Genomic DNA, 71,884 nt, shown 5'->3' with positions numbered 1-71,884 from the left:
ATGCTAATTAAGTGCTGCCTCCCAAGCTCCGCTACTTCTTCTTGGCACTAGGAAGCCCTGTCTCATAATTACATCCCCACCATCATCCCTGGCCTTTAGCATACAGCCACTTCTGAGCTTGTCCATGAGGCCAGTAGCTTCATTACTAGCACATTCTTTATTGCTTTAATAAATCATAGTAGTCATATTCTTTTGAGCATGCCCATCTTTCTGAGCCTTTAACCCCATCCAATCTCCCACCCCCACTTTTTTTTTTACTGCTCTGCCAAAGTAGAGTAGTAAATAAATTTTATTTACTTCAAGGCATATTTTTTCCTAGTTTTCAATGAACCATTCCAATAGTGTTATTAAGATTGGATCTAGGTGTCCTTGCTGGGTTATTAAATTTGAGTGTTGGGACAGTGCCCCCTTACAATACATTCTTTCTTATCCAGCCTTCTATGTTCCATACCACCATCCCCAGTCCTGCATCATGCTCAGGCATGTTTTCCCAGTTTTTGGCATACATATTAAGTAGATCTGTAATTTTCCTGGTTAATAATTTTTTTCTAAATGAAGGAAAATGTTTCCCCCAGGTGCATACTTGAACCTAGTTATCAATCTAGAAGCAACTAAGGAATGTAGGTCCTGAAGAGGACAAGCATCATCTTGCAATGTAAGGGCCTATGCTGGTCTCTAGGCAAAGGGAGGAGCTATCTTCCAACAAGGGGAAATCATGGGAATCAGGGGGGTTGATCATGGGAATCTGGGGGTTCAAGGTTTCCAATCCCATGTACCAAATGTCCCCATCCCAAGTCTCAGGGTCCTACACCTTCCCTATCAGGGAAGAATATTTACCAGACTATAGATTAGGACTTCTTGTCACTCTGCTCTGCTCACCCACATGATGTTCAGCACCGTCTGTCCTGCGCTGCCCTCCTATAGGAAGTAAGGGTCTCCTTAAATGCACTGGAGAGGTCTTCTGACTTCACACCATGCCCTGAGTCAATAGCTGGCTGACCTGATTCTGTCATTTTCTTCCCTTAGTACGTTGATGGTAGTAGAAAGCAACAACGAACTCCACATCCCCCAAAGTTGCCATTTTTACTTCCATCTCTCAGTTGCTCAGACGGTGTGTAAGTCAACGCATCCATCTCTCCCAGCACATCACAGTTCCCCTCAGTGAGGGTCTTAGTGATGTAACGCCACGGTGTGCCAGGGGAGGGGGCGATTGAGACCAGAGAGGAAAGAAGCCGGGGACTGTTGGATTGCTAGGCAAGGTGTCGCTGAGGGCTACTAGCACCTAATCCTACAGGGAGTTTTGGATTGACAGGGTGGAATATTTCTGAGTTATCTCAGTGGAGGTACATGTGGGCTCAGGTTTTTCTCCTTTGTTCCTGTCAGTCATTGGTTAAGGGCTGCTTCCAGGGAGGGTGTTAATTCCTGGGCATGTTCAGGCTGCCCTGTGTGGGGGCAGAGCAGGTTTTGGAAGTCAGAGAAGGCTCTCGGGCGAAGGGTTACAGGTGCCTCTCATTGGAAGTTGGGTAGGTATGCCCAGACATGGTTATCGCCAAGAGGATAAACACAAGGCACCAGCATTTTCTGCTATGGTCAGATTTTTTTGCCATTTGATTTAATGCTTCCCAGTTAACAGTTTGGGTTTCATTTAGTTCTTTTACTTTATTCTGGGCTTCTTTCTGGGATCATTTCAATTTTGCCCCTACCACAAAATTCCTTCTTGTTAACACTTCTGCCTAAATTCATGACAGACTTCCTACTCTATCACTAGCCTGGTCACTTCCTTATTTTTTCAAAGCAAAGAATACCTTTGGAAATACTTTCTTTAATTAGAACTAAAGAACTTCCTTGTTGGGATGCCTGAGTGTCTCAGTTGGTTAAGCGTCCACCTTTGGCTCAGGTCATGATCCCAGGATCCTGGGATCAAGTCCCGTGTCAGGCTCCTTGCTCAGCAGGGAGTCTGCTTCTCCCTCTCCCTTTGCTGTTCCCCCTGCTTGTGCTCTCTCTGACAAATAAATAAATAAAATCTTTTGAAAAAAAAGAGCTTCCTTGTTTAACACTATGACAAACCCGAAATGCAGCAGATGTGGCCTGCACTAGCAAATGACAGTAAAGAATATGTAACAATCCATTCCTACCTCTTCAGCTGGAAGAATTTTAATATGTGTCTCTGCTCAGTACTAGAGATATGTTCATTAATTAATTGTCAAAGAGAACAGGATAAATAAGATACAGATCTTAACCTCAAGGAACTACTACGCAGAGCTGTGTTGTCCAATATGGTAACCACTAGTCATTTGTGGCTACTGAGCAACCAATATATGTCTAGCTCAAGTGAAGTGTGCTTTTTTTTTTAAGATTTTACTTATTTATTTGACAGGGAGAGACACAGCAAGATAGGGAACACAAGCAGGGGGAGTGGGAGAGGGAGAAGCAGGCTTCCCGCTGAGCAGGGACCCGATGCTGTGGCACTCGATCCCGGGACACTGGGATCCTGACCTGAGACGAAGGCAGACGCTTAACGACTGAACCACCGAGGCGCCCCCCAAATGAAGTGTGCTTTAAGTGTAAAATAAACACTGTATTTCAAAGACTTAGTCCAAAAGAAAGAAGAACATAAAATATCACATTCGTAATTTTTATATTGACTACATGTTCAAGTGACAATGTTTTGGATAGGTTGAGTTACATAAAATGTTGCATTAAAATTAATTGCATTTTTTGTTTTGTTTTTTATAAAAATATGGATACTAGAAAAATATAAATTACATCCATGGCTTACATGATATTTCTGCTTTTTTTTAAAGATTTTATTTATTTATTTGAGAGAGAGAGTGAGAGAGAGAGAGCACATGAGAGGGGGGAGGGTCAGAGGGAGAAGCAGACCCCCTGCTGAGCAGGGAGCCCGATGCGGGACTCGATCCCGGGACTCCAGGATCATGACCTGAGCCGAAGGCGGTCGCTTAACCAACTGAGCTACCCAGGCGCCCTACATGATATTTCTGTAGGAATGTGCTGATCTAGAAGAATTATCAAGTGGTCTACCATGAACTACAACATGAGACAAAATTCCACAAATGCTAGCTCTCAGGAGTTAAACTATTTCTGATTTCTTGAAGAGGAAGTGATTAACTTGGACATTGTGCACCTCTCACCAATTTACTTGTCAAAACAAATTAAATTTCATTCACCAGTTAAAGCAAGTCATATAATCTCACCAAGTCTGTTTCCTAATTTAAAGGGAACAAGTCCAGTATTAAGGATTAGTGATGTGGTGATAACAGTTTAAACCATATGAAAGGGATGCCTGGGTGGCTCAGTCGGTTTAGTGTCTGCCTTTGGCTCAGGTCATGATCCCAGGTTCCTGGGATCGAGTCCCGCATCGGGCTCCCTGCTCAATAGGGAGCCTGCTTCTCCCTCTCCCTTTGCCCCTCTCCCCCTGCTTGTGCTCTCTCTCTCTGACAAATAAATAAAATCTTGTAAAAAACAAAACAAAATAAACCATATGAAGGGCACAGGAGAATCTGTTGCTGGTCTCTCTACTTCTGTGTGTGTTTTAAAACCTAACTAAAAACTAAAAAGAAGCAAACAAACTCCCCCTTGCCCCCACACACAAAAAAACTAACAAACACCAAAGCAAAATAAAACAGCAACTAAAAAACCCCAGTTGAATACTAACTATGATCCTATGATCCCCAGTTATATTGGTATAAAAATCCCAGCCCACATTCTCCTCAACGACTGAGAATGAACTGAAAGATCACAGATGACCTGCCCATATTAGCTGGTAAGGATAGAGTATTTGCTGTGTTCCTGGAGCAGTTCTAAGTGTTTTCTACACATTAACGTTTTTGGGCTTCACAAGGCAATTTGCAAGGTAATATCCCATCCCCATCTCCCAGGGAGAAAACTCAGGGTCATAGAGCAGGAAAATAACTCAAGATACCATAGCTTGGGCCTTATAAAGCCAGGACTCAAACCAGGAGAAATGGCCTTAGTACTTGTACCTTGACTGCTATGCTGGACCATCCACATAGTTTCTGTTTGCCAGAATCCTCATCATCACCATCATCTTCTATAAGCAAGGTCTAATTATTGCATCTCTTTTAATTTCAAAAAATTAAGAAATGTATTATGTGAAATTACCTTTCCCAAATGTCATGCCCCACAAATAACTGGTCTGAATGTGGTGCATATTTTTTCAGACGTTTTTATATTTACGCATAGCTTATATCTCCGTGTTTATAGGTGCCAGGCAGAGTTCTAAGTGCTTTTCAGATATTAGCACATTGAATCCTCACAACTGAATCCTTGATTCCAGGAGGAAGTTCAGAGACTATTTCAAAACTGAGCAGTCAGTGTGAATATGGCTGTAAGCATTCTGTACTTGGGCTCATGTGCTGCACTCCAGCCCTGGTTGACTCCCTCTGGCTGTGGTCCACAGGGAAAGGTGGGGGCAGGGAGGGCTCCCAGAGCCCCTAGGCGCCAAGCAGCCCAGTGTCCTCAGCTTTAGTTCCCTGATTTCAGGAGTTTCCTTCCAAGCAGTGACAATGGCTTAAATAAATAACTCACCAAGTGTTCTGGGAGAAGCATCTGACCAGTGACAAAGAGGTTCTCCTTGATCTCAATTTATTCAGGCCCCTCCAAGCCCTGAAGTCTCCATCTCACCTTGGACTCTGTCCTTGGTGTGGCTAGTCCGGTTTTAGGAAAGGTTCTTGCTAAAGCAGAATCCTGCTGGTCAGGTGAGTGAAAATCTCCCACCCTTGATGTATAATTTAGTTCTTTATTCCCCACCCTCAATATCGCATCACCTTGGCTTGTGAAGGGTTGCAGAATATATCGACCCCAAAATACGGCTCTTTGGCCTAAGGATTACTTTAAGTTAATTATTTTCGAGAAACAGAAGACACAGGAAAGAGAAGCTCTGAAAATTGAGAATTAGTTACCCCTTTTTAAGGGGAATTTACAGTTATAAATAAAATCTCCATGTGTGAGGGTGTCTCCCTCTCTGTACCAAGAAGAGAAGGATGGTAAGTATAACTTTGGTTTAGAAGAAAGAGGATAAAAAATAATTAAAAAAAAAAGAGTTTAATACTGCCAGGAATATTTACTACTTGTCTCGGCTGAAATCTGATGTTATTTGAAAGAATTTTTTTTAAAGATTTATTTATTTGAGAGAGACAGAGAGAGTGTGCGAGCAGGGGGAGGGGCAGAGGGAGCCCGGGAAAGAGAATCTCAAGCAGATTCCCCACTGAGAGCAAAACCCGATGTCGGGCTCGATATCACAATCCTGAGATCATGACCTGAGCCTAAATCAAGAGCAAGTCCCTTAACCGACTGAGGCACCCGGGTGCCCCTGAAAGAATTTTTTTTTTAAGAGTTCTATGATCAGAAAAGTTGGCCTAATTGGACGTTGATACTCAGAACCTGATAGGAGCTTCTTTTTAAAACCTGTTTTATTTGATCCTGTTCCTCACGTGGGAACTTCTCTGTCAACTAAAACACCCTTCGCAAACTCCTGCTGATCTATGCTCCATCGACTCTGTCCACATCCTTCGTGTTGGCATGGTGTCGTTGAAGATTTCCTCGGCTTCTTTTGGAAATTTAATATCCCCCCAAACTGGCTTCTGCTTTTCTTTTCTCCTCATGCCCCCTTCGATCTTACAGTCTCCTAGAATCCTTGATCTGTCCCCTTCCAGCCCTCACCTCCTTCATCCCTCTGTCCATCCCTTCCAGATGTTTCCCTCCCCTCTTCAGCCCCTCAGCTCCCTTTAGCCACTGGACCTTCTGGCCCCTTATCTTCTACCAGGGGTTCTCCAGGAGCACAGGGACCTCCAGAAGGAATTACCTGGGGCTGAAAAGAAAAAAGGAGCTCTTTGGAAGCTAGGCAAATGAAAAATCTTTAAAGTTCCTCCATAAATATTAGTAAAAGGCTTTGGCCATCTGAGCAGGTGTTCTGAACAAAAGATTTATAACAACCATGTTTCAGTTTCGAAAAGGAAAGAAAACGTTTTTTTTTATTATAGAAACCTAATAGAAACAGAAGAAGAAGGGAATCTCTACACACAGATGAGGGTAATAGTAGGCAATAAATGAGAATAAGGCAAAGTTACATCAAATCGGGTGCTTACAACATCCAACCTTATCAGCTGGGGAAGCCCCGTGGAGACAGCCAGGCTGGAGCCCCCATTGAGAGGTCTGGGCAGAGCGTCCTCCCCTCAGGTGAGACTTCCAACCGACCATCCCTATAAGGGCCATATTTATAGAGCAAATGACAGGGTTTGAAGATAAACGTTTGTTTGCCTACATGCAGTTTGGAGCTAGCTGCGTTTTTATGTTATCATGTTTTTATATTTTTAAGGAGCCTGGGCTATGTGTGTCTGCCTCCCCTCCCAGATTCCATTCTGGGGGGCCAGTCCAGCCTGGAGCAGGAGGGGATGTGAGACAACATTTGTAGCTCTTGGGTCCAGAACAGAAAGACCAGTTCTGACCTGGAGGCAAGATTATATTTCAAATAACCAGGCTCCCAAGGTCATTCACACAGCACGAGCCTCACAAACATCATTCCTTAGCCTGCCTGTGTGTATATGCAGATCCAGGTGGTTGGTTCTGCAGGACACATCATAAAAACATCTACCATACAGAACAGCAGGTAACCTTAACACACTCCATCTGCCAGAAACACAGTGTGGATTCAATTGTTCTTTTATTTTTTAATTAAAAAAAACAGACTTTATTTATTTGAGAGAGAGAGTGAGTATGGGGGGGGGGAGGGGAAGAGGGAGAGAGAAAGAAAGAAGCAGACTCCCTGCAGAGCAGGGAGCCCAATGTAGGACTCGATCCCGGGACCCTGGGATCATGACCTGAGCCAAAGGCAGATGCTTAACCCACTGAGCCACCCATGTGCCCCCCAACTATTCTTTTATAAACCGATGAATTTTGTAGTATCGTACCTGTCTCATGGCTAAAATTTTAGGATGAAAGCTATAAGATCTCTTTTTGTGCCTGTCTGTGTGGTTTATATATATTTCTATATGTATGGTATTTTTCTGCCTCTGGATGGTATTACTGGTTCTTGTCTGTTTTGTTTTCCGGAGTTAAGGAAACATTTTTTTTTCTCTTTTCTCTCAAGCTGTTTATAACTTACCTGAAGTTGGCAAATTACACCTCTGCAAATAGAAACAGAAAGTAGAAAAGTGGTTGCCAGGGGCCGCAGGGAGAGGTCGGTAAAAGGGTATGAACTTTCAGTTTTAAGATGAACTGAAGATCTAATAAAAAACGTGGTGGGTCTAGTCGATAACACTGTACGGGACAATTGAAATTTGCCAAGAGAGTAGAACTTAAACGTTCTCACACCCAAAAAAGGTAACTATGTCAGGTGATTCACTGGATGGAGGAATCTTCAGGATGTGTGTATGTATCAAACCATCCCCTGTATACTTTAAATGCCTTATGATGTGTCAGTTATACCTCAGTAAAGCTGAACACAAAATCACAAGACAATCTTACCAATGGGGGGAAACACTGACTTAAATCTGCATAGCAAACTTTGCCCTTATTTACTGTGCTTTCCCTGGTAACCTCCCAGGACTGGCCTCCTCCTTCCCCTTTCCCTATTAAGATAGTATTTAATCCTGAATTCTAAGCTGCCCCCCACCCCCAGGGAGTTAATCCTTTTCCACCCCCCCCAGGTATCTCCCATGTATGCATGAGGTATACATGTTAATACATCTGTTTATTTTTCTCTCTTTTATTACAGGGACCTCAGTCAAAAACTCAGAACGGTAGAGGAAAATTATTTTTCCTTCACTGTACCAGCCTTTGGCAAGAACCCTAAGTTGGCTTAGCCAGAATCCCCCCTTGCCCTTGATGTCCCTCTGGGTAATCTCCCCCTCACTGACCTCCCTGCTGTTGTTCCCTGGCTATGAATCCCCACTTGTCCCTGCTCTATTGGGACGGGAGCCAGGTCTACACTCGGGGCTCCTGTTCTCCTATTGCGGTAGTTCCTGAATCAAATTTGCCATCATTGCTTTACCCTCTGTCTGATTCTGGTTTTCTCCGACACCAATGACAGCTCGCTTTCCTTCTCACCAAGATCCGCTAACCATCTCTTTTTTTTCCTGAATTTACTTATTTGACTCCTTTTATTTCCTCTCACTCATTCAGCAAATATTGTCCACTGGGAGGAAGAGAAGCAATACCTCCGAAGGAAGGTAGTGCGGCCCAGGAAGGGGGATGGTGGGCACACCAAATAATACGAGCCCTCGATGCTCGCTCTTCCTTAAGCAGGTCACACTCTTGTCCTTGTCTCTCTTCATCACAGTGCGTCCACTCTAGTGTCTCTTATTTTTCCCATATCGTACGAGTTCCTCTTTCATCAAAATTCTTGGTAATGGGGGAAGTTGGCTTGTGTCAGACCAGAAAGCGAATTACGGCCAGTTTGTAAAAACGCTAAAGGAGCTTTAGTTTTTGTCCTTGGAGCAACGGGGAGCTATTGACTGAGACACTCTGACAAGGGAAAGGTGTGGTCTCATTTCTGCTTCAGTCACGAAGTCATTCAACAAACATCACGTGCCCCTGGGTTCCAGGCCTTGTTCTAAGCGCTGGGATTCCTTCAGCGAAGGGACGAAAATCTGTGCTTTCTTGGAACACCCATTCCGGTGGGTGGTGGAGAGAAGCAATACGCCGCTTGTATAAAGTAGTAAATTGTGTTTTAGAGGATGACGCTTACTATGGGGAAAATAAGGAAGGAAGCACATAGAAGGTGTTGGGCTGTGTTGGGCTGAGCTGTGGTTCAAAATAGGGAGGTCAGGAAAGGGTTCACAGATGACGCTTGAATGAAGATTCGCGGTTGTGGAGGGATCGAGCCACACTGATACCTGCGAATATCAGGCACTTAGGCAGAAGGAGCAGAAGCGAAGGCCCTGCTGTGGCCACATGTCTGAACGATTCAGCGGTGGCTAGGAGGCCAGGCAGGCAGGATCCCTGAGGGGAGGGGAGAGGCCATTTCACAGACTGTGGCTGAGGACGTCAACGAAATATAAATCACCAGGAAGGAAAGCATCGTATCTGTCAATGGATGAAGCTCCTCTATATCCAAAATATACCACACTATATTCTTCTTCTAAAAGTCAGACTGTCTCTGGGGCTCAGATGCGTCTGGGCGGATGGCATGGGGGCTTCCAGAAGTCCATTTGTGGGAGGAACTGTCAGATAACAAAGGAGTACTTGGAAGTGGAGAAGAATGAAATGGTCATCATGTCTAGTGAAGGCTGGTCTCTGTGTGCACATGCGTGCGTGCCTGTGTGAAGGCCCAACTTCCTGGCTGGTCCACAACCATGGCAAGTGCTGTCCTTTGTTCTAGTGTAATTATTAATAGCATCCCTCTCCGTTAGAGGGGGCCCCAGGGAGAGAGAGCGCTGTGAGACACAGAGTCATGACTAGCATTGTGGGAGGACTCAACTTTCAAAAAGTGACCTAGCCACAGCAGAGCTGAAGATTCTCAGTGAAGGTGGCCATCAAAGGCAATGATGGGACAAAATCAAACTGCCCTGCAGAAAGGACCGGTCCAAGTCATTTAGGGTCCTAGCAGTACACAGACAACACACTCAGATTAAGATACTGTGAGGTGCGTTGAAGAAGGGACCCTTTACGAGGGCAGTGAGAGTTTGCAGAGCACCCCAAGGCTTGAAGGGATGAGCAGATGGAGTGGGCTATAGGGATCTGGAGGGAAAGGGTCCCATGGAGAGGCCACCTGGAAAGGAGCAGTGCCCTCTGTCAATGAATCCAGCAGGAGTGAGGCAACCCAGCAGGGAGGGAGACAGCTGGGGAAATGCTATGGTCTGAATGTTTCTATGTGCCACCCCAAATGGATATCCTGAAATCCTAACTCCCAAAGAGAGTGGTATTGGGATGTGGGCCTGTGAGAGGTGCTTCAGTCATGAGGGTGGGGCCTTATGAATGGGTCTGGTATCTTGTAAAAGAGATTCCTCAGAGATCTCTCACCCCTTCCATCATGTGAGCACACAGCAAGGAGGCACTATCTATGAACCAGGAGGAGGGCCCTCCTCAGAACATGACCATGCTGGCGCCTTGATCTGGGACTTCGGGAAAGGAATTTCGGTTGTTTCTAAGCCATCCAGTCTTTGGTATTTTGTGATAGCAGCCCTGAGGGACCCACTGTCTTTCCTCCGTCTGGGAGAGACTGCTGGGTCAGAGGGCCAGATGAAGAAAGGTGAAGAATCTAGAAGGCCAGGGACGCCTGGCTGGCTCAGTTGGTAGAGCACGTGACTCTTGATCTTAGGGTCATGAGTTTGAGCTCCACATTGGGTATAGAGATTACTTAAAAAAAAAAAAAAAAAAAGAATCTAGAAGGCTGAATGGAAGGTGTCCAGCCTGCAGCTCTTCAGCCTAGTCCCCAGCGGTGATGGAGCGGAAAAGGAAAATCGTGATGGATGCCACAGGGCTGTGTGAGCAGAGATGAAACATTCTCTATGAGGACCTGCAGATATAATGAAGGAGGGCTCTTTGGAAGGGGCTGATGCTCTGCCAGACAGCTGGAGGTTTCAAAAGCCACTGAAATGGAGTTTTTTGGAATCACTGTGACCCCATCAGGAAGGGCCTGAAGGGACCCAGGGAAATGGGGATGTTTATCTGGGAAACATTTCTGAATTTCCAAATAGTCTTCTCTTGGGCATATACATATTCATAGGTGCTCCTCTCTCTGGACATAATGATAAATTTTTGCACTTCCTGTCTGGAGGCTTTGTTCTCAGGGCCCCTTGAGCGGCTGCAGAAGAGTCAAGGCGGAGCGGAAGGATGCTGTCATTAGCTTTGTGTGGTTTTGAATCACATGAAGAAAACAGAAAGGATGCAGCTGTACATACACTGGGTGCGGTTGATTTCTCAACTGGAGGAGTTTTGATAAGCATGCCTGATAAGATGTGAAACCCGGGCCGTCCCCAATTGTTCTTTTTTGTAATATACATAGGTACTTTGTCTTATTTTTTTAAAGATTTTATTTATTTATTTGAAAGAGAGAGAGAGAACACACAAGTGGGCAGAGGGGCAGAGGCAGAGGGAGAAGCAGACTCCCCGCCAAGCTGGGAGCCTGAAGCAGGGCTCGATCCCAGGACCCTGGGATCAGGACCTGAGCCGAAGGCAGACGCTTAACTGACTGAGCCACCCAAGCACGCCGGTTATCTTTATTTTAGATGATACTTGGTGATTTCTATATTACTTCTGAAAAAGCCATATATACACATGGTTCAAAACTGAAAAAAATACATAAAGTTCCTTTGCCACTCTGCCATCTTTCTGTTCCCCACTCTTTACAATGATAACCACTTCTTTCTTTGCAGAGATACGGCACTTACAAATAAATATTATGACCTCCCCTATCTTTCCTTACACAAGAGGGAGCATTCAATACACAATACTTTGTATCTTGCTCTTTTTCTACTTACTGATATATCCTAGAGATTGCTTGTATCAACACATAGAGAGATTCTCCCTTTTTGTTATAGCTACATACTATTCTGCGGGAAAGATGTTACATAATTGATTTAACCCATCCCCTGTCTAAAAATTCAATGCCCGCTGCATTCAGTTTCCAAATCTGTGAAATGAGTGTAGTAGTAGTACCTACTCAGGGGTGGGGCTGTTTTTAGGATTTAATAACATGGTACATCTAAGAGCCCAGTGGTGTGTTTGGCCCCTGCTTAATGCTCAGTTAATACTTCATCTTCCCCCTTCCTTTTCTTCCTCTTTCCCTTCTCTGCTTCCCTTTATATTTTTTTAATTTTATTTATTTATTTGAGAGAGAGAGTGAGCAAGAGAGAATGCACACGTACAGGGGCAGAGGCAGAGGGAGACGCACACGCAGACGCAGACTCCCCGCTGAGCAAGGAGCCCAACGCGGCACTCGTTCTCAGGACCCTGAGATCATGACCTGAGCTGAGGGCAGACGCTTAACTGACTGAGCCACCCAGGCGCCCCACCCCTACCTCCTTTTAATCCTCCTTTTTTCCTTTTTCCTTCCCTCATTCTCCTCCTCTTAAGCGCCGGGAAAAGCAGCATAAGAACAGTTCTGCCTATGGAAACAATTTTCCTTGTTTCCAGGTCCAGGAGGAGTTATGGGGAACAGTGCCAAAAAGCCACCATGGTGTTGGATAGTGCCATAAACTAATACTTGCTAAATACACCTTTCTCCTTGTCTCTTTTTTCCCCTTGGTTTTTTCCCCAGTGGCATCAAATATGAAATGGGCTGTCTTCATATCAGATCCAGGAGAAGTGGGAAAGAGCAGCACTAGAGAATGTAAGCTCCATGGGGGCAGGAATCTTATTTTTTTTTAATTTTAAAAAAAAATTTATTTATTTATTTGAGAGAGAGAGTGAGTGAGAGAGAGAGAGAGAGAGCATGAGTGGGGGCGCGGGGGAGCCAGGTTGGGCAGAGGGAGAGAGAGAAGCAGACTCCTCGCTGAGCAGGGAGCCTGATGTGGGACTCAATCCCAGGACCCCGGGATCATGACCTGAGCTGAAGGCAGATACTTAACCAACTGAGCCACCCAGGTGCCCCCAGGGCAGGAACTTTTTTTCTATTGAGATATAATTCATGTACCATAAAATTCATCCTTTTAAAGTATATGATTCAATGGTTTTTGGTACATTCAGTTTTGCAACTACCTCACAATCCAAATTTAGGACATTTGAATCAACCCCAAAAGAAACCCCATATGCATTGGTCCTCAATCCTCATTCCCCAAACTTGCAGCCCTAGGCAACCAGTAATCTACTTTCTATCTCGATAGATTTGTCAGTTCTAGGCATTTCATATAAATGGAACTATACAATATATGGTCTTTTGTGACTGAGCTTTTTCACTTAGCATAATGTGTGCTAATTATTAATTTTAATATTAACAATGAATTATTAACCAACAATAAATTATTAATAAATCCAACCAACCAAATATCAACCATCTATTAATCAATTTAATTATTAATAATAAATGGTCAATTGATAACAGGTTAGTAATTAATTAAATAATTATACTCTAATATAATTAATAAGTTATTCATCAAATATTATTACATTATTAATATTAATGACATTTGCTTCTGAGTGATGAAGTCATGGGTAATGTAATTTTCTTCTTCATACTCTTAGCTTTCTTTTTTTTTATTTTAGAGAGAGAGAAAGTGTGTGCAGGATTGGGGTGGGGTGGGGTGTGGTGGGATGGGGTGGGGGAGGGTGGAGGGGAAGAGGGAGGGGGAGAGTCTTAAGCAGATTCCCCACTCAGGGGAGAGCCAATCTCCAATCTCCATCTCATGACCCTGAGATCATGACCTGAGCCTAAATCAAGAGTTAGACACTTAACCAACTGAGCCACCCAGGTGCCCCTATACTCTTAATTTTCAAAATTACATCTGAGCATGTGATTGTTATTAAAACTTGAAAAAATTATGTGTACAGCTGTCACTTTGCAAGATAGGATATCTTTCTAAAATAAATGTTTGGATTTTACTTTGACTACTAATTACTTGGTAAAATTAGCAGAATTTTAAAACTCTTTAGGTTGAAAAAATTTAGTTTCAGAAAACACAACAAAATAACCAAAATGTCCTTTAGTAAGTGAATGGATAAGTAAACTTTAGTACACCCAGATAATGGAGTATTATCCAGTGCTAAAAAGAAAGGAGTTATTAAGCTGTGAAAAGACATGGTGGAAACTTAGATACATATTACTAAGTGAAAGAAGCCAATCTGAAAGGCTACTCATTGTCGAATTCTAACTATATGACGTTCTGGAAAAGGCAAAATCAGGGAGACAGTATAAAGATCAGTGGTTGCCAGAAGTTAGGGGGGAAGGAGGGATAAACAGAGGGGCATGGAGGATTTTTTCAGCAGCGAAGCTATTCTATGTGATACTGTAATGGTGGATATATATTACATTTGTCAAAATCCATGCAATGTACAACACTAAGGGCGAACTTTAAGTAACGTATGGGCTTTGGGTGATCACGATGTGTCGATGTCAGTGCATCTGTTGTAACCAGTGTACCAGTTTGTTGGGGGGTGTTGATAGTGGAGAAGCTGTGCTTGTTGGGGGGGAAGTGAGCATATGGGCACTTTGTATTTTCTACTTAATTTTGCTGTGAACCTAAAACTGCTCTAAAAAGTTAAGTTCATTAAAAAAAACAAATAAAAATATAAGAGTCAGTGAATGATATTCAGCACCCTTACTTTCAACGAATTGCATTTGAGGCTTTGAGCTTTTCATTTGTTTTGTTTTCAGTCTGTCCCGAAGAACATTGCATAGTTGCCTCTCAGATATTCAAGAATGCGTTCCTCCTCCCAGCTGAGATACTTGACCTTTAGCCTCTTCGTGTTGGAATTTAAGAATGGAGAACACAAGTGTTCCAGGAAATCAAGTAAACATCTTATAAGAAAATCTGTTGAGAAATTTCTGGCATGAATTTTGGGGTGCTCTGGGTGGTTTGATAAGCATATGTGACTAATCTATAAACTGCCCAAGTTGTTAGGAGTAGGCTACATCTGACATCAGTGTGCTTTTCTTGTTGTTTGTGAAATTTGGCATCTTTTCACTCTTTTTCTGGTGAGATTTCCTGACTTTCCTCTGGGGAACTTCCCTTGCTCTGCTCTCCGCTCAAATGGGGCTCCATTCCCACTCAGGTCAGGCAGCAGGAGACTCAGACATAATCTAATATGAGCACAGCAAGCCACAGGCAGCAGTGATTACCTCAGAGCTAAAGGCACAGATTTTCTTTCTTTCTCTTTCTTTTTTATTTTAGTTTTTTTTTAATTAACATACAATGTATTATTTGTTTCAGAGGTACAGGTCTGTGATTCATCAGTCTTGCACAATTCACAGCACTCACCATAGCACATACCCTCCCCAATGCCCATAACCCATCCCTCCCACCCCCCTCCACTCCAGCAACCCTCAGTTTGTTTCCTGAGATTAAGAGTCTCTTATGGTTTGTCTTTCTCTCCGGTTTCGTCTTGTTTCGTTTTTCCCTCCCTTCCCCTCTGATCCTCTGTCTTGTTTCTCAAATTCCTCATATCAGTGAGATCATATGATACTTGTCTTTCTCTGATTGATTTATTTCACTCAGCATAATACCTTCTAGTTCCATCCACGTCGTTGCAAATGGCAAGATTTCATTTTTTGATGGCTGCATAATATTCCATTGTGTGTGTGTGTGTGTGTGTGTGTGTGTGTGTGTGTGTGTGTGTGTGTATATACCATCTCTTCTTTATCCATTCATCTGTTGATGGACATCTAGGCTCTCTCCATAGTCTGGCTATTGTGGACATTGCTGCTATAAACATTGGGGTGCAGGTGCCCCTTCGGATCCCTACATTTGTAACTTTGGCATATATACCAGTAGAAGGCACAGATTTTCTTAAGTGACTGGCGTGATGTGGGGGGTGTGTGTTGGCTTGGCTAACAGGCAGCCGGTGTAGAGGAGCATGCGTTCTGGAACCCACTGTGCAGGTTTAAATCCCAGCTCCCCAGTCCCACTACCTACTAGCTGGTCACCCTGGGTAAGTCACTCATCCTCTCTGGGCCTCAGTTTTACCCTGTAAATTGGGACCACGTATACTCCCTCCCTTGTGGCACTATTATTGGGATTAATGAGTATTATCTGTAAGACCCCGCACAGTCTTTGCCTCCTCATTTTCACCTGGGTGTGTAGTAGGCATCTCAGATTTAACATGCCCCAAATAAATTCTCTTTCATTGTCTCTTCTTCAGCTCAGTCAATGATAACTCCTTCCTTCCAGTTGTCTCAAGTCCACATCCTTGGAGTTGCCTTTGACCTCTCTTATTGTCTCTTTGTAAACAAATTCTCCCAGTTCTACCTTCAAAATATATCCAGAATTCAAGCACATCCGCAGATGCCAACCTGGTCCAAGGCACTGTCATCTCTTGTCTGGATTATGGTGTCATTGCCTCCTGAGTGGTCTCCCTGCTTCTGCCCTTGCCCCACTTCAGTTTCTTCTCAACAAGGAGCCAGAGCGAGCCTGATAAAATGCAAGTCCGAAAATGTCGTCTCCCGCTGCCCCTGTATGCATGCTGCTGCATCTCTGTCCTCAGCTCCTTCTTCTTTCCTCATTGATCCTTCTGCGCAGCGCATCCCTTCTTTGACCTTTGCTCCTCTCTCAGCACACTCTTTATTTTTTCAACACTTCCTCTTTTTCTCCCTCCCTGCTGGAACTGTGTCCCTGGACGTCAGTTACCTTGACTTCCTCCGACCCTTACTCAGACGCCATTTTCTCAGTGAGAATACCCTGGCCCTCCACCCGATGTTGTAACCTGCCCCCCACTCCTTCTCCCGTTCCCTCCTGTTTAGTTTCTTAGCTCTCATCACCACCTGAAATACACTATGATTTACTTTTTTTATCTTGTCTATTACAGGTCTGTATCCCCCACCCCCTATTCAGCTCTGTAAGGACTGAATTTTTTTAAAGTTTATTCATTTTATGTAGTAATCTCTATACCCAAGGTGGGACTCAAACCCACGACCTTGAGATGAAGAGTCACTCTTCCAGCTGAGCCAGATGGTGCCCCAGGACTGAATTTTTGTAAACCATTGCATCTCTGTACCTAAAACAGCCCATGCAACACAGAAGGTGCTTCGTGAATGTGTAATGCATGGATGGAAGAACAAGTGAAAGAAAGAAAAAGATTAGCGTTAAAGTCTAATATTCATCAACACACAGTTTTGCAGGGTCTACTAGGTACCGGGGACTTGTTAGTCATTGGAATCATACTCAAGAGAAAGACTGTTTCAGAGTCCATTTACAGTCTGTGTAGAGCAAAATGAGATGAGGAAAATATTCAAATCCAAAAATAAAATCAGGAAGTATAGGGTGTACAAAAACTTTAGGAAGGACAACAATGAGAAAGCCTATAGAAGATGCCCAAGGTGTGGGGTATCTAAGCTGTCCCCAGGAAGTTCAGGAAACGCAAGTAAAGGTGAAGAGGTGAAGGGTGAGGACGGGGTAGGTTGGAGAGAGCCAAGAAGTCATTGACTCTGTGAGGCTGAGGTTAGCCGGAACTGAGGGAGTGGCTGAGAAGTTGACTTCTCCTGCACTCAAACCTTTACCCAGATTAACTAAACAAACAAGCCAGTGACTACCAGTGACATCCAAGTGAATGAAAAGCATTTCAAGGCATTCTGCAAAGTCCTACTAATTCTTGTGTCATTGAAAATGTGGAATAAAGAGTGAATACAAGATTCAGCTCTGCTCAGTTTCTGGATGTAGGAGAAATCATGCAGCTTTCCTTTTCACAAGACTACTAGAAAAATACAGATCATAGGCTACATCAATGAGTGTGCTTTTCTGTTGTTTTTGATATTCAGCATCTATTCACTCTTTTTCTGGTGAAAGTTCTTTAATTTGAGGAAGTACAAAACATCTTGAGACGATAAACACCTTTCTAGGAGAACAGGTCCACTCCAAGCTTTTCAGTGATGCTCAGAGCCTCATGGCTGTCACCGACCCATGCCCAAGACATGTTTCCAGAAGTTCCCACTGTAGATCACAAATCCTTGTCCAGAACAGGTTGAGTCTGCCAAGTCTGAGCCAGCTCATAGTGGGTGTCTATTAACTGTCTGTTGTCTAATCACGTAGAGGTAGTGTTCGCTGGACAGACTTGAAATGAGATTGTCTGGGTTCAAAACCCTTCTTGACTAACTTAATTTTGCCCAAACTGCTTAGCTTTGTAAGCCTCTGGTTCCTTGTTTGTAATACAGAAATGATAAAATAGTTCTATGATGGCGATGTTGCAGGGAATTTGTCAAATACTTTGTCAAACACTCAGTGATATTAGCAATTACTGTTGGAGGAAAAAGAAGAATTACGTAATTAATCGTAGCCTCTCCTCTCTTTCCCCCTCAACACCGTGCTTCACTACTCAGCAGATGAACAACAGATGCTGACGGATGGGTTTTAGCTGGTGAATCTGTTGAAGACCCTGGACCTATCAGTTTCTCCGTCTCTGGTGGGTGATCAGTCTGTTGTCACTGGGTTCGCACTGTGGGAGAGAGAGTTCTACAGGCATTGCTTGAGTGCCAACTGCATACCAGGCATTGTTCTGATGGTAGAGGCTCAGTGGTGGAGAGCGTTGGGGATTGGCCCTGCTCTCATGGAGCTGACCTTCTGGCGGGAAGTGTGAGGAGAGGAAGAAGCACCATTACTAAGAGGCTGTGTCAGGGCTGTTCTTAACAGGTTCTTACAGGCAGCCTGAGACACAGGGAGATTACAGGATAAGATACTCAGCTCAAAGGTACCAATGGGTACAGAGTTGGGATTTGAGCCCAGCTCAATGTTTTGGGAGAGGAGACATGGTCTGGCAGGAACCATGTATGTACAGTGAAGTGGAAAGAGCAGAAGTTTAAAAATGTATATATGTATATATGAAGTATTAAATAGTATAGAGTATAACTAATTTTAAGGCCATCAAAGATTAGAATAAAGTCTGGAAGGAAAGATACCAAATTGTTAGGTAGTTGGGTTAGGGTTTTGGAATAGGGGGCAGGGGCATTTTTCTTCTTTTCTCTTTCCAATTTGTAAAATGTGATTGTATTACTTGAATGATTTAAAAATGGCTAAGGAAGTTGACCAAGGAAAGAAGGGAGCTTGAAACCCACATGCTAGGACCCACACTTCCATGGACCAGCTATGTGGCACAGAGGTAGTCACTCCTCTGGTGCCCCAGATGTCCCAGTATCTACCCTGCAGTGCTCCCTACAGTTCTGTTTGAATGCCTTTCCCCGCTTTTTGCTTGCCTTCAACAGCCTGATCTAGTGTCACTGTTTTTTCAAAGGCTCCCTAGAATCTACTGACTCCTTGCGATCTCTCTAGTTTGTACACAGCCGTCCCAGTAGCAGTCAAGCGATCCCCACTTATCCACAGTTTTACTTTCCATAGCTTCAATTACCAGTGGCCAACCATGGTCTGGAGGCAGATGCTCCTCCTTCTGACAGATTGCCCGAAGGTCAATAGTAGACTAGGGCTATGTCACAATACCTGCACCATTCACCTCTCTTCATCTCTGATCTCGCAGGCCTTTTATCATCTGATATCATCATCACAAGAAGAAGGGTAAGTTCGGGCGCCTGGGTGGCTCAGTTGGTTAAGCAACTGCCTTCGGCTCAGGTCATGATCCTGGAGTCCCGGGATCGAGTCCCACATCGGGCTCCCTGTTCAGCAGGGAGTCTGCTTCTCCCTCTGACCCTCTTCCCTCTCGTGCTCTCTGGCTCTCATTCTCTCTCTCAAATAAATAAATAAAATCTTTAAAAAAAAAAAAAGAAGGGTAAGTTCAGTATAATAAGATATTTTGAGAGAGAGAGATCACATTCACATGACTTTAATTACAGTATATCATTATAATTGTTCTATTTTATTATTAATTATTGTTGTTAATCTCTTACTGTGCCTAATATATAAATTAAACTTTATCATTAGGTCTGTATGTATAGGAACAAACATAGTATATATAGGGTTTGTTGCTAACAGCATCCACTGCGGGTTTTGGAAAGTATACCAAGGGGGGACCACTTAGCTGAGTGCCTGGGGCGCCAGACACAGATCAGGCTGTTGAAGGGCAAGCAAAGGGCCAGACACTCAGCTAAGTTCTCTGTATAGGTCACCTGTTTCAATCCTCAAAATAATTCAGTGATGCCCGCAAGTAATCTCCAGCCCACTCTACAGAAGAAGAACTTGTCCTCCAGAGAAGTTTTGTTACTTGCCCAAGTGGCAGAGCCCACTCAGGTCTACCTGACCAGAAAGGCTTGTCCTTACTGCTCTCCACAGAGATTTCTCAGGGTCGGTTTATTTCTGTGCCTTCAGCAAGCTACCATGGTGCTTGGCACGTGGTCACTAATATTGGTTGAATGAATGAATGGTTACTAATATTGGTTGAAAGAATGAATGTCAGAATATGCCATTTTTGGAGTTTCACTGCATTGTAACTATGCGCAAATAAGTCCACTGGGCTCAGTGAGGCGTCTGCTTGTCCCTCTCCCTCTCCCTCTGTCCCTCTCCCTGCTCATGCTCTCTCTGCTCTCTCTCAAATACGTATTTTTCATCCTGAATAAAAGTAATTTTAACACACACACACACACACAAAATACATAAAAAAAGTCTTTAAAAAAAAAGTGCAACTTGCCCCCAAATCATACCACACTTAGATGGTACACAGGGAGGGTGGTCACTTTGTTGCGCCTTTGTGATCTTCCCCAAGGGGATACCAGAATGTTTGACATCTGTAGCTGAACATCTTACTTGCAGAAAGAGAAATACAAAGTGAGAGCGTTCACAAACCAAATGATTTTGCAAGAGCAAAGGATTGCAGGGTCCTTTTAGAATTTATTTTCCAAGTGTTCATGACATTTAACAGAAGAGAAACTGAAAGGGCTCCCAAGTCCGTCTGATTCATAATTAGAAATTAAGACAAAGCAAATCTGAAAGTGTAACTTGTGGATGTGAAAAAAACCCTCATTCTCGGTCACTGTTGTGTAAGTGCCAACTGGTACAACCTCTGATTGAGAGTATCTAGCAAACTTCTAAATGTCTGGGCCCTTTGAGCCAGGAAACCTATTTTTAGGGGCATATGTATTTGAATATGTGAAAAAATTTGCTGACACAAGAATATTTATCCCAAAATTTAATGTCATAACAAAGGAATAGAAAATCTAAGTGCCCATTGATATAGGTCTAGTTAAACAAACTTTAGTAGGCTATACAGTGGAAAACTAGAAGTCATTTAATAGAATTAAGTAGAGCAATGTGTGATGGAGAATGTCTTCAACATATATCATGATGTGAAGGAAGCCAGGTGTGTACAACAGGGCATACAGGACGCTATAATTTTTATGAAATAGTGAAAACTTACTTCTCTCTATCTAAGTGTAAGTATGAATGATGCCTGCTCCTTACTATAGTAAGAGGAGAATCCGGGGAAGGAGAAAGAATGATTTTCTACACATATCACTTTGTTCTATTTGACTTTTAGCCCACGTATATTTATTGTATTTATTATAAAAAAACAAATACCCTTTCTAAAGGGGTTGTTTTATGGCAAGTCTTTGATGTTTTACAAGCCAGAATAATACCAGTCTGTTCAATTGAGTAAGGAATGGGTGCCAACCTCTGTTACACATTAGGTGATTTTGGACCTTGCACAATATTCAATATAGGAGAAAGTTCGTGCCCAGGAGCAAGGGGTGGAGAAAGACACAGCAAGATCAGAGAGCAGATAAATGAATCCCCAGCAAAACCAACATTTCTCATCCCATTTCCACATAATTTTGTTTAGATCTGGGATTGTGAGAACAAGTCTATGAATTCAGTTTGGAAAGCGTGGAATAATGGGTGCCAGAAATAAAACTTTGGTTGGTCATTCATTCATTTATTCATTCAACAACCACTTGTAGATGCCACATTGAGTGCTGTGATACTAAAAGAACAAACTTCAATTCCTGCTAACCTAGCCCCGAGAAAACTCCTAGTCTAGTTGGGAGAGGACATCTAGAAAAAAATTTTAGAGAATGTGTTCCAGGGCTGGGCTAGCCAGACCAGGGCTTCTGAGATCCGTATTGTCCTAGGAGATCTACTGGCCATCTGTGGTATTCTGCTAACAAAGTGTTCCATTTGGAGATCAAACCCAGTAGCTACATGGGATCAGGAAAGGCTTCTTTCCTGAGGATGTCACACAGAAGGAGATGTAACATAGGAGTTAGGAGGGGGCAAGGAATGACATCTCTGAAGGTCCCGTGCCAGGGAAGAGCTTAGGCTGGTTGGGGACAGAGAGACATCTAGCAGGTCTGGAGTGCTTTAGGGTTGTGGAGAGACGTGCAGTCTGGAGGAGTAGCTAGGGGCTTACATGTTTGCTTGCTATGTCTAGAGCAAGTGGAGAGGTGAGATAATCAGAATTATGTTTCAAGAGTTGCTTCTTTACAAAGACTGGTTTAAAAGGAAGCTCGTACCCTGTCTGTGGTGGGGAAAATGGATGGAGGAAGGAGGGAGGGTGGATTTGGAGAGAATGGTTGGAAGTTCTTTAGAGATGAGAAAGAGGGTAGACTTTCTCTTGGACTAAGCCAGTGGTAGTGGAGATGACCAAAGTGGATACTTAATACATAATTTTTAGGCAGAAGGAACCAACTTCTAGGCAGATGTGTGGGATGAGAGAGAGGGAAGGAGCACAGAAGACTCAGACATTCCTAGCTTGAGCAATGTGGGACAGGGATGTGGGTTCTTTTTACCAGATTGCAAAAGGTGAGAAAAGAAGGGTTCCCTGACTGGCTCCATCTGTACAGCATGACCCTTGATCTCAGGGTCATGAGTTCCAGCCCCACATTGGACACGGAGTTTACTAAAACAAGCGAACAAACAGAAAAGAAGCCAGTTTGAAGGAGGAAGATCAACAGTTGAGTTTTGGACGGAGTGATTTGTAAGTGGAGATGTTCCCTCCTCTAGCAGTATTCTGGTGAGATGGGTTCTCACCTTTTCAGTGTCTTGGATCCTCCTTCTGCCCAGAACTCCTTCTGCCCTCCCTCTGCCCTCCTTTTGAAGAGAAAACTCTTCAAAACAAGTCATCTCGCTGACCGATACCACATTCTCTTCATGCACACTCCCGTGAACCTGCACTTATTGGGCTTTGTCCTCCACATTCCTCTGAAACTGTTCTTGTCAAGAGTACCAGTAACTACGGGCGCCTGGGTGGCTCAGTTGGTTAAGCGGCTGCCTTCGGCTCAGGTCATGATCCTGGAGTCCCGGGATCGAGTCCTGCATTGGGCTCCCTGCTCAGCGAGGAACCTGCTTCTCCCTCTGACCGTCCCCCCTCTCATGTGCTCTCTCTCTCTCTCTCTCTCTCTCATTCTCACTCTCTCAAAATAAATAAATAAGTCTTTAAAAAAAAAAAAAGAGTACCAATAACTCCTTGTCTGGTCTCAGCCTCTTCTCTCAGGGCTCACTCTTGCCAGCTCCCCAGTTTGTGGGGGACTTTGGTGTGATGGTCCATTATTAAAATCCCATCTTTGCTTCTTTCCTTCCTTTTCTCTTACTCCATTGTACTTACCTGGTGTGACGGGCTGAATGGTGCCCCCCACCCCATTCATATGTTGAGGTCCTCACCCCCAGTACCTCAGAATGTGACCGGATTTGGAGACAGGGCCTTTAAAGAGGTAATTAAGGGGCACCTGGGTGGCTCAGATGGTTAAGTGTCTGCCTTCGGCTCAGGTCATGATCCCAGGGTCCTGGGATCGAGTCCCGCATCGGGCTCCCTGCTCAGTGGGGAGCCTGCTTCTCCCTCTGCCTCTCTCTCTCTCTGTCTCTCATGAATAAATAAATAAAATCTTTTTTAAAAAAATAAAGAGGTAATTAAGTTACAGTGAGGTCATTAGGGTGAGCCCTAACCTGATAAATCTGGTGTCCTTATAAGAAGAAATTGGAATGGAGAAGGGCACCTGGGTGGCTCAGTCAGTTCTGAGGTCAGATCAGATCATGATCTCATCTCAGATCATGATCTCAGGGTTGTGAGATCGAGGCCTGTGTCGGACTCTGCCCTGGGCATGGAGCCTGCTTAAGATTCTCTCTCTCTCCCACTTCCTCCGCCCCTCCCCCCACTAAACAAAATAAAAAGCATAAAGAAAGAGAAATTGGAATGGACACACAAAGGGAAGACCGTGTGAAGACACAGTGAAAAGGCAGCCATCTACAAGCCAAGAAGAGAAGCCTCGGAGGAAATCAGCCCCATGGGTATCTTGATGTCAGCTTCCAGAACGGGGAGACAATAAATTTCTGTTGGTTGAGCCACAACAGACTGTGTGGCTTTGTTATGTCAGCCCTGGCAAATCCAGCAAACCCCAACACCCTCAATCCCACGCTCTGCCCACTTTTGCCCTTTCTACTAGGCAGCAGGGAGTAGCCATCCAAAAGAGCACCCCCTCATTGACTGGCCTTTCTTTAAATTCCTGACCACTTCATGATACCCTGAGAACCTCTCTGGTTTCCCTACTCTGTCTACTCTGCTGGTCTCCTGCAATTCTACCAGCCCTCACCCACTCTCAGTAGGTGGATGACCTCATTCCACTGAGAAGCAGTCAAAAGAGGATGCCCCCACGTCACTGTCAGCCAACCCAATAACCTAACCCCAAAAGCCAGGGTCTCCGTCTTCCTTCTGTGAGGTAGCAGAGCTTCCACACACACGCCCCTGTGCCTCCTCAGTTCCACTCACCTACACGTGAGCTTCTTGCAAATTTTAAGCTTTTTCCAGCAATTTCCCCCTCTTCTGCATTATCAGCTGTTGCCCGTCTCTTGGGCTATCCACTCATCCTCGGAGAAAGGAGAGACTACACGGTGTCCTCTTGCTGCGTCCTCATTTCGCTACTCTTTTGACAGAAAACTCTTCAAAACGAGTCATCTCGCTTACTGATACCACATTCTCTTCACGCACACTCTCGTGAACCTGCACTTATCGGGCTTTGTCCTCCACGTTCCTCTGAAACTGTTCTTGTCAAGAGCACCAGTAACTCCCTGTCTGGTCTCAGCCTCTTGTCTCAGGGGTCAGTCTTGCCAGCTCCCTCTGCTGAGACTCTTCTCATCTTGCTGACCTCTGCTACAGGCACACCCCCCCCCCCCCGGGGTGAGTCTCTGAAACTGCTGTTCCTGCACACGCTCTCTATGTGATCTTATTGATCCACTTGGCTTTAAAAACTATCTGCATGATAGAGCCTCCCATATTTATGTTTCCAGCACTGACCCCTTGAATTCCAGATATTTATACCCAAGTAGCTACTTGATGTCTCCTCCTGGGGGTCTAATAGGCATCTTAACCTTACCTCCAAAAGTAAATTTTTGTTCGGTGCCTTTTCCCCCCAACCAAATCTCCTTCAGCCCGCGTTTTCCCATCACTATAATTGGCAATGCTGCCCTTCCTTTGGTCAGTTACTCAGACCAAAATTCTTGGAGTCCTGTTTGACCCCTCTTTCTTACAAACCCCATCCAACTCATCAGTAAATCCTGTTGCTTCTACTTTCAAAGTGTATCCAGAATCCAACTGCTTGTTTTCTTTGCCACTTTTGTTACTACTTCCCTAGTCAAAGTCATCATAACTGGCCTCCGACTTTCCCTCCTTACTTTCCTACAGTTTATTCTCAACACAGAAGCCAGATTGAGCCTTTCAAATGTCATGCCTGATCAAGTCACCCAGTGACCTTGAATAGGTTAAAAATAAAATTCCCTGTCCAAAAAGTCCTTATCCTGTCTCACGGGGCTATTAGTGATCTGGCCCTCTGCTACCCTATGAACCTTCCTGTTCTGCCTCCCTTAACCCTGCATTCCAGCTCCAATGGCGTCCTTGCTGCTCCCGGAACAGGCCAAGGGCCTTTCTTTCTTTCTCCTCAGAGGTGTTTTTTTTGTTTGTTTGTTTGTTTGTTTGTTTTGCCTCAGCCATGATTTCTGTTATTCCTTCCATCTGGAAAACTTTTGCCCCAGGAAGTCCTGTGGCTTGATTTTTCACTATCCTTAGGTCTCTGCTGAATGTCACAGATCGTCCTAGTGTTAAGGAACTTTGAGAGGGGGCAGGAGTTGTCTGAGACTAGCCACTCGATTATTTATTGAACCACCACTTAGAGTACTTGCTGCATGCCAGACACTTTTCCAAGCACATCCCCATGGATTCTAGAATTACATCCCTAGCCTCACAGAGCAGGTAGTAATAGCTAACATTTGTTGAGCACTTAGCATGTGCCAGGCAGGCATTGTGCTAAACACATTGCAAATATGACCTGTCTTAAACCTCATCATACCCCATGAAGTAGGTACTGCTATGATCCCTGCTTTACATCAGAAGCACAGAGAGGTCAAGTAACTTGCCCCATACCACTCCAGTAGTGGGTAGTGGAGCTGGATTTGAACCCAGGCTTAACTACTGATGTCACGGGAGTTAAGGAGTAAAGGGTGAGGCTTGAGTGCAGCTTTTGAAGGGGGTGGAGCAGGCATTTGTTGAGGCTAAGAAGTAGAGGTAAAGATCTCCCGCGCAGTTGACCTTGCTTGTAGGCAGGTGCAGAGGCAGGCAGTCAGCCTCCACACTTTCCAGGATCAGGTTCCGCTAAAGTGTAAAGGGCAAGACTGATAAAGGGAGCGGGAGGAGAAGTATAAAGTGATAGTGTCTGTTTTTCGGACACCTGCAGAGAAAGCTTAAGGCCGGCGCTTTTCCCTGGAAAGGCAAAGTCTGGTCTTTGTCTGCTCAGGAGGCTGGAGTGAGCGGCTGTAGTAATAGAGGTCTTCCAAGTTCTTTAAGTCTTTATTGGTCTGGCTGGCCAGGAACTTTGGAGGAGGGGGTGGGTGGGAAAGGAAGTCGATAAAAGGGAGGTGCAGTTTCAGAACCGGCCTAGCTCTCTCCTCTCTTGCTGACCGGCCTCTGGCGGGTCTTTCCTCCAACTTCGCCCTGCAGACCCCTCAGGGGACCCCAATGGCCAACCACAGATTCAGTTCCGTGTCCGAGGAAGAACCCTGCTGCAACATTTCCAAGAAAACCCTGATCTGTCTCTGCGTCTTTTTTGGTCTCCTGATCGCGGTGATCATCGCTGTGCCGGTCGGGATCCTGATGTGGCGCCCTCCGCCCAAGCAGTGGAAGGGGGAGGGCACCACTGCCCATTTGTACGAGATCCTCCTGGGACGGTGCTACACCTACACTCAAATCGTGCGACCTGAGCTGGGGTGAGTCGGCGTCCGTGGCGCGCAGCTGGACACGGCTGGGCACCGCGCGCGAAACAAAGCCTCTTCTATTCCGGGTCAGCAGAGAGCCCGCTGGCCAGGGCTGAGTAGGGAGTGCTGGCCTTGCGATTCCGTGCCACTCGCCAGAGCGCTTGGCCTTGGCACCGAGGGTGCGGACGGGGAGTGCGGGCTCGCTGGCCCAGCGGGCTCAGCGGCCGAAGCCCCCGCTGAGATGCCCGCCTTCTGCGCAAGGTGCTCGGAGCCGGGCGGGTCCCGCGCTGCAGCCCGGCTCGGAGCTCGCTGCCCGGCTGCCTGCGCGAAGGTAACTGGTAGGTGTGTGTGGGGGGGGGGCGGGTGGGGATCGCTGGCGTTTTCTACCTTGCATGGGATTTCTGTTCGCTGGCCCCAAAGTGCCCGGGCAGTTACAGCTGACACCAGGTTAAGTGGCTTGCGGAGCCTGCAAGGGGTTGGGGGAGCATCAGAAGGGCCAGACCACTAAAGTGAGGTTTTTTTCATGAATATAAAACAGTACTTCCTGCCCGCCCAGAGATAACAGGGGACCGGAGAACTCAAAACGATAACCAAAACCAAAACCAAAACAATAACTTTTTTTTTTTTTTAAAGATTTTATTTACTTATTTGACAGAGAGAGACACAGCGAGAGAGGGAACACAAGCACGGGGATTGGGAGAGGGAGAAGACTACTCCCCGCTGAGCAGGGAGGCCGATGCGGGGCTCAATGGCTCGATGCTGGGCTCAATCCCAGGACCCTGGGATCCTGACCTGAGCCAAAGGCAGACGCTTAACGACTGAGCCACCCAGACGCCCCAAAACAATAACAACCTTTAAAACTGAGATAAAATTTACACTGTAAGGGGCGTCAGCTCGATGGATCTGTACAGACCCTGAAAAGACCACCCACATCAGTCTGTGGAAACTTTCCGGCCCGTTCCTTGTGCCTCCTGCCAGCTAGTTCCTAATCTCCCCCAAAGGGAACCGCTCGCTTTCTTGACTTCCATTCCCAGGGTTTGGTTTCACCCAGAAAACTCATTTTTGAATTTGTTCATGGAGGGGAACCAGCCAGAAGTAAAAAGCTATTCCCTCAGGCTGCCCAAGGCGAGCACTGGGAGCCACGGTTTCTGCTGTAAATTTGAGATTTTGCGATTAATTCCGTTTGCAGAATCATCCTCAGAAACTCGCGGAGCTGAGTGGTAAAATCCTCATCCCAACGCCCACCCCTCCCGCCTCCCAGCGCTCTCTCAGCCCACGATCCTAACGCAGATACCGGTGGTCTCGCTTGCACATTTTTCAAGGCCAAAGATTGCCAGGATCCCTTAAGTGCTTTGTTTCCAAGTAATTAAATAGTTAATGGAGAAACCAGCAGTTGACGCGTTCCTTCAGGTTACACTTCAAGTATCAATAAAATCAAGCGTATCCGATCTGACACAGTAATGATATAGCGGTCTTTTTTTTTAATATATACTTTTTTATTATGTTATGTTAATCCCCATACATTTCATCATTAGTTTTTGATGTAGTGTTCCATGATTCATGGTTTGTGTACAACACCCAGTGCTCCATGCAATACGTGCCCTCTTTAATACCCATCACCAGGCTAACCCATCCCCCCACCCCCCTCCCCTCTAGAACCCTCAGTTTTTCAGAGTCCATCGTCTCTCATGGTTCATCTCCCCCCTCCGATTTCCCCCACTTCATTCTTCCCCTCCTGCTATCTTCTTCTTTTTCTTTTTTCTTAACATATGTTGCATTATTTGTTTCACAAGTACAGATCTGTGATTCAACAGTCTTGCACAATTCACAGCACTCACCATAGCACATACCCTCCCCAACGTCTATCACCCAGCCACCCGATCCCTCCCACCCCCCACCACTCCAGCAACCCTCAGTTTGTTTCCTGAGATTAAGAATTCCTCATATCAGTGAGGTCATATGATACAGGTCTTTCTCTGATTGACTTATTTCACTCAGCATAACACTCTCCAGTTCCATCCACATCATTGCAAATGGCAAGATCTCATTCCTTTTGATGGCTGCATAATATCCCATTGTATATATATATATATATATACCACATCTTCTTTATCCATTCATCTGTCGATGGACATCTTGTAATAGCGGTCTTTTAATTTTCATTTTAGCGTAACAGTTTTAAAGTTTTTGTTGTTGCTCAATCATCTTTGGTGAATTCACACTATTGGTTAGATCATCACCGCTGAATAGCAAGCAAGATGCATCACAGGAGTCACGTGACTTTCTAATATTTGTCAGGGCAGTTGCTCAGTATTAAACACACACACTCACACAAATATATGTAGATATAGGTATAGAACTCCAACACATACACATACACATACATATATATGTATATGTGTAATGTTCAAAAATAACAAAAGAGGATATCTGTTGTTAATATTTTTTCAACATCCTTCCAGATATCTCACAATATGCGTGCGTGTGCACACACACACACACACACTATACATATATATATATGTTGGTAATTAATATGGTCCTACGTGCCAAGCACTTAAGAAATATCAAATCATTGAGTCCTTCAACAACTATATGAGTCACTTACTACCACCATCCCCACTTTACATATGAACAAACTGAAGGAGAGAGTGTGAGTAAATTCCCCATATTTTGGCTCCAGAAACTGAACTCAGCCACTACACTGTGCCTATGCTGCTTATATGTGTTCTATAAGTAAAGTGTCCATAAAATATACTGACCATGCGTGGGACTTTTTGAAAAGAAAGGGGACGCTCTTAATAATTATATGGAGTCAATAGACTTTTACTAGAACATGTGGTCACTTTATCCTTGGGTGGTTTAAAAGCATAAACACAGGAGCCGCGCTGCCTGGGTTTAAATTTTGGCTCTGTCACAGTGTAATTTTGGGCAAATTACTAACTTTCTCTGTGCTGCAGTGCTCTTAGCTGTAAAATGGAATGATTGGGGGCGCCTGGGTGGCTCAGTTGGTTAAGCGTCTGCCTTCGGCTCAGGTCATGGTCCCAGGGTCCTGGGATCGAGCACCGCATTGGGTTCCCTGCTCAGCGGAGAGCCTGCTTCTCCCTCTCCCACTCCCCCTGCTTGTGTTCCCTCTCTCACTATGTCTCTCTCTGTCAAATGAATAAATGAAATCTTAAAAAAAAAAATGGAATGATGGTACCCACCACATGTGGGAATTCTGAGGAGCAGGAGGAATAATCTTGATGTGTACTGAGTGCTCATAATGCTACTGTTTTTGGAATTTCAGTATCCCAGACATCTTACGACAATAATAAATTTAATAAAATTTAGATCAAGGCCAACATCAAAATGGATACCTAGTATTACATTTATTTAAATCACAATCCAGCAAATCAGTCCTCTGATGATAGAATATGTCATTTCTAATTTTTTTTTTTTTATTAAACACCCGGCCTTGGAGATCTTTCAGTGTTAGTACACGCAGATTTACCAGATTCTTTTTAACAGCTCATGGTATCCCACAGGGTAGAGGTAACTATTTGGACAGAAAATTAGATTTTCAGTCCTGTTCATTCATTCAACAGACACTTGCTGAGCGTCTACTATGTTCTCGGCAGCGATCTACTACTGATAACACAGGAGTGGATGTCAAACTTCCCACTCTCACGAAACTTTCATCCCGGTTGGGAGTCACATGCTTCAATGAATGTCCTTGTACATATATTTTTGTGCACTTACAGGAGTGTTTTTGTAGGATAGTTGTCTGGTGGTGGAATTGCTGGATCAAAGGGAGGATCGTGCATATTTTAAATTTTGATAAGAATTTCTAAATGCCCTCCAAAATAATAGTACCATTTTAGGCTCCCATTACCATCTATCACAGGACGTGCTTTCCATTGCTCAACAGTATCAACTTTTTTTTTTTTTAAGGATTTTATTTATTCATTTGAGACACAGAGATACAGAGAGAGAGAAGAGAAAGCATGAGCAGGGGGAGAGGCAGAGGGAGAGGGAGAAGCAGGCTCCTTGCTGAGCCAGGAGCCCGACGTGGGGCTCGATCCCAGGACCCTGGGATCATGACCTGAGCCGAAGGCAGACGCTTAACCATCTGAGCCACCCAGGCGCCCCAACTTTTTTTTTTTTTACTTATGAGAAAAATAGCACCTAATTGTTTTCTGATTATCAGAGGGTCTTAGCATGCTGTAAATATTTACTGGTCATTTATATTTTTATCTGCGAATTTTCTGTTCAGATCCTTGCTAATTTCCACTGAGTTGCTTATTTATTTCTTTTTAGGGGCGTTCTTTATATATTGTAGATCCTATATATGGTATTTTCTTCCTCTCTGTTCATTGTCCTTGGAACCCTTGTAATTTCTGTTGACCCCCCACTCCCGAGACTTTAACTTCAAGGTTATGACTCTTTGATCAATAATCTCTTTCTTTCTATGTTGTTGCAACAAACACCTTTGTTGTTGCAACAAAACATGGCATGCTGATGTTGTCTCTTTTAGTCATACCGTCTTAGCATTAGAAATCTTTTCCATGGGGCACCTGGGTGGCTCAGTTGGTTAAGCCTCCCACTGTTGATTTCCTCTCAGGTCATGATCTCAAGGGCCTAGGATGAGCCTCTCGAGTCAGACTCCGCGCTCAGCAGGGAGTCTGCTTGAGTTTCTCTCTCTCCCTCTGCCCCCCTCCCTGCACCTGCTGCCCCCCACCCCCTGTGCACGTGTGCTCGTGCTCTCTCTCTCTCTTAAATAAATAAACAAAAATCTTAAAAAAAAAGAAAAATATTTTCCCTGATGAGTTCTGACATCATTCCTGTGATCCTCTTCTCACATCCCTCCCTTGCTGGGGTCTCCTGCTTTGGCTTTTTGTATTGGGCCAAAGCATCCAGTTATGTCAATTATTCAACCTTGTAGCTTCTCAGTATTTCTTTGTAGATCTTAGGACTTTGTGTTCTTCATATGTTCCTTTTCCTTCGTTCTCCTTTTCCAAAATCTCTTACCCCCATAGAAGTTACTTTTTGCCAGTCTTTGAGTATGGGTAGGCAGGCATTGAAACTTGTCCCTGCTTATCAAGCTGGGACTTTCTGAAGTTCAGCCAGGAACATTAAATGCAGAGCATCCCCAAACAGATGACACCTGGTTCTGCTGTCTCAAGATCACATCCAGGAGCTGCATTCTGTCCTGAGATGGCCCTGGGCTCATGGGACCTGAGAGACATGTGGCCAAGACTCACCAGAGTGTTAGCAGATGGTTAGTGCTATGGATACTGTGGGAGAGTCACCTGTCTGGGCAATAGTCAGGAACCAGGGAATGTGGGCAGGTGGAGCAGAGTCTGCAGGAGGGAATGGAGAGCCACCACACCCAGAGTCAGATGGGCTCTAGAAAGGCACCCAGAGGTATATTTCAGTTCCAGGAAGCTTCTCGCCTTGGGGAAAACCAGCCCTCTCCATAAATTTTGGCCATCAGTGTTAGCTGCTGGCTGTTTAGGGATAGGAGCGGGCATTCCTTTGACAGCTGTCTTCACCTGCACCATACAAGCTGGGGTTCCCAAAGGGTGAGACTGTTTTATTCACCCCTGCACCCTCTGTCATCCAGCACATTGCTCATCACATTATAGTCCCTTAGTAGATGCTTGCTACGTTGAACTCAGTCAAGTCCACATCATGTTGGTGGAAACATAAACATACACAGTGAGAGACTTAATAGAGAACATTCTTCATCCGTTTTGCTCTGCTTGCTGTTGATCACAGACAGCTAGATCATCTGCACTGGGACTTGTTTCTGATTCCTTTTTCTTCATTTCTCAATTTGCTTTTGCTTCTCCTTCCTCTTCAAAATTTCTAGCAAGATTTCTTAGGGGCCAGTTCTTCATTTTTACTTCCCCAGGCCTCCCATTTCAATGACTTTAGCATTTTATTCACTTCTACTCAGTAAAATTCATGAGTTCAAAATGTACAAGATAGCAAATTCCTACAAACACATAGTAAAGACTTGTTGTGTGCCTGGCGCTAGGGTTACTGGGGGCTGGGGGAGGGGTTGCTTCAGAGAGGACGAAAACACCAGTCCTGCTGTCCAGGGTCCTACGGGGAGGTCTGGGAGGACGGTGCTGGAGACAGCGCTGCAGGGCAGCGTGATCTGTAACAGCACACAGCTGTGTCCAATGGGCGAGACGGGCCCCACGGAGGGCGGAGTGGTTTCTGTTCTCTAAGCCCTTTGCTAGATTCTGTAGGAGGGTGTAAGGGGTACTCAGGTACCTATCAAATAAGAAAATATGTGAATTGCTGTGAGTGAAGTTCCTGCACCATGCCACAGAGATTCAGAAACGAGCACCACCCCTCTGATGGAGCAGAGTCAGGAAGGACTCCATGAGAAAAGTAGCATATGAGGTCTTCCTTTGATGAGAGAATTTCAGGAAAGGGCATTCTGAACAGTATGTGTTAACCTGTTGAATGAATCTGGGAGACAGATAAGATGCTACTTCTGAGGGAAGATGGACCAATGGTTAGATCAAAACTCTTTAAAGGGTATGGGACCTTGGCAGGACCCCACTGGTGAGAGGATGTGGACCTCATGTTGGCCCACCCACAACCTGAAACTTCTCAGTGTGCGAGAGAGTATGAGCATGACCGTATTTGCATAGGACAGAATTGTAGCATGTTTTCCCTCTGGGTGATGGAATGACCACCTGCTCAACATCTGTATTCCCAGTGAGACCCTGAACCTCATTAGAGCAGAGTCAAGTTGATGGCCTCACGTTCATCTATGTGTCCTCAATGCTTAGTACTATGATTATCAGGCTTTAACCCCATCTTTCATGCTGGGACTCTAAGGCAGAGCAGTGGCCAGAGTCTTAGATGCACCTGACTGAATACGGAGGGTGAAATAGGGAAAGCAAAACTGGTTTCCCAGGTGTGGGACCTGGGTGCAGCTGTGATTGCAAATGGGGAAATCAGACCACAGAGCTGAGTTATCTTTAGAAGGAAGGGTGGAATACACATGCAAGTAAATGGGGTTTGAGGTAGAATCTTCTGGAAGGAGAGGCTACTTGAGAGCCCTGGGAGCACCTCAGATGGCTGAGTGGGGGAAAGCAGAGATACGAGAAGGAAAAGGAGAGACGCTACTTCTGTGTTTTGCTTCAGAAATTCCTAGAAAGGTCAGGAGTGCCCACTGCTAATGTCACGCCCATGCTTCTTGTTCTGCTGTCATTATTAAGAGCTGAGGGAAGTGATGGTGTTCCACCTGGAGAAAACATTTGTTCTTTATTACAATGAATACTCATGACTTCTCGGCTTCCCCTTTTCCTCTTTGGAGAGAAAGCCCTTGGAAAGCGGTTGCCAAAAGTCCGTCTAGAAATTCTGAAGAGAAAAAGGTTGGGAATCAATGTTTATGGGTTGTCTGCAATGTACTCGGGACTTTATATAGTTGGTTCTTTTATCAGAATCCTGTCAGAAAAGTCTCAGGACACATCCTGTGGTGGAGGAAATGAAGCCCGAGAGAGGTTAAATAATTTGGCTTATCCTACAGTTGGTCAGAGCAAGCTGGGTAATTTTGGGGCCCAGTGCAAAATGAAAATGTGGGACTCATTGTTCAAAAAGCAGGAGAAAGCTTTTCCTTTCCTCTGAGGTCTTGTCACCAGCTGGATGGTTTTTACTTGCTATTTAATGTTGAGTTCCCTTGGGCACCGGGATTCTTGCAGGGACAAAGCTGACCCTCACAGTTGCCTGGGGCTGCACTGCAAAACTTCGCACCTGGGGAGGTGCATCTGATCCTACCCACCTGCACTCACGCTCCTGCTGGGGGTGGAGTGTAGCAGCCTGAGAACCTACCCCAGGGAGGTGTGAGCCAAGGCTTCAAGCCCCCAGTGCAGGCTCCAGTGTCCACTGGCCTTGTATCACAAGACGCAAAGCAAAGATAAAATTATTAAGAATTTCCAGATGGCAACTGCAGAGCATTAAACTCCAAGACTGGGACCTGAGCCCAGGGCCCCGTGTGACTACTTTGGTCAGATGCCTACAAAGTCGGCTTTGTAGTTAGTACATGGCAGAAACTCATCTCTTTCCATTTGGGGATCGTCAGACCCATTCGACTGATGGAAAAACTGAGGCATGCAGTGATTCCCGCCCCCCACCCCCCCAGCCTCAGGACCAGGGCTGGTAAGTGGTAGAGGTGGTTTTTGAACTGAGTGACTGCACAGCTTACAGCCATCACATCATACGACTTCCAAAAGAGTGTGTTCTCAGCTTGTCCCAGGGCCTGAGGCAACCCATTCCAAAGATAGGAGCATTTGTATAGTCTCCAGATGGAGGCATCTGTTTCTTTTTCTGTCTCAAAAGGTGAGTCATGAGGCTGCAGTGTGAGGTCCTTGGGCTCCTCCTTTTAGGGAAGCAAGGTCCTAGAGCCCAGAGCTTTGTCTCTCTACTCCAGAAGCTATTTTGGACCTCTGCAGGTAAAGCACCAGAATGGGAGTCCTGCCTGGTCGCCAGGACATTTTCTTTGTGGCTTATCTCTCTTGAAACATCACCTCCCAGAACTGGGTCAGGAAAGATGTAGGGCACACTCTGCACTCTTAATCCTGTGCCTGTGGAAGTCATTGCTCATTGATCACATCTCACTGGGTGAGCCTGGCCCAGCCTCAAAGCTGTCTACACAGCATGCCACGTAGATGCTACCAGTTTGTTGGAGCTGTTCCAAGAGATGATATCTGTTTATGATTCTGCCAGAATCACGTTGCTTGTCAGCCGAAGTTGGTAAGTGTATTTTTTTTTTTTAAGTAGGCTCTACCCCGTGGCCTGAACTCATGACCTGAGATCAAGACCTGAACTGACATCAAGAGTCACATGCTTAACTGATTGAGCCACCCAGGAGTCCCTGTAAAGTATTTTTTATCCCGTCTGGGGATAGTCACCATCATCCCATCCATTTTCAGTCCTGGGAACTTAAGTTCAAAGGTGACTAATGAGTGAATAGGTCCTAAGGTAGGGGCAGCAGAGGAGAAGCTGGATCAAGCAGTCTGAGGGCCTAGGGCAGCTCGGCTTGGAGAAATCTGATGGCACAGAGTATTGGTGACCAGGTGGTCTCTACTGGTCGAAGAATAGTCTTGATGCCCAAGGATCGGGGTGTGTGTTATGTTGCTCTCTCTATAAGGCAGACTCAAAACCTCAGATAGCAAAAAGTCAAGAATAATGGCCAACATTTTGCACAGTTCATCACAATTTGTGTTCATTTGTCAGAATAGAAGTTTCAAAAAGTTAAGAGCATGACTTTCACTAACATACAAAATCAATGCATGCCAAAGATTTATTTGCTCGTTTATGAAGGAATCAGTGAAATGATAAAGTCAGTTCAAAGAACACCTTGGGGGCACTAAGTATTTATATGTATTTAAAATAGAGTAGAATTAGGTTGATAGGTCAGATATAAAGGTGGTTAATGTTCTACAGGTTAATTAAAAGCCATAACATTTGGGGTGTAGCTTTTCTATCAGACAGAAATTATTTGCATCTTTAACCAACAAAATGTATGTTGTTAGCATCTAACTTCATAAACTTTGATAGTTAATAGGAAAGACAAAGACACATTCTGCTACATGATTAAATATTTCTAGGGGCAACCTGTCAATGCCCCTTGTAAGATATTGAGGACATCCTGCCCACCTTCTGGCCTTATTTCCAAATTGTAAGTATTTTTTTGTAACACATTTACTCAGTAAGTGTTTCTCAAGCTCCTATTATGTCCCACAGACTCTTCTAGATCCTGGGGATATAACAGTGAACGAAACAGACTACATTCTTGCTCACATGGGTCTTTTATTCTAGTGGGATTGGGGTACAGACAGTGAATAAAACAGGAAGACACACAGTGTGGCAGACGGTGGAAGGTGCTACAGAGTGCTGGGCAGGAGTGTGAGGGTGTTAAGTGCAATAATAAAATAAGGAAGGCTTCACTGAAAGCTGACATTTTAGCAAAGACCTGAATAAAGAGGGAGAGCAAACTTAGAAACATCTGGGGGAGAGACTTCTGGGCAAAAGGAAGAACAAAGACAGAGGCAATGAGAAGCAGCAAGAAGGCCAGTAGGACTGGATCTTTCTGTTAGGGAAATATTAAAAGAAATGCAAAGCTAGACAAAATAGTTAGCCCCCTTTACCTAATACCCTTTGTCAATAATTAACATTCTGACCTTATTTCATCCATCTCCTCACTTTTTTCCCTCTAAAGTGCTTTATTTATTTATTTAAACCATTTTATTTTTAAAGATGTATTTATATATTTGAGAGAAAGAGAGCGTGAGAGAGAGCGAGCGAGCTGGGAGGGGGAGGGGCAGAGGGCGAGGAAGAGAGAATCTTTAGACTGTGCGCTCAAGCTGGGGCCAGATTCCAGGACCCTGAGAGCATGACCTGAGCTGAGATCAAGAGTGACGCAACAGACGGAGCCACCCGGGGGCCCCTCCCCTAAAGTACTTTAAAGCAAATTTCAGACTTCACATCCTTTTCTCTGTAAGTACTTCAGTCTGTATCTCTCACAAAAAATAACATTAAAAAAATAGTTGACATACCATTGTCACACCTGACAAAACTGAGACTAATTCTTGAATATTACCCTGTATCCACCCTGTTTATTTTTCCCTGAGTTTCTTAAAAATGTAGTTTTATAATGGATTTGTTCAAATAAAAATTCACATGTTGCATTCGGCTACTTTATCCTTTAAGTAATATCTTAAAGGATACCTTAAGCATCCTTTTTTTTTTTTTTAAGATCTTATTTTTATGTAATCTCTGCACGCAACATGGGGCTTGAACATAGGACCGCAAGGTCAAGAGTCGCATGCTCCACTGACTGAGCCAGCCAGGTGCCCCTCTTAAGCATCCTTTAACTCCTAACCATTTTTCCTTCTCCATTTTCAAATGCCTATTAATTTGGAAGAGACTAGGGAGATGGATTGGATTTGAGGATGGGCAGGAATGCATTACAGAGGGAACTGTGGAATTCCTTGGGCATCAGTCACAGCAGGAGGCACATAATGTTGCAGCACCCCACATTTAGGGGGTTAACAGAATTGGGTATTATCTGCCTGATTCATCTATTATAAAGTTCTTTGACAACTTATCATTTCATCAGTTTAGCACCATTTGATCATTGTTGCCAAGATCGATTATGTCCATAGGGGCTATACAGTGGATGTTTTATAATTCTAAGACTCCTGAATTCATTTACTCTGATTCATCTAAACAGAAGCCTTTCTCTCTTAACCCTGAAATAGCGTCCACAAAAGAAAGGCAGGAGAGATGCTTGATTCTTTTCCCTTATTTATCAGTTTACAGAATAACAAGTTGGTTAATGCCCTATCAATGTCTAGAGATGACCAACGAGTTTCTTTTTGGTTTCGAGTCTGTAACATTAAAAATAAATAAATAAATCACCTATGGTCATTTTTACCAAGCCATTCAACTTGGTTTTCATGGTTTAAAAAAACAAAACAAAACAGGTTTTTCTTTTTCCACTTATCCAATTTATGTACAATTTAATTAAATTATATAATGAAAACAACAAGTATAAGCATATTTACAAATAAATAAATAAACAACCAAGTTGGGTGTACTAGACAGTAGCCTATTAATTATGTAGAGAGAATGGATATTGTTGGTTAATGCAGTGAGTCACTGAGATAGGGGTCAGGTAAGAGTTTTTGCAATAAGTGAATTGAGAAGTGGTCAGGTATTTTTTTCTTGCCATTAAGGAACCCCTTAGAAATAGATCAGTTCAGAAAATTACCAAGACAAAGTTTTTTGTTTTTTGTTTTTAAGTAAGCTCCACGCCCAAGGTGGGGCTCAAACCCACAACCCTGAGACCAAGAGTTGCACGCTCCCCTGACTGAGCCAGCCAGGTGCCCCAAGACAGAACAAAAGAGGAAACTGAATGAGATAAAATCAAGAATTGATTTTCGTGCGCGCGCGTGTGTGTGTTTGTATGTGCGTGCACACACGGGTGTTTCAAGGATTCAGGGTTTGCTAGGGGAAGAATAATTACATTTGTGGATTTTTGTAGTTGATCTGAGTGGGGATCGTCTTTTTCAACAAAATATCACCAGGAAAAGTATCTACTGTGGAGGGAGGGGATGATGAGAATCTTGTTTTGAAGGCAAAAAAAGGTGAAAGTTGAGGTCAGAAATTTGAAGAATAAATGGAGCAAGAGAGTACCTTTCTTTTTCCTTGCAGTGACTCTTATTTTTTTCTAATTACAAAAATAAAACAAGCCTATTGGAGGACATTGAGAAAAATACAAAAATATAGAGAAGAATACAAACTCACTTGACCCCCAAAGTGGAATTCTAAATAGTGATGAATGCCACAATTACAAAAAAAAAAAAGAAAAGGAGAGTCACAAAAGGGAGATACAGAGCTGCTTAAATGGATGGGTTCAGCATACACAGTTTTTTTTTTTAAAGATTTTATTTATTTATTTGACAGAGAGTGAGAGAGAGAGCACAAGCGGGGGGAGCAGGAGAGGGAGAAGCAGGCTCCCGGATGAGCAGGGAGCCCGATGTGGGGCTCGATCCCAGGACACTCAGTGTATGCAATTTTATAGGTATAATTCAAATGTCTTTTATAATATGACATTTAGGAAAATCACTAAGCTCAGTTTTCTATTTCCTAATAGAATGTATCAAACATGATGCATGCACATGGTAGAAAGTTATCTACGTCTTTGGTCCTTGGATGTTAAGAAGCAGTAAAGTCTGATTTGAAGGGACATGAGAAATTCCCCCAAGGCATATTTTTACTTGGCCTCGATCCATATTTGCTTTGATACCATTCAAATGTTACTTTTATTATGACTATCCAGCAAATATTATAAAGCATTGCTGTGTTTGGCACCTCATAGCTTAAGTATTGTGAAATTCATAATAAAATTGCTTTCCTCGTTATCTCAGTTCCCGGGAGTAAGAGTTTGTTGATGAATTAACTTACTTAGAGCAGTGTCAAAGTTAGTAATTAAATCTCCTTGGGGATTCTTCAAGAGCAAAGAAAGACTAAAAACAGAAACTGTGAGATTTAAAATTACTAAATAAATAAATAGAATTACAAAGATCAAAGACAGTGGATCACATTTTGGGGAACTTCCTTCATGTTTTAGCATTTCTAGATACAATTTTTTCAAGGGGACTTGTGAACCCCCGGATAGGAACACATCGATTTACCACCGAGAGCTGCCCCCTTTGTATTTGCAATGTCTTTTTCCTTCTTCTGTATTCCTTATTCTCATGTCAGTATCTCCTCTCAATATTTTTAGGCTAAAGATTTAAATTATGAAAATTTTGAACACACTGAAATGTCTAGGGAATAATATTACAGATGCCTATTTACTCATCGTGCAGAGGTAACAGGTGTAATTTGCTTTAGATTTTTTTCTAGGCTTTTTTTTTTTTGAGTTTGAGTTTGAGTCCCCGTGAGTTCAAACTCACGACCTGAGATCCTGAGGTCAAGACCTGAGCTGAGATCAAGGGTCAGGCGCTCAACAGACTGAGCCACCCAGGTGCCCCTCTTCTAGGTTTTACAGAAATAACATGTGACAGGTAAAATCAAAGTACCTCTGCCCACAATTCCCCTTTCTTCTTTCTCTGGAAGGGAGGCTTGTGAACTGAGTATTTGATATTTTGGATCAATGTGATAGGAGGCATGCTTTGCCAAGAGGGAAGAAGAGTGAGGAAAATCTCTTTGGGTTTGGAACCAACAGTGTCTGCCACATTACATATGCCCAAACTGGTCTCCAAATTTGTGGTGTCAGCTTACTTTCAGAAAAGCAGCCTGAAGGTCCTTGTTGATAGGCATCCTTACCATCACTTAGAACAATTTTGCCCATCTCTTTATGGCTTTAATTTTTGTTTCCCTGATTACTAACACAATCGGTCATCTTTTTATGTGTTTATTGGCCATTCTGTTTTCTTATGTGGAGTGCCTGTTTTTGTTTTTTGCCTGTTTTTATGTTGAATTGTCTGTCTTCTTTATACATTCAAGATTCTAATTTTTTGTCAGTTAGGTGGATGGCAAGTATGTCCCTCCAATCTGTGTTTGACTCTTGAATTTATCAGATCCTTTGTATTACATGATTGTAATGTAATCACATTTATCATTTATGGCTGTGCCTTTTGTACCGTATTTAAGAACTTATTTTTTTTTAATATTTTATTTATTTATTTGACAGAGAAAGAGAGAGACAGTGAGAGAGGGAACACAAGCAGGGGGAGTGGGAGAGGGAGAAGCAGGCTTCCCGCGGAGCAGGGAGCCCGATGCGGGGCTCGATCCCAGGACCCCGGGATCATGACCTGAGCAGAAGGCAGACGCTTAATGACTGAGCCACCCAGGCGTCCCTGAACTTATTTTTTTTAATCAGAGGTCACAATAAAGGTCACATATATATTCCAAAAATTTTAAACTTTTGCTTTTTGCAATGAACTTTTTTATCCATTTGGAATTTATCTCAGTGTGTGGTATAAGGTAGGGATATAATTTCATTTTTTTCCCCCACAGATGGATAGTCAGTCTGTGAGTACTATTTATCAAATAATTCATCATTTACCAAGGGCTTTATAATGCCACTTCTATTGCATTTCAAGTTCATTAGTTTATTTTGGGATTCCCTAATCGGCTTTATAATCTGTTTAATCCCTAAATAATTACCACATTGTTTAAAATACTAATGCCTTGATATCCAGCAGGGATAGTCCGATTTCTGTTACAACACATTAGTTTATGTATTTTGGAAGTACTTATAGAAACAGAATCATAGGGCACCTGGGTGGCTCAGTGAGTTAAGCATCTGCCTTCAGTTCAGGTCATGATCCCAGGGTCCTGGGATTGAGCCCCGCGTCGGGCTCCTTGCTCAGTGGGGAGTCTGCTTCTCTCTCCCTCTGTCCCCCACTTGTGCTTGCTCTCTCTAGTGCTCTCCCTCTCTCTAATAAGTAAATAAAATCTTTAAAAAAAAGAGAGACAGAATCATATACCATGTACTCTATCATGTCTGGCTTCTTCTTTTTTTTTTTTTTTAAAGATTTTATTTATTTGACAGAGAGACAGCGAGAGAGGGAACACAAGCAGGGGGAGTGGGAGAGGGAGAAGCAGGCTTCCCGCGGAGCGGGGAGCCTGATGCAGGGCTCGATCCCAGGACCCTGAGATCATGACCTGAGCCAAAGGCAGACGCTTAACGACTGAGCCACCCAGGCGCCCCCATGTCTGGCTTCTTTAATGGCTTCGGCATGATGTTTTTGAAATTCATCCCTGTTGTGTGTGTTAGTAGTCTGTTCCCTTTTATTGCTGAAGAGTAGCCCATTGTGTGATTGTGCACCCCAGATTGTTTCTCCATTCATCTTTTTTTTTTAAAGATTTTATTTATTTGAGAGAGAGAGAGAATGAGAGACAGAGAGCAGGAGAGGGCAGAGGGTCAGAGGGAGAAGCAGACCCCCTGCTGAGCAGGGAGCCCGATGCGGGACTCGATCCCGGGACTCCAGGATCATGACCTGAGCCGAAGGCAGTCGCTCAACCAACTGAGCCACCCAGGCGCCCTCCATTCATCTTTTGATGGACATTTGGCTTGAATTTCCTTTGTGGATATTATGAATAAAGCTCTTATGAACAAAGTGATTGTGTGACTATTGTGTTTCGTTTTTCTTGGGCAAATACCCAGAATTGAAATAGTGGACCCACATGCTTTGTAAAGCTAATGAAGAAACTACTAAAGGGTTTTACAAGGTAATTGTATGGTTTTACACGTTTACCATCAGTGTACGAATATTCTAGTTGCTACACATTCTTACTAATACTTGATATTGTCAGACTTTTACACTTCAGCCATTCTAATGGGTTTGTAGTGGTATTTTTATAGTGTTTTAAATTTTGCATTTCCCTCGTGACTAATGATGACATTGAACATCATCTCACGGGCTTATTGAATTGGGTTTTCACCCCGCTGAGCAGGGAGCCTGATGCAGGACTCTATTCCAGGACCCCGGGATCATTACCTGAGTGGAAGGCAGATGCTGAACTGATTGAGCCACCCAGGTGCCCCTAGCTCTTTAGTAAGTCTTAAAGTCAAATAATGTAACCCTTCCAGGTTTTTTCCTTTTGATTACTTTGGCTAGGTCGTTTGTATTTTCACATAAATTTTAGAATCATTTTGTCAATGTTAACAAAGCATGCTGAAATTTTGATTTGTGATCTGTTAAATCTACAGATACATTTTAGTGATAGTTACCATCTTAATAGGGAGACTTCCAAGCCACGAATATGTTACACCTTTGTTTCTTCAGGCATTTAAAAATTTCTCTCAGCATTGTTTTGTGTTCAGAGCACTAGTCTTGCATATATTTCGTTAAATTTTGGCTCAATAGTTCCTATTTTTGGATTGCTATAGCTTTATTGCTATTAGATCAAAGTAGGATATATATGTGTGTTTATATAATAAGTATGTATGTTTGTGTATACATATGTGTGTGTGTATATATATATATAATTTAAAAAATGTTTTCTAATGGTTCAAGTTTTGAATGTTAGTATTGTATCCACAAGTTTTAGACAGAAACAAGGTTGACATGTTTGGGAAATAGAACAGTTTTGGCACTTAGCAGATGAAGGGCAGAAACAAACAGTTTTAGGTCAGAGATGGCCAGAGATCACATAGTTGTCAAGGTACAGGCGTTCAACATTTTTTCTTAAATATAGTCCAAAAAGATCCAACCTTACACAAGAGCAGGTCCCAGAGTGATACATTTCCATAGCGAACATTACATTTACTTTATGATTACCTCCTATTTAATAACTGTAATTCCCTTATGGACCCAAAGCTCTGGAGGTCAGGGGTGGTGTGTGTCTTGTTAACTGCCGTATTCTTAGAGTATACCTAATACAGAGCCGGGTGCTCTGTGTTAATTGGACAAAAGAATGGAAATACAAAATACAAATAATTTTGTTAATATATCTTATAAGTTCATATTATAACATTTGGATATTACAGTAATGATAATAGATCTTAATGAGTACAAAAATTTGAACTAAGGGATTACAAGAAGTGACTGCCACAGAATGATTCAAAGCTCAACATTAAATTTATTTTCTAATTAGTTTTGCTTTACAGTTGTAGGAAAATTGTCATTCCAAAAGGTGATTGATTAGTAAGGAGTTGGCTTGCTTAATATTCTAGGAGAAGCAGCTCTTTCTGCCCACAGGTGCATTCCCATGCTTTAATAAAACCACCTTTTTGCACTGAAAAAAAAAAAAAATTCTAGGAGAAGACATGCTCAGGCTTGAAATGGGCATGGAAGGTGAGTGCATGGAAAGATAAATTCAGGGATATTGCTTTCTTAATGATACATTTATAAAATATTTAAACATAGGCAGCATTTCCCGCAATCTTCCCCCAAGTAAATTCACCAAATACATGATCTAACACATAGGCAAAAAACCCAAACCCAAATCCAAAACAAACCTAGAATCAATAACAAAAAGATGAGCACCCCCCCCAACCCCCACTGCATTTGGAAATTAAAACAGCTCTTCTTTGGTGATAATTCAGACAATCAGTTCACAGTCTTCATATTCCTCGACCAATCAAGAGCATCTGACACAGTTCATCACTTCCTCCAGCTTCATACTCCATACTTTCTTCACCTGGCTTCCAGAATAACTCATTCTCCTGCTTTTTGTCCCACATTCCAGTCTTTGTTGTTTTTTGTTTTTTTTTTTCTCCCAGCCTCTTCTGTTGGATTGTCTCAAAGCCAAATCCTTGGTCATTTTCTCCTGTTTGCTGATCCCAAATAGTTTCATGGCTTTATTTCTCCTGAACTTCAGGCTCATATACCCCTCTGATTATTCCACAGCTTCACTGTGTGTCTTATAGATATTTCAAATCCAGCATGTTCCGAACTGAATGATCAGTGCTGCCTCCACCCAAGCCTTCTCCATCCCAGTTCTGGGCAACTCCATCCTTCCAGTGTCTCAGGCTACAAACCTTGGAATTATGATCTACTCCTTCTTTTTCTAACATTACACATCTAATCCATTAGGAAATGTAAGGCGAATTGGAATCTATCACTTCTCACCATTTTAGCTGCTACCAGCCTTGTGCAGATTATCACTGGCACTTGCCCAGATTACTGGTCTCTCTGCCTCTGCTCTTTCCCTCCTTTGGTCCATACTCAATGAGGCAGTCAGAGAAATCCTTTGAAACTTAAGAAATATCATGTGCTTCCTGTGTTCCAGCTCCTCTATGGCTCCTCAGTTCTGCATGAGTGGAAGCTAAATTCCAGACAATGGCTTGGAAAGCTCCCCCAGTCAGCCTTCACCTCTGTCTACTATCCACCGGCTTTCTCCCAAAGAAGCCACACAGGCTTCTTTGCTGTTTCTTGAACATGTCAGGCATTAGGGCCAAATTAATGGGATTAATGACTTCTGATCTTTCTTGATCGCGACTCGGAGATCACGAGTCTTCTGCTCTCCCCGCTGAGCCAGCGAGGCGCCCCAAGAATCTTCTGCCTTTAAGACCCTACTTGGAAAATCCTGACTTCCTCAGTGAATCTCGCCAGTTGCTCTCTTCGCCCACAAGGTGGCAGTCTTCACCTTCAGTGCAGATCCCCCGCCTTAAATTTGGAGAATGAACCGCTGACTTAACCGTTTGTTTTCTTTGGGCCCAGACACCATGCCCTGCAGGACTTGACAGCAGGAAAATTCACAGAATGAGTGTAATTACCCCTCGAGATCCAAGTGCTTTTAGGGAGGAGGATTTGGGGTGTGAGAGTTTTCCCTGGGGGAGCAATACATTAAGAAGGTGATGTTGCTTTACGGGGGTGGGGGGGTGGGGGGGGACACTTTGAAATAAAACTTATTTGTGGGAAGGGTGACGGCACATCCTGAGAGGTGACAGCACAGAGTTATGAAGCATAAGGTAGGCTGACAACATACATATTTAACCACCAAACGTACCTGGTTTTCCCCTTGGCATAGGACTTTAAGTCTCTGCCCATCCCCTGGACCCCACTGGCTCTATCTCATCACCTGGGAAACACGTGCCCTGTTCTGGTCTGCAGCTTCTCCTGGGATCTAGGGAAAGGACCACCCCTCTGCGGTCTTAGGTCCTCATTTCTGTCGGAAACAACTTCGTTTCCTGTGGGAGGCAGCATTGTTCCGGAGAGCGTCAGGAGCTCGGGTTCTCCCTAATTGTTTGGCCGTAGTCCTTACTAATCTCCGAGCTGAGCTTTCGTGGCTCTAAAACAGATACTGACAGAGTTTCAGTAGCTATAAGGCAAAGATAATGACAGGACCCTCCTCCTGGGGCTAGTGGGAGATTTAAGTAGTGTAAGCATGAGTTACGGACTAGGCACAGTGTCCAGCACGTGGGGAGCCCTCTGTGGTTGGGGGGGGCATGAGCTCTCCCTTCCTCCTTCTCCTGCTCCCTCCTGCCTCTGGGCTCCTGGAGGACACTGCCTGGGTCGGTCAGAGGTAGGGACAAGGGTGAGAGGAGAGCAAGAGGGATTGATTCCTGGGGGATAGGGCAACAGAGGAACCATCTGGTCTACTGGAAGGAGCAGTGTGGTCAGAACGGGGAGGACGTGCTGTTGACCTTGAATCCTGATGTTTGTGCCCAGCCTGGACGGCACGGAGCCTCCGGGTCATCTCACGGAGCCTCCGGGTCACCAATGACGGAGGCAAGCAGAGAAATACTGTCACTGAGCTAAGACACCAGCTCAATGTGCAGACTTTCTCACTAGCAAACCAAGTCTTCCAGAAGCTGCTGCTGGAACTGCTGCCAAGCATAAACACTGCTTAAGGCATGCTGGTTTTCCCAGGCTTTTTGACTCTTTAACATCACCCTCAAGATTGCAGGTTACTGTCAATGTCCCTCAGCCCAAGACCACCAGGAACACACAGCAGTTGAACAAGACAGGTTTCATGGCTCTTTGCAAGAGTGAGTGCTCACTAAGGGATCCACAGGGGCAGGGGAGCGTTCAGTGCAAGGATGTAGGGAAGGATTTATAGGATTGGAGCTTGTTTTATGAGATTTGGGGCAGGCTTCAAGGAGGCTGGCTTTGCCTGGATGCTCCCCGGAAGCACCGGGAATGGGGTCATTCTTAGATGGGGTATGTTCGTCTTATTTGTCAGCTGGAAGATTGAAGCAGTCACTGATAAAGAAGGAGCAATCACTGATATTTGCGATGATACAAGGATAGCTGGTCTTTGTGTGTGTGAGTGTGTCGACTGGAACTCCAGGTAGATAGACTAAACGTTCCGGCTAGAATGAAGAGACCTATCTCTCGAATGCCCTTAACAGGATGTCCTTGGTTAAAGGATTACTTAGGGGAAATAAGTTCGTAATCTGTGAGGCATGCATCCCTGGGAAATCATGTAAGCTGTGGAGCTCTCTGGGGAATAAGATGGAGATGTTTCATCATTTCAATCTTTCCAGTTGTGTGACGGACCCGACAGAACCCAAAAGGTCACTCAGTGGCACTATCCATGATTCTGGCTGAGCAAGCGTGTGTCCCGTGCAGGAAGGCAGGCAGGACCTGGGGGGCTATGCAGGAAGTGCCATTCTCCCCTCCCTCTGTCTGAGCCTCCTGATTACTTGTCTCCTTGATATTATTCATAAACTTTGACTCTTAGTATGATCTGTGATTAAGAGTGATTTGGCAACCCAGTCTTGCTTAAGGATGCAAGGAAGTCTTAAAAGTGGAGAGAAAACTCCACTGGAAAAAGTCTATGGCCCTTACCCCTACCTCTCTTCATATATCACCTCACTGGCCCTCGAGAAGTGGGGCCAGGGCACTGAGTCTTGCCTGCTCATGTGCTTTTTTGTCTTTTATTATTATTTTTAAAAAAGATTTATTTATTTATTTGAAAGAGAGGAAGAAAGAGTGGGGGGAGGAGGGGCAGAGGGAGAGAGAGCATCTCCAGCGGACTCCCTGCTGAGTGTGGGGCCCGATCTCACGATCCTGAGATCATGACCTGAGCCAAAACCAAGAGCCGGACACTTAACCTGGACACTTAACCGGCTGAGCCACCCAGGCGCCCCACATGCTATTGTCTTTAACTGGAGGAGAGATGAGAAGAAACACTGTAGCCAGGAGAAATGAAGGGAGGGCACAAAAATGATGGGTGGTGACCAGGTGGCAATCCACGTCCATCTCTGCTGGATGTGGAAATTCCTAAAGCCGTACGTTTTCTTTCAACCCAGGTCCTAGGACTTTCCAAGATTCTCAAACGTTTGGTCTAATTGCTCAAGTGACTCTAAAAAGAAAATGAAAGTTTCATTATGACCTCCGTTGTAATATATGTTTATGATAGGAAAATTCAACGTATAAGGAAGGGAAAATGACAACCCTTATACTCCTCGCAGCCAGATGTAACTATTTTTAAAATACGGTTTGATTATTCTGAGTTTTTTTCCTTCAGTTTCTAAAAATTAGTTGTGATTGTACTATATCTCTAAATTAAAAAAATTGACTCCCCCTCCCTCCTTTTTATTTATTATTTGTTTAAATTCAAGTTAGTTAACATATAGTATACTATTAGGTTCAGGGTAGAGTTTAGTGATTGATCACTTGCATATAACACCCAGGGCTCATTACATCAAGTGCCCTCCTTACTGCCCATCCCCCAGCTACTCCATTCCCCCCCACTTTCCCTCCAGCAACCCTCAGTTTGTTCCTTAGAGTTAAGAGTCTCTTATGGTTTGCCTTTCTTTCCGTTTTTATCTTATTTTATTTTTCCTTCCCTTCCCCTATGTTCATCTGTTTTGTTTACTAAATTCAACTTGAGTGAAATCATATGATACTCGTCTTTCTCTGATTGACTTATTTCACTCAGCATAATACCCTCTAGTTCCATCCACATCGTTGCAAATGCAAGATTTCATTTTTTGATGGCTGCATAATATTCCACTGTATATATATATATACACCACATCTTCTTTATCCATTTATCTGTCAATGGACATCTCAGCTCCTTCCACAGTTTGGCTATTGTGGACATTGCTCCTATAAACATTGGGGTGCAGGTGCCCCTTCGGATCACTATGTTTGTATCCTTGCAGTGCAATTGCTGGGTCACAGGGTAGCTGTATTTTTAACTTTTTGAGGAACCTCCATACTGTTTTCCAGAGAGGCTGCACCTGTCTGCATTCCCACCAACAGTGTAAGAGGGTTCTAACCCTCTCCCCTTTTTTAGATGGCTTGGATAATACATGAATCCATTTTTGCTGTAAGCCAACAATACAGAAAATATGGGGTGAAAGTGGAAATTAGCCTTTATTTTTCTTCCAAGAGACAACCCCAGTTACCAGTTTGATGTGCATCTTTTTTCTGTTTCCTACAAGGTGAGGTCTACTTTCATCACTTAATGTAAAATAAACATCCCCCAAGCGATTCCAAGCTCTGTATAAATACATTGTTCAAAGGCTGCTTTATATTCCACTGAGCAGAGACACCATTTGAAACCATCCCCTTCTGTTGGCTACACATCTCTAATCTCTCTGGAGCCCATCAAAGGAAGCAAAGCCAGAACACAGGCAAATAAAAAGCCCACAGTGGTTATAAATACAGACAGATTTTGCATGTCACAACTGGGGAGCACACAAAGAAAAATCATTTTCAAAATGAGGATACTGATGCATATATAATCAAGGAGTGTTTTTTCTTTTTATTCTGTTTCTATCTTCTGTAGTAAAAAATCAGAGAATGTTCTATGATTTATTGTGTTTTCAAGTTTTAGTGCCTTGGGCAAGTCACCGGCGCCCTGATTGTAATTAGTTCTGTTCCTTCTCTGCCTTGTACTATAATATGAGTGCTTGAGGATAGCTCCGGTCCTGTCGAGAGGCTCTTGTAGGACCTAGGTAAGAATTTATGGAATGAGTAACATAAAAAAAAAAAAAAAATTTTAAGGCAATTTCTACTGAATGTGTATCACTTTTGCACTATGGTAATGTTGAAAACCTTTAAGTTGAATCATCCGGGGCGCCTGGGTGCCTCAGTCGTTAAGCGTCTGCCTTCGGCTCAGGTCATGATCCCAGGGTCCTGGGATCGAGCCCCGCATCGGGCTCCCTGCTCGGCGGGAAGCTTGCTTCTCCCTCTCCCACTCCCCCTGCTTGTGTTCCCTCTCTCGCTGTGTCTCTCCCTGTCAAATAAATAAAATCTTTAAAAAAAAATGTTGAATCATCCTAAACTGGGATCTATCAGTGTATACAATTATATTTGTCAATTATTCCTCAATAAAATTAGAAAAATAAAAAATAAAATAAGATAATCATTTTCTTTTGGGTTGTTTATACAAGAAAAAAAAAGGATTTGTGGAATGAAACAGTGCATGGAGGAGTGGCCCACGTGTCCACAGGGGAGGTAAGCGGAATGAGGAGTAAACCTACAAGGGAATGGTATTTAGTCTTAAAGGGACAGGGGATCCTGACACCTGCTACAACAAGGATGAGCCGTGAGGACAGTTGTGCCAAGTGAAACCAGCCAGGGAGGGAAAGACAAACTGTACGATTCCACTTACACAGTTTCCAGTTCACTGGGATGGAAAGCCGAAGGGCAATTTCCAGGGGCTGGGAGGAGCGAGGAACGGGAAGCTTTTTGAAAAATTGTCGGTTCGGCTTTTTCCACTTTTCCCATTCTGACTTGGTTGTCCTGGAGTCAGGCACCATATCTTTTCCCAAACTCCGGAAGCTCTGGTCACCGGAACACTGGTCAAGGGTGGCCGGAGCTGAGAGCCATGGGACCAGATGACTTCCAACAGCCCATCTGGTTTGAGCCCAGACAGCTCTCAGGAACAGCCCCAGGGCGGACAGTCGCCACTTCACAGTCTCTTATCACTGGCAGCAGGTTTGCTTAGAAGTATCACCATTTGGGGACAGAGGAGCCATTTTTAAAGAAAAAAAAATTTGAATTTCCAGAAATGACATGTATTCTTCCATGTTGCTTCTTTAGTCAGAGGCTGACTTCTGTCTCTGCTGGACACAGGAATTCCCGAGCGCTTCTGTTTCTCTGCACCAATTGACTCAAAACAGCTTTCCTTGGCTGCCGTTTGATCGAATGGAACTATGCTCCACCCAGGGGGACAAAAGCCAAGACTGGGGACTTCTGCAAAGAAGCTACACTTGTGAAGTTGAGGCTCCTTCCTGTGATGACCTGTATAGATGAGTTCTGCAGACATCTCTGGATGATGCCATCCTAATGCCTTTTTATTTCTCTATACTTATGCCAATAAAGATGCTGATTTGCACATCCAGTGCATGTTTTGCACTGTAAATGCAAAAAAAAAAAAGTAAACATGAAATGTTTACTTTTGACTTTAAGGATCAAAAGTAGCTTCATACAGCCTGCTCCCAGACTTCTCTCTGCCACTCCCCATTTTTCCTAACTTGGGGGTGCTTGGAAGCTGTGGTCTCTGAGACAGAGAAAGGGAAAGCAGCTGAGTCATAAACTCTTCCAAGGTCTGCTTCAACTCTGATGTTCTGTCACTCTGCCCCTTCTAAACAAGGAGCTCTGTGAAAGTTTTAGCCTAGGGATTCTTGAGCCCAGCAGGTAATGTTTCCTGAACTGGATCTATATGCCTAAGGAACATAAAAATAATTTTGGAAGTTTGTGAGTTCTGTAGGGGACTCCACTGAGTCTTTGGTGATTACATAAGCATACATTCATGAAGACATAATGGCAAATAGTGGGGACTCTGTGCACGTTCCTTTCTCTTTCCTGCCAGATTTTTTGTAGTGGAAAATTCTCTTGCTCTTCATCTCAGGGAGATATCTTTCCTCCTTCAGCCTTTGTCTGCCTCAAGTCCCGTAGATGCTGTTAGGCCCAGAGGTAGAAGAATTTTACGAGGGAGTTGAATCGGGAACAGCACATTTTTGAGAAGGCCACAGCATTAAATTAATGGAATTAAAGCACGATCCCCATGAACACTGTCAGGTGCCCCATAAATTTTGATTGACATTGAAGTATGTAATGCAATAGCCTTTTTTCCTTTAAATGTATAACATATGGAGGAAGTCAGGTGGAAAATGGTTTCCTGGCACAGCTTTGGAAGGGAAGCTGTGATGCAGTTGAAATGTCCTGTGCAGATTAGGGAATGGAGGGACCTTGGCATGAGAGACACCCCCCACCCTGGCCCCAGAAGCCAGGAGCATGTCGTGTGTTAGCTCATGGAATCCTCAAAAACCTTCATGAGTGAAGTGTTCTTGCCTCCCCTTTAAGGTGAGGAAGCTGAGGCTGGAGCACTTTGCCTCAGTACCTCAGTAGTGAGGTGGGAGCCTGACCTTGAGTCTCACACAGACTTGGTACCCATCCGGCTTCCCTGTGACCTTGGATGCTTTGCTTAAGTTCACAGCCATCAAATGTCCTCATCCGTAAAATGGGACAATGGTGGTACCTCCCTGTGACAGAGGCCCTTTCTTCTCTAGAATCGAAACAGTGATTTTAGATGTGCAACGGCCATCAAGGTTAAAGATTGCATTTCTCACTTTCCCTTGCAGCTAGGTGTGGGCTGTGACAACATTTTAGCAAATGAAATGAGAGCAAATAGAAAGAACGTCTTCCAAGTACCTGTCCTTAGGAGGCAGCCCACATGCCCACCGCTGCTGCTGTTTTCCCTTCCTCTTCCTTCTTTCTTTTCCCTAGTTTTTTGTGCTGGCTGGAATGTAGTCATGATGGTTGGAACTGAAGCAGCCATTTTGGACAGAGCAGATGGGTCTCTCACATGTGGAAAGTCATAGAAATCCCAGACACTGGACTTGAGATTGAGATATGGGCAAGAAATAAAGTTTTCTCTTAAGTCCCTGCAATTTTAGATCTTATTAACTCAAATCAAATCCTGATACATTTGCTAATAAAATGTTATGAGGTTAAATGAGATATGTATGTGAAATATATATATTAAGTGCCCAATAAGTGTTACCTTTTGTTGTTATTGTTTTATTATTATCATTACTATTACTATCATTATTATTACCTCAGCCCACCCAGGGTGGGCTGGATGACTGATCTGGAATTCTGTCCTGTGGCTGTTTTACATCAAAGCCATTATTTTTTTTTTATCGTCTGATTCTTACTAAGGTGAGGGTGGATGCCATGTCCATCCAAAGCTGAGAGCAAAGAGACAATCATATTGCCTATGAACAAGAGGCTAGGCTGTGGTGTTACCCTCTGCCTGTGTTTGCACCCTAGATCTGACTCCTAGTAGCTGGGTGTTTCTCACCACCCCAGGCGTGGTCGTACTGATTCTGCGTGCCCTTCCAGGCCCTGTGAGGATGAGCCCCATTCCTAAGTTAGCCCAGGAGTTATGGGCCACACCTGCTTCTGTTGGCTTCGGATGACTGCTCACAGCCAGGAAGTTCTGAGCAAAGGGCAGGAAAAGAAAGATAGGAAATATAATGCTGATATGGAGCGAGCTCTTATTCTGTGCCGGGCGCTGTTCTGAAAGGATTTATCATGTGCTTTATTTAAACCCAGAACATCTGTATTCGGTAGATTCTTTACAGATGAGGAAACAGAGGCAGAGAGAAGCTGAGGTGACTTTCCCAAGGACACACAGTGTAACTGGCAGAACCAGAGAGTTCAGGCAGGCAGCCCTACTCAAGGGCTCTCCTCCTTGCCCTAAACGAAGGGGCTTTCTGAGATTTCCTGCTCCAAAAAGAACAGGTGGGCAGGGTAGCTTCTGTGTCAAAAGGCCAGTGCCGCACTAATATTCTCTGATTCCTTGGCTTATCAGGGAGATGCCAGTTTGAGCTGGGAAGGCAGAAGACCCTCTGGAGGGCAGTGGGAAAGAAGCTCAGAAGGAAATGGAAAACTAGGGGTCTTTATTTCCCCCAGGTCATGTTGCCTGACTTGGTACGGTACCGATCCCCACTGCAAAGGCCAGAGTTTATCCCAATAATGATAACTGAGCACTCCCAGGGGAGCACTCCTACCTGTTCGTCCCGAGGAAATGATGGGTTTCTCTGCACCTGTTACCAGAAACGCAAGGAGAGCTCCAATAGCGGTCTTCTCCAGCAGCCCTTGGTCCCCTCATCCCTCCATCCCTTCTTCCCTGCCACAGGCTGTCTGGGGGGGACATGGACTTGGATCTCTGTTTGAGAGACTCTTCTCCTTCCTCGGGCCAGCTTAGAATCTTCCAGTGATGGCTCAAAAAAAAAAAAAATCAGATGAGAACACTTTTTAAAAAGATTTATCTATTTATTTGAGAGAGAGAGAGAACACGAGTGAGAGAGAGAGAGAGGCAGAGGGAGAAACAGGTTCCCCACTGAGCAGGGAGCCCAATGCAGGGCTTGAGCCCAGGACCCGGGGATCATGACCTGAGCCGAAGGCAGACTCTTAACCGACTAAGCCACCAGGTGCCCCTAGATGAGACCACTTTCATGCTTAAAACCATCCGACGGCTTCCCACTATAATTAGAGTAAAATCTGAAATCACTTCTTTGGTCCAAAGGGTCTAAGTGATCTACTACCTCATCATTGTTTCTGACCTGATTTCTTAAGCCCTCTCTCGGTTGTTTGTTTTCGGCTGCAGCTATGCTCTGTGCCTCAGGGCCTTTGTACCTGCAGTACCCTCTGTCTGGAATGCTCTCCTTCTTATCATTCAGTCTCAGCTTAAATGACCTGTCAGGGACACCTCTCCGGACCAGCCTCCCCAATCAGTCATTGCTTCAGTAAACAATGCCACCCCTCCCCACTGATTTTCTGAATACTTAGAATAATTTGTACTTATTTTGTTAACCGATCTGCTTGTTTGCGTACTGTCTCTCTAACCAGAGTGAGCTCCAGGAGGGGCAGGGGCCTTGCGGGGTACGGAGGGTATTGCTCATCTCATAAAAAATGCTGTACAATTGGATGGAATGATGTTTCTGAACTACTTGGCACATAGTGCTTCCCAAGTGACATTTTCTGGGTAATCATGCTCCCCAAATATGTTTGAAATCTAACCTTTCACGCTTTCTTTTATTTTCCATGTTTTCTCTCTCAGACATAAAGACTGCCAAAAGATAGGGAAGGCATTCACAAAGGCGTTTCTTTCGAAGGATCCTTGCAGCAGCACAGAACAGGACTATCAGCCGCTAATGGAGCTGACAGATGAACCTGTCCCTTGCGACAAGGTAACGGGGGCAAGTGACTGATTTTTAAAATGGACAATAAAAGCCAAAGGAAGGGGTCACAGGACAACATTTTTAAAAAATATTTTATTTATTTAAGAGAGAGAATGAGATAGAGAGAGCACGAGAGGGAAGAGGGTCAGAGGGAGAAGCAGACTCCCTGCCGAGCAGGGAGCCCGATGCGGGACTCGATCCTGGGACTCCAGGATCATGACCTGAGCCGAAGGCAGTCGCTTAACCAACTGAGCCACCCAGGCGCCCACAGGACCACATTTTGACCAGAATGAAGGAAGAGGAAAATCTGGATGTTTGAATGTATGTGTGGTGGGCCGAGATGAAGTTTGTGGGGTTTTAGGGGGACAGGATCTCATCGGGGTTTAGGACGTCTGGGGAAAGGACAGTAAGAGAGAGAAATGGGAACGGGAAAAGAGGAAGGAGACATGGCCAAAGATCAGGCAAAGCGGGCCTACCCGAAACCCAACCCAACCTAATCCAAACAAAACGACCCAAACTTACATCATTGCCAAACTCTTCCCTGACCCCTGACAATGATGATGTTAATAATGACTCACAGTCACCCTGCAAAATAAACAGGTCAAGAATCAACATCCCCATTTTACCAGTGAGAAAACCTAGGCTTGGTGAGGTCAGGGGTCAGGGACGGCTCCGGTCTGATGGCCTCGAAAGTGACCAGCTGAAATGTCAATAGCACAGGATTAGGAGCCAAAGAGGCCTGGGTTTTATACACTGATTGTCCCGGAAAAGGTGCGTGATGGGTACGTCTTGCGTAAAGTCCGCATTCCGGGTGAAAATTCAGTGTATGGCCGGTCATCTTTGTGAAACCCGCAAGCCAGCCCCATATTACAGCCGCTCATCCTGGTGGTGGAGAGTTGGGGTTGGGATGGAGCTCCTGCCTGGAGCACTGGGGGGCTGCTTGGTAAGTGACCCCCAGTGACAAGTCTCGAGGCCACAGACACGGGACTAGGCACTTTATTTGCAATGGTCTCATTGCATCTCCTCATGCCCCTGAGTTCCTCACGGTTATGGGTTGCCACCCGTATCATTTTGCAGATGGGGAAATCGAGGCATAGCGAGACTTTGGCCGCCCAGGGTCGGACAACTGTAAGGGCTGACGAGGGCTTCCCTCCGGGGCCCACGCGTCCAGCCATACCCTCCACGGCCTCCTGTCAAGAAGGCATAGACCCACGGGCTCAAGATTGTTCTGAAATTCTACCTTCTCTACCTTTACAAGGGACTCTGAAAAAACTCACTGTATTTGTTTCTTTTTTTTTCTCTCTTTCTTTTCTCTTTGTGGGGCTAGGAGAGAGTTGGGGAAAGAAGCCGAGGTTACAGAGCCTGTGAAGAATCAAAGAGCGCTTTTCCCAGAAAACAGCACAGAGACAAAATGGTTTTGTAGATAAATTTAGGAATTTCCTAATGTCTGCTCCAGATGTGTTCTGGTTCTGTGTTTATAGTAAGATTCTGATCAATGGCTTTCAGACTTTTTTTTGCTGCCACCAAAAATAATAAGGCATTTCATATTATGACCTAGGAGACACACACACAACCTCTACCCATGCTCTCAGGTTCACACACAGAAAGCACTGATGTGGTCAACAACACCCACCTTTACTCTCTATGATTTTCTCTGATATTTTGTTTTTCTTTAATTTAAAAAGACATGGGTGTGTGTGTGTGTGTGTGTGTGTGTGTGTGTGTGTGTGTGTGACTTACTGAATTGCTCTCGATGACAGGTTGTGTTTTTCTTTCCTAGACCCTTTTTTGGAGCAAATCCAGCGAGCTGGCGCATGACTACACGCGGGTCCGGCAGGACATGTTCACGCTGGAAGACACACTGCTGGGCTACATGGCGGACGGCCTCAAGTGGTGTGGAGACCCAGGCTCTTCTGGTGAGGATCAGGGCCTTCTGGGGTTGCCCAGGGAGGTGTCGGGCAAAGGAGCCCTGGGCTCTGCGAGGGGCCCTGGCAGATCAGTACCTGCCCTCATGCCATCTCCACCCTTGATGACAATCCAGGCCCATGTAAAATAGCATTCTTTAGATCAACTCAGTTTTCTAGAAAAATCAACTTCAGAGTTTGGGGCTGTCCATGTTCCCTGATTCCCTCCTTTCTGAGAGCCAGTGTAGCTGCTTCTGGATTGGAGGTGTTTTGTTTTCTCTGAGGCCTTTATTCAGGACTAAAGAGTGCTAGAGCCGGATGCAGCCTGAGAGGGAGCGAGGCCAAAGCCCTAGCTCCACAGAATGGCCGCGGCCACGGCCATGGCATCAGAAGACTGGGCTCTTCTGTGTCTCAGGCCAATGTGGGGCTTTGCTGTCATTTTTCAGAGGCCACATTACCTTGTCCAGAAAGACCCAGAACACCACACTGTGGGAAGGTTCTTTCTACTCAGAAAACTCTATTGAGCCCGTTTTCACTTCTTTTCTTTCTCTTTTTATTTACAGTGTGCATATTTTTACTTTATATTGTTTTATTCTTATTTTTATTGCTTTTGGCTATTTTTTTTAAAGATTTATTTATTTATTTGAGAGAGAGAGAGAGCACGAGGGGGAGGAGCAGAGAGAGAGAGAGAGAGAGATAGAACCCTCAGGCAGACTCTCTGCTAAGGGTGGAGCCCAACTCGGGGCTTGATCCCAGGACCCCGAGATTTTGACTTGAGCCAAAATCAAGAGTCAGATGCCTAACCGACTGAGCCACCCAGGCACTCCACTTTTGGCACAGCACTTTTTTAAAATAAGTTTTAAAAAAAAACTTATTATACATGCTGCCAAAGCAAGCACTTAAAAAAACTTATTATAAAACTTCATCTTAGGCTTACATTATTTCCAATTACAAAAATGATGCATTCTTATTTGCAAAGTACTTGCATGTTACAGAAATGTATAAAAGTAAAAAATGAAGGTCACCCTGCCCCTTCCCCACTCCTCGGTTTCCATATCATTTCTCAAAAGGGGAATGTTGTCAACAATTTGGCACGAATCCTTCCACACATGGCCCCACACTCACATAAACACATAAAAGGTACACATTGTGCAACTTTGCTTTATTCGTTTAGAATTAGCAGACAGAAATACAGCCATATTGGGGTGCCTGGGTGGCCCAGTCGGTTGAGCATCAGACTATTGGTTTGGGCTCAGGTCATGATCTCAGGGTCATGAGACTGAGCCCCGGGTCAGGCTCCACGCTCAGTGCAGAGTCTGCTTGGGTTTCTCTCTCCCTCTCCCTCTGCCCCTCCCTTCTGTGCTCTCTCTCTTTCTCTCCCTCTCTCTAAAATAAATAAATAAAATCTTAAAAAAAAGAAATACAGCCATATTTTTTAAAAGCCCTCATTTATCTCCTCTATGGATGTTATCATAATTTATTTAACCAATTTCCTATTGATGGACATTTAGCTTGAGATATTGCTATTGCAACTGTTGCAAGGAGCACTTGTGTGTACAACACACACACACACACACACACACTCACAAACACATTCTCACACACACCGCGGGCACAGGTACATCTGCCTGCTGGAGGAAGTACTTCAGAAAGATAAATTTCTACAAATGGAATTTCAGTGCCGAACAAATTGCGGTAGAAACTGACACATTGTCATTCAAAAGGTGGTAACCATTTACACTCTCATCAGAATATGGGTTACTCATTTGCCCAAACTCTCACCAACACTGGTTCAACTTATAAAAATGTCTTTGCCAATCTGATAAAGAAATAATACCTTGACTTGTTCTGCTTTGCTCTGACAGTGAGGCTGATCATATTTATTTATTTAATGGTAGATATTTCTATTTCTTTTATAAACTGGCAGTTCGTATATCTCAGCTATTTTTATTGGAATGCCTGTTATTTTCTTATTTATAGATGTTCTGTATAAATTCAAAATAGTAGCTAATACTTACTGCTCACTTACAAAATCTCAGCCATTAGGGGCACCTGGGTAGCTCAGTTGGTTAAGCAACCAACTCTTGATTTTGGCTCAGGTCATGATCTCAGGGTCGAGCCCTGGGATCAGGCCCTGTGATTGAGCCCCGCATCGGGCTCCATACTCAGGGCGGAGTCTGCTTGTCCCTCTCCCTCAGCACCTCCCCCCATTCATGATCTCTCTCTCTCTCTCAAATAAATAAAATCTTAAAAAAAAAAAAAGAGGGGCACCTGGGTGGCACTGTCAGTTAAGTGTCTGTCTTCGGCTCAGGTCATGATCCCAAGATTCCTGGGATCGAACCCCGCTTCGGGCTCCCCCTCATTGGGGAGTCTGCTTCTCCTTCTCCCTCTGCTCTTGCCCCCAACCCTTGCTTGTGTGCTCTCTCTCAAATAAATAAAGTCTTAAAAAAAAAAAGTTACATGCTCTACCAACTGAGCCAGTCAGGAGCCCCTAAATTTTATAGTTTTTGCCATGCTTCCTGCTTTCCATTTTGAATTTCCCATTTTGCAAGTCAGCTTTTCTTAGTCATTCATTTAATTCTTTTAGGTTTTAAATTTGTTTACCATAAAACCTTCTCATTTTAGCCTTATTTTTCCCAATTCTAAATCATGTACTCTCTGAAAGCAGGGCTTCTATCTGATTCATCTCTTTCTCCTCAGGACCTAACACTCAATTAAGGTTTGTGTAGTCAAGTGCAATGAGTAAAAAAACAAAAAGTATGTACACATATGCACACACATACCTATATACACACACAACGGAATATTATTCATTCTTTTTAAAAAAAGGAAAGCCTTGGGGCGCCTGGGTGGCTCAGTCGTTAAGCGCCTGCCTTCAGCTCAGGTCATGATCCTGGGGTCCTGGGATTGAACCCCGAGCCTCGCATTGGGCTCCCTGCTCAGCGGGAAGCCTGCTTCTCCCTCTCCCACTCCCCCTGCTTGTGTTCCCCCTTTCGCTGTCTCTCTCTCTCTCTGTCAAATAAATAAATAAGATCTTAAAAAAAAAAAAAGAAAATCCTGCCATTTGCAACCATACAGATAAATCTGAGGGCATTGTGCAAAGTGAAATAAGCCAGACAGAGAAAGACAAATACTGCACGATATCACTTATATGTAGAATCTTAAAAAAAAAAAAAAAAAGTCAAACTCCTAGAAACAGAGAGAAAAGTGGTTGCCAGGGGCTGGGAGGTGGGGGAATGAGGGAGAGGTTGGTAAAAGGGTACAAACTTTCAGTTATAAGATAAATAAGATCTGAGGTTCTGATGTACAGTATGGTGATTATGGTTGCTAACACTGTATTATATAATTGAAATTTGCTGAGAGTAGAACTTAAATATTCTCTCATACACATAAGTCAACATGGGAGGTGATAAATGTGTTAAATTATCTCCATATGGGGGTATCCTTGCACAATGTCTCTCTCTCTCTCTCTATAAATCCTCACACTGTCCACTTCAAATATATATATAAATCTCTCACATTGTCCACCTCAAATATCTTACAATTTTGTCAATTATATCTCAAAAAATAATTTAAACAATTTTTGTGCATTAGACGGACATGCCTGGGAGAGGTACCACAGAAATGGTGTACTCATGCTCTATGCCTGCGAAATCTCACTGACTCCCGAGCCTGTCTTGTTGGGGGAGAGTGAGTGCAGGAGGACCCAGCAGCCGTCCGAGCCTGGGGGTGTGGGGCCTGAGGCAGGTCAAGGAGGAAAGCTGTCAGCCAGAGAGAGCTGGTAGGAAGCAGAGGAGTAATTGGAAAGAGGGGCCCCTGAGGACCCAGTTTTATCTCTAGTTTTTCCCGGACGAGGGGATAATGTCGAGGGCTTGTTTCTGCCAGATAAACCTTTGCTGCAGTTTCCCGGAACGATGACTCAAAGCTGGTCACTGTGTTCCTGTCTGGAATTTGGAGGGTAAGGTAAGGACTTGGAAGGGATTCAGGGGGCGTTTAGTGAAATTGGGGCCAGATGAGTCCATTCTCCATTCTCCATCTTGGCAGTGATGCCATTGGAATCTGGCCCTGCTGTGATCGAACAGCCCGGGAAAAACAAAGCTTAATTATACCCTTACTTTTCTACTTTAATAATTTTCTAAAAACTATGTCTTTTAGAAATGAACTATCACTCTTGTCCCGACTGGAGGGAAGACTGCAGCAACAACTCTTTCTCTGTATTCTGGAACACGGTGTCCAAAAGGGTAAGAACCAAAGAACTTAAGAGGTCATCCTGTCAGTGGTTGGTTTTAATCCTTTTTGGATCACAGATCCTTTTAGGAAAAACAGTTTGGGATCCTTTCTTGAGACTAATGTACCTAAGCACATAACAGAAGAGTTTCACATATAAGTCTAGGTCATTCATAGAGGGTCCATAAGCTTTAGTTGGTGAATCCCTGCTCTTACTCAGGTTTTGGCTTTGGTTCAGCTTGGTTTAATGCTCTGATCTAGGCGCTGGCCTAACTTGGGTCCCTGATCGATCTGAATAATCAATGTTTGCAGACCATTTACTATGTGCCAGGTAGAGGCACACAGTACACGTATTAAAAGCTTTCATCCTCACAAGAATCCTACGAAGCGGGTACCATGTGTATCGTACCCATTTTACAGATGACAGAATGCAGGTGCAGGTAAATACACTGTCTACTAACCATACACAGTAAGTGGCAGATCTGGGGGTTTATCCCAAATTCTCTGACTCCAGATCCAGAATTCCGGCTGGGAATTACTCTCATCATCCCTCCCCGCATGGCTCTCTACTTCTGACTTCACTCTAAGCTGCTTTGGGGTACATTTATTTTTCTTATGAGTTACTTCCCTGCAAGTGGACTAAGGAAAAGCAAGGAATAAAGAAAGAACTGGAGGAGAGAAAACCAGGGAGAAAGTAAAACAATACTATTTATAATTCTCCAGAATTGAGTCCAGGCATCAGAGGAACTGGGCAAGTGAAACTCACATTGGCTAAGTGCATATTCATGCCAAGTCCTGGGCCGGATGCCGTACCCGTGTCATCCCAGTTAGTCCTCACCACAGGGGCTGTGGGATGGTGCGAAGACTCAGAGGTTAAGTGACTCATCCAAGGTCAACAGGCTAGTTCGTAGAGGAGCTGAGAGCCTCACCATCCTTAAGGAGATTCAGGTAAACTCTAGTACAGTAGAGAGGAGGGGGATGGCCTGGGATTTGATGTAAGGAGACCCTTTAAATGTGGACAGATTCTTTAACTGTTCTGACCTTCAGATTCCTCATTTGTCGAAGAGGGATAAGAATAATGCTTGTCCCGGGGCGCCTGAGTGGCTCACTCCGTTAAGCATCAGACTCCTGATTTCGGCTCAGGTCGTGATCTCAGGGTGGTGAGAGTGAGCCTTGTTGTCACGCTCCCTGCCTGGCAGGGAGTCTGCTTGAAGACACTCTCCCTCTACTCCTCTCCCCATTCTCTCTCTGTCCCTCTCTCACTCTCTCAAATAAATAAATCTAAAAAAAAAAAAAATAATAATGCTTGTCCCATGGGGTTACTGCCATGTTTAAACAAGATACCCCTACCCCATTAACTAACTCAGAATGCATTCCTTTAATGAATATGTTGAGAACCTACTAAGTGCTGCGTAATTATACAGAGGCACTTATAAGTTGTTGTTTGCTTGCTTGCTGTTTCTGAGAAAGTTTCCTACTTATTTTCTCACTCTCTGCTATATTTTGGGGCAGTGCTATTGTGACCAACTCTTAAAGCCAAGCCACGTTTCATATGTGTCGAGCACCAACTTGGAGCTAAGAGCACAGTGGTGAAGGTGATGGAAGGGACCCTGCCATGGTGAGCTACCCTGGGGCTGCAGCTTTATTTTGGCTAAATGCTCACAGATGTACCAAGAAAACCTTGTTTTATCAGACGAGATCCTTCCTTTTTCTGACAAGAGAGGCAGAACTGCTTGGGGTTTGAATCCCCCTTGCACTTCCTTGCTTCCAAGTGATGTGACCTTGGGGCCAATTGACCCAATGCTTATTTCCTGGGGGCTCTTGAGAATCATAGGTGGCAGGCTCAGTGCTTGGCCCCCGGAAGCACTCTGTTGACTTAGCATTTGTGATTGGTAGAAATTGGGCCCCTGTCCTCTGTTCATCACCCCCAGCAGAAAGACAGAAGCTGCGCTGGATTCTTACAATTTGGTTTCAAATGGTTCAGTGGTGTCTCATCCCCTGTAGAATACAGGTCAGATTCCTTGGCCAAGCATTCACAGCCCTCTGTGAACTCACTTTTCTAGCCAACTTTTGCATCCGCTGAGGTTTTCACCAAAACCACTGTTTTCTCAATCCCCTAGGCCTTTCTGTTTGCACCTGCCTCGGCCTTTCCCGGGTGAAAGCCTATTTGTCCGGCAGGACCTAGCTTTTGTTGCCCTCTGCCTTGCCTTTTCCATTTCTTTCCTAATCTCCATCACTAAGTATTTAAGACTTCTTTCCCTCCCTTCCTCCTTCCCTCTTTTCCCTCTGTAGATTTTCTCTGGGTGCCCACTCTGTGCCATGCACCAGCTCCAAGCTCCAGGGCTGTGGTGGCAGGCAGGATAGCCAGGCTCGAAGCTCTCGAAGAGCACTCAGTACCATCAGTTTAGCAACCCTGTGAACAATGATGTTGACTTTCATCGTTCAAACATAGATTGGAGGAACCGCTTCCAGAATTCTCCTGTGAAGCATAATCCTGCCAATGGCTTAGGATGCAAATTACATACACCTGGCATTACTGAGGGAGAACTATACAGGCTCTTCCCTCCTTAACCAGCTAATGCTAAGAGTTGTTTTGGAAGGAGCTGCTGGGGTGTGGCAATTAAATTTGCATGCTGAGGAATGGTGAGCTTTTTTTTTTTTTCTTTTAAGTTTGCAGAAGATGCCTGTGGTGTGGTCCATGTGGTGCTCAATGGGTCCATCAGAAACACCTTTGATGAAAGAAGGTACTCGTTTCTTTGCGTCCTATTTGCAAGTGTTAGTACAGCCTCCTATTAAATATTTCATTTTCATGGTCAAGTCAGTACTGAAGATTTGGGCTAAAGAGGTAAAATATTTGTTTTCTATGGAGAGAGTTGTCTAAGTCCATGCTTTTGTCTGGTGTCTCCTTTGTGTAAAATCCTCTAAATGTCCTGTCGGCCCTTGTTCTGTGACCAGCGCCTCCTCTTGGCTTTTCAAGGCCTGGTGCAATTTTCTGAGCTCTCCCAACTTCCCGTCTTTGTTCATGCTTGCTGTTCCCCTTGTCCGGACCCTCTCCGCACTCCCCACCATCCACGAAGATCTGGCCTGGCTCCTCTGTCCTCCATGAAGACTGTGCATCCCAGTTAAGCAGTCAGACCACTACTGTGCTGGGCTCTTGGCCTTCACGATCTCTTTCCAGGCGTTGCCCATCATTTATCGTAGTGGTTGAAAGCAGGGGCTCCAGTCATTACCCGTTAACCTGTGGAAACGTTGGCTGGGCACCTAACCTCCGGGAGCCCCTGTAGTATGCACCAGAAGAGGTGGTGGTGGTGGTGGTGGTTGGAAGATTAGCTGAGATGACGTATGACAAGGGCTGAGCTCTGTGCCTCATAACAGAGAGAGGGCTCAGCGGGTATCAGCTGTCATTCCGCATTTAATCCACAGCGCTGAACCTGGCCACACCGATGCCCTTCTTCTCTGACCTCCTTCTATACTTAGTTTTTACCACATTGGATATTTTTCCAGCCTTTGTTCTCCAGTATCTCCCTGGAAAAGGATTGAGAAGAGAGGCAGATACTGGTGGGCTGCTCCAGGCTCTCTGGATACCCCAAATGAATTTTCCTTCTCTCCTGTTTTAGTATTTAATTGTGCAATGAAGCATTTGTCCTTTTGTCTTCTTCTGACCCTAAGCTTGCAGGCTTTTGGGTGAAAGTGTTAACACTCCATGATTTTATAATCTGATATTCGGCGTCCAGCTACTTGCAATGGTTGTCAGAGACCAATGGGGAAGAGTTTAGGGCTGGAGTCCGAGCAGGGCACCAGGGCTCTCAGAGCAGTGCATCTCGAACCTCACTGAATGTGGGTCATCTGGGGATGGTTCAGCTGTAGATTCTCCTTCAGCAGGGGCTGGTGGGCTGAGATTCTGCAGGTCCAACTAGCTCCCAGATGATGCTCATTATGTCAGTGCAAGGCCTCTCTCTTTGAAGATTAAGTATTTAAAGAATCACCATCAAGGTACGGATTAAGAATCTTATTTTGAGACTCTTATTCAACGAGGGTCACACTGAATGAGACTGGCTGGTTCTAGTGCAAATCACCGGTCAGTCCCAAAGGGCATGTTCTAACCAGTGGTTCCCTGCCTGCTGGCTCTTGACAAGGCCTGGGGATGGCTGAACAATTCAGTTTGGGATTAACAGTATTCTCTGCCTCTTCTATCGTAGCACTTTTGGACGTGTGGAAGTCTTTAATTTGCGTCCAGAGAAGGTTAATAGACTACAGGCCTGGGTGATGCATGACCTTGGAAGTGTTCACAGGTATATGTTCCTACTTTGTGCGTATATGTTCTCAAGGTGATTTTCAGAATCAGTCCATGGAAGAAGCCACAATGATAAGAATGCATTGAGAACAGAGTGACCAGGAAATGACTGGGGCCTCCCTGGACATTCAGCCCATCCTAACAACCTCTGTTTCGTATCCACAATAAGTATCCATGCAGTTCACACCGTCAGCCCCCTGCTGCCCTGTGAGCTCTTAAAAACAACTTCTGCTCTGCTCTATTCCCCGGCCTGGCCCAGGGCTTGCTACCTAGAAGAAACGGAGATCAGGAAATGTTTGCAAGAACCTTATCACTTAACTCTTCTTTCTTTCTTTCCTAGTGACTCATGCTCAAGTTCCTCCGTAAATGATCTGAAACAGATTCTAAAGAGAAGAAGCATTACGTTTTCTTGCCAGAATAATTACGGGTAATTGACTTTTTGAAAAAGAAATGGCTGTCTTGCCATCTGTAGGTATTTTCCTCTCCTCGGCCTCCCTTGAGCCGGGAGGGCGGTGGGAGTCCCTCTTGGGCCTTGCTGGTGATCTGGGATGGTGGCCTCTGGTGAGCGTCCCTCCTCCCCACCCCCCGGGCTCACCCTACAGGCTGTTTCCAACCAGTGGCCTTCCATTGGCCACCTTTCCCCCACCTTCCTCTTCCTTTCTTCTCCACCTGTCCCCAGTCATTGACTTGCCTCTGAAGCTGACCCAGATTTTGAGAACGTTATTTCCTGGTTTCCCACATGAGACACCTGACCCAGGGCTTGCAAACCTGCTGGCTTTCAGGGAAGTGGAGGCACATTTGTAAAATTCTTGTGACATGGCAATATTTTGCATGTGAAGTTTCTTTAGTTGGATCTCAGTGTAGATGCCTAATACTTGATAAGTTGCCACATGGATGTCTACTAAGCTTTATCTTTTATAAATTAGAAAATGTAAGATCTTAATTTTTTTTAAGATTTTATTTATTTATTTGACAGAGAGAGACACAGCAAGAGAGGGAACACAAGCAGGGGGGAGTGGGAGAGGGAGAAGCAGGCTTCCCGCTGAGCAGGGAGCCCGATGCGGGGCTCGATCCCAGGACCCCTGGGATCATGACCTGAGCCGAAGGCAGACGCTCAACGACTGAGCCACCCAGGTGCCCCTTATTTATTTATTTATTTTTTTCCCGGTAATACATGCGTATTGGGAAAAAGTTTAAAATTACAGATGGTATATATTTTTAAAGTCATCTGCAACTCTGTTATCCAAACTGAGACCCTCACTCATTTTTAAGTAGTTGTGTCAGGGACTCCTTGCTAGAAGCATCTTTGGAGATTTGCCTGTAAGTGATGGCTTAGAATAAAGATGCAGACAGAAAAATTTTCTCAAAGAACACAGAGGCTGGAATTCAAGAATCCTTTTCCTGTCTTCTCTGTCACCACCTTCTCCCACCAACCCTATCAGAAAGGCAGAAGGACAGATTCCAGGAACATTCACTGAGGGCTTTTGTCTCAAAATGACCTGAATTCCCCCTCAGTCAGCTGGCTCCTCTCTGGAAAGTGCCAGAAAATAACACAAGCTTTCTACCGCAGTTAGATGGGAAAATAAGCCGAACAAAGGAGCGAGAACAACTATAAAAGAAGCATTGCGGACATCTGACCAGTCTAAGTTATTCAAAGATATCTCGTGTTGGGAAAATAGAACACTAACCGCCTAGGAGAAGATTGGGGAATGTACATGGGTCTTATCCTCAACACCCCCTTTTTTTCTCATTTTAATCATTCCCCTTTCTTTCATTAATGGCCATCAGTCAGCCTCATTCACGCCGACTGCAGGCTCCAGGTGAGCCCACTTTCTCCACCTGGGAAGAATGTAAAAGCATACCTTCCATCTGGACTTGAACAGTGGCCCATGTTGAAGGAAGTGATTTGTAAGCCAACACCTGTCATTCTGAGCATCAGCTCGTGGGACCTTAAATTGGGGGATCATATTTGAAATCACTTAGACCTTTCCTCCAACCACAAGGTTGTAATATATTAAGCATGATTCTTTAAATTACCAGCTCCTCAGGGCCCCTTGTTGTATCTTAAAAGTTCTGTGGCTTTGCAAGAAAGCCGCTTGTCCCCACGGGAGCCTAAAGTGAATGTCAGGGATATAGACGTAGACTGAAGTTGAAATCACTCCATGCCAAACATACTTCCCAATTTATCAAACTGTTGTCCAGCTGTGGTGGTGTGATTGTGTAATAGGCAAACAGAAGTGTAAGTACATTTATATAGAGTAGACCTTCTACTGGTTCTGCTGTTATCCCCCTTATAAATCCCACCCGGAGACAAATGCTATTAACATTTGGCTGTATATCCTTCAAGTCCTTTTCTTTTTCCCCATATACACACTCACACGCCCGCTGAAATATATACAGAATTTCTTCACATATGTTCTAACCAGTGGAATGAACAAAGTCATAGTCCTTTTTTGGATGACCCTAAAAATATCAGCATGTTTTTTCCTGGTTAGTGCCCCCCTGTGACATATTTATTAAAAACCTAAAGGGTGCACTTCTTCCTCTATGTTACTTCAAAATACACTCCCTCTCTATCCATCAGTGTGTTATCCAACATATCCAAAGTGTGTCCATTTTATTGTAACATTGGATGTGAATATTTACATAACTGTGGAAAGAGATCATCTGAACGGCATAATTGCTGTTAATAATTACTTTCGCCCTGGAAAGTGTTCATGTGGGGCTACCATATTGGTGAGGATGGAGTGACTCTACACTTAGAACCGCTGGGCCCAGCTGGTCATGGTAGTTGGCCAGAAGTGAGCCTGAGATGGCCCATTCCAGAAGCCCAGGGGTGCTGGTAGCTGCTTCTAAGGATCGCTCTCTTTCTTGACTCACCTTTAGCAAAATCAGATGCAGCTACAATTTAATGAACCACATCCCTTACTATCCGCCCTTCTCCAGAGGCCAGCCACTCCCATTGGATCCTGTTCTTTTCTTATCTCATTTTTATGAAACAGAGAGCCACTCACCGGCTAGATTCTTATCTAGGATTTGTTCTGTGCAAAGGATGTGTGGTCTTCCTGCGGATGGCTGCCAGCCTTCCCCCAGAGAGTCTCTACCCTCTCTTCTGCCCCTGACCCTATGGCTCAGCCCTCTCTCAGGAAGCTTCTGCAGAGAAGAAGGCATATCATCAACAGAAAAGATGGAGGTCTCTCATCGCAGGTTGCTGCCTCTGTTGTGTCTTGATTGTTAGCTGACATTCATAGCATGTGTCTGTGACATGTTTGAGCCACACATTTGTTTTCATTTCCACACGTTATCATCAAACGTCCCTTCTCAGTATTTATTTCTATGGCTTTACAAGTGAAATGAAACATAATTGGTCCGTACTTTCAGTTGTTCGTTCCTGGACTTGAACTTTCACTGTGTTGTCACTGCCGGAGAGGAAGCTGTGTGGATGCTGAGTGGTCCATGCATACTTTTGTTGCTAATGAAGGGGCTACTTGTATTGGGGAATTGAACCATAGATGTAGTGTACTGCTGATTGATCTTTGTTTTTTTGTTTTTTTTTTTTTTCCTTTTCTTTCTTGTCGTAGGCCTATCAGGCTTCTTCAGTGTGTGAAAAATCCTGGGCATTCATCTTGCAGATATTACAGATGAGCCAATCAGCATGGTCGTTTCAGATCTCTGAGCCTTGCAGTATACATTGGTAGTCGTGGTTCAGGAGACACGCTGCTGGGAAGCTGAAGACTTGGGGGGGGAGGAGATCTTCTGTCATGATGCCAACACTAGAGTTAGAAGCTTTTCCCCCAAACTTTTAAAATAACATGTTATTGGCATAGTTTTTATTTTGATTTCCTAAAACTCATGAAAAAAATTATGGTATAAAATTAGAATGAAAATTTTATATTAAGTTATTTCATTTTAATTTTCATAGGTGCTTTTCTGTTGTTTGTATGTTGGTAGCATCCTTTCTATTGAAAATGACTATACCAAACCTCTCTTATTGGTGCAGGTAATTAAGAGAAGGTAAATGACCATGAATGACCTTGTCTCAGGATATATTTTTGTACCCTTTCTACAAATAAAGTATAAATGCCGTGGTTATGGGTCATGTTGGGAAACGAATTCCATAGGATATAAGCTACTCATGTGCTTTACCTCCCACTCTTCCAACAGCCCTATGAGGTTGGTACTGTTAACTCCCATTTGTTAGGTAAGAAATGGAAGTTCAGAGAGGTTATATAATTTGCCTAAAGTCATACATTTAGTTCAAGGTAGAGGCTGGATTTCAACTCAGCTCTGTCTGACTCCAAAATATATATGCTCTCTTTCTAGGCCTATAATACAAGCTGACATGCTTTATGTTCTCTTCTAATAAATGCATGTTGGATTAAATTGAATATAATAGAATCCGAACTGTGGTTTTTCTTTTTCTTTTTTTTTTTTTTAAGATTTTGTTTATTTATTTGACAAAGAGAGACACAGCGAGAGAGGGAACACAAGCAGGGGGAGTGGGAGAGGGAGAAGCAGGCTTCCCGCCGAGCAGGGAGCCCGATGCGGGCCCGATCCCGGGACCCTGGGACCATGACCTGAGCTGAAGGCAGATGCTTAACGACTGAGCCACCCAGGCGCCCCCGAACTGTGGTTTTTCTGGGTATCTTCAAAAACGGATACATTTTTTCCCCTCTTGATCCTCTCCCTTCTCCTCCTGCTCGGTGTCTTACATATATAGTAGGCAGTTAAAATATGTATATTTGTTCCTGATACTGGGAATTTGTCCTCCCTTTTCTTCTTGATTAATCTTGCTTGGGGATTTATCACTTTTATTACTCTTTCAAAGAACTAACTTTTAGTTTTGTTTTCTCTTTCTATTTAATTGGTTTTCACTCTTCTCTTTATTATTAGGGATATAAAAATTCCTTCTAATTTCCTTGGGCTTCCTTATTCAGCTTCTTAAGATGGAAGCTTAGATCATTGATTTTTCAGCACACTTTCTTTTTCCATATATCACTTAGTACTATAAGTTTTCCTCTGAATGCTGCTTTAGCTCCAGATCTTAAGTTGGGTATGTCTCTTTTTATTATCATTTAGTTAAAAATATTTTCTAATTTAATTGTTATTTAGAAATGTGTGGAGTTATTCTTAGAAAATATACTGTAAGCCCTAAGGAGTGATTGTGGAAGGAGCTAAAGGTCAGCAGTGTTCCTGTTCTCAGGCTGTTGAACACAATGGCCCCGTAGGAGCAGGATCCCATGATCCCCAGGGGAGGGCATAAGTTAGGAGCTGTGAAAGAATGTGACCCTCCGTGCCCCCTTTCTGCACTTGGTGACTGCTAGTCCAAACATCCCACTCCTCCCTTATCCCATGACTAAACCCCCTGCATGCCTATGTGTAGGGGAGAGTGCAAGCCTGCTTCAAGATATTTGCCATCCCTTTGTACTCTTTCCCATGATTTGAGGCATCTGTCCTTGCTTTTCTGATAAAAAACAAAATAAAAGCTATGTGCAAGATTCAGCTGCTGCTGCTCTCCTTTGCAGAGGCAGCGCTGCATGGCTGCTCAGATTGGTGTCTGAGAACTTTATTTCAGTGAGCGATGACAGAAATGTGTTGCCTAATTTTCAAACATCTGGAGATTTTCTGGGTTTTTTTTTTTTCCCCTAAATGTAGATTTGTTGCTGGGCGCCTGGGTGGCTCAGCTGGTTAAGCGACTGCCTTCGGCTCAGGTCATGATCCTGGAGTCCTGGGATCGAGTCCTCCATGGGGCTCCCTGCTCAGGAGGGAGTCTGCTTCTCCCTCTGACCCTCCCTCCTCTCATGTGCTCTCTCTCTCTCAGATAAATAAATAAAATCTTTAAGAAAATGTAGATTTTTTTAAGAATAAACTAATTTGAGGGTCTCTCAGGGAACCCATTAGGTTTGTTGAAAACAGCATAAATTTTGGAGTCAGCTGTTTCTGGGTTCATATTTTGGCATTGCTCTGTAATCTTGAACGAAATACTTACCCTCTTTGAACTTTGGCTCCCTTGCCACTCAAATAAGGATTATCATTTGCCCCCCTGAAGGTGTGGTGGGACCAAAAGATGACAACAATTCATAGTGTGGCTTGGTGCCTCATAGGTCAGCAGGCACTCCACAAAGGTTGGCCCCTTTCTGCTGGCCCCTGGCTGGCAATCCGGTTTCCTTCCGGAGTCATGGCAGCTGTAGCCACTGTAGGCAGTCAACAGATTCTTCTTATGTGGCCCTCGTGTACACATATGCACATCCTCACAGGCTTTAGTTTGGGCGGGACATGAAGATGGGTGCTCAAGACCAGTTCTGATTAAGACTCAGGCTTGCCCCAGGGTTCAATGAACTCCATCTGCAGAATGTCTTCAGTGATAAGTCCCTGCTAACGCCCTGGGTGACCTGGCTGTTTTCCTTTCAGGACCCTTTCTGCCTTACTGTTGGGCTTTCTTGATGATTTCTGGACTCTCTAATGTATCTTCCTTCTTCACCAGGATACCCCTTGAAGTAGCAGAAAAATTTTGTTCTTTACATCCATCCCCTTCCACAGATGAAACAGATAGAGTAGCAGTCAGTTTGCAAGAGGCTTCCCCCAAGACGACTCA

The 71,884-nt window shown here is 44.2% G+C and overlaps 1 protein-coding gene across 1 annotated transcript; it reads left to right on the top strand.

Moving 5' to 3' along the window:
• The first annotated feature begins 26,069 nt into the window (after positions 1-26,069).
• CD38 (CD38 molecule) lies at positions 26,070-69,381 on the top strand. Its single transcript, XM_028087490.2, has 8 exons — positions 26,070-26,753; positions 54,744-54,873; positions 56,645-56,780; positions 60,924-61,009; positions 63,666-63,739; positions 65,195-65,287; positions 65,630-65,716; positions 68,871-69,381. Exons 1-8 carry the CDS (start codon positions 26,506-26,508, stop codon positions 68,932-68,934), a joined length of 918 nt encoding a protein of 305 aa, XP_027943291.1. The 5' UTR covers positions 26,070-26,505; the 3' UTR covers positions 68,935-69,381.
• Positions 69,382-71,884: the final 2,503 nt, after the last annotated feature.

The sequence above is a fragment of the Eumetopias jubatus genome, unplaced genomic scaffold (assembly GCF_037043125.1).
Source record: "Eumetopias jubatus isolate StellerSeaLion01/CBP00866 unplaced genomic scaffold, mEumJub1_p1.0 scaffold_2, whole genome shotgun sequence".
Taxonomy (NCBI): domain Eukaryota; kingdom Metazoa; phylum Chordata; class Mammalia; order Carnivora; family Otariidae; genus Eumetopias; species Eumetopias jubatus.
Note: the sequence above shows the minus strand (reverse complement) of the source record. Positions and strands in the feature narration are given on the sequence as shown.

What these genes read in the sequence shown, in the direction of transcription:
- CD38 (XM_028087490.2), top strand. Translation starts at nt 26,506, where the DNA reads ATGGCCAACCACAGATTCAGTTCCGTGTCCGAGGAAGAACCCTGCTGC. An exon ending in ATCGTGCGACCTGAGCTGGG is followed by an intron (nt 26,754 to 54,743) that starts GTGAGTCGGCGT and finishes TTTCTCTCTCAG; the next exon opens with ACATAAAGACTGCCAAAAGA. An exon ending in TGGAGACCCAGGCTCTTCTG is followed by an intron (nt 56,781 to 60,923) that starts GTGAGGATCAGG and finishes TATGTCTTTTAG; the next exon opens with AAATGAACTATCACTCTTGT.